Source organism: Dasypus novemcinctus, chromosome 3 (assembly GCF_030445035.2).
Source record: "Dasypus novemcinctus isolate mDasNov1 chromosome 3, mDasNov1.1.hap2, whole genome shotgun sequence".
Lineage (NCBI taxonomy): Eukaryota > Metazoa > Chordata > Mammalia > Cingulata > Dasypodidae > Dasypus > Dasypus novemcinctus.
This window is the reverse complement of record NC_080675.1, coordinates 116,443,805-116,507,935: the sequence shown is the minus strand read 5'-3', so window position 1 is coordinate 116,507,935 and position 64,131 is coordinate 116,443,805. Positions and strand designations below refer to the sequence as shown.

General features: G+C 44.9%; 1 protein-coding gene and 1 long non-coding RNA gene across 2 annotated transcripts; one reads left to right on the top strand and one right to left on the bottom strand.

The window, feature by feature from the left end:
- Window positions 1-3,444: 3,444 nt before the first annotated feature.
- SORD (sorbitol dehydrogenase) lies at window positions 3,445-36,701 on the bottom strand. Its single transcript, XM_058294104.2, has 10 exons — window positions 36,618-36,701; window positions 35,497-35,622; window positions 23,196-23,229; window positions 20,613-20,777; window positions 15,941-16,100; window positions 11,908-12,026; window positions 10,297-10,362; window positions 9,299-9,474; window positions 5,783-5,904; window positions 3,445-4,926 (listed from the first exon to the last, which is right to left on the bottom strand). The coding sequence occupies exons 1-10, from the start codon at window positions 36,699-36,701 to the stop codon at window positions 4,761-4,763; spliced, it is 1,218 nt and encodes a 405-aa protein (XP_058150087.1). The 3' UTR covers window positions 3,445-4,760.
- LOC139438703 (uncharacterized) lies at window positions 35,308-48,013 on the top strand. Its single transcript, XR_011648424.1, has 3 exons — window positions 35,308-35,389; window positions 36,627-36,782; window positions 47,553-48,013. It is a non-coding gene; the product is annotated as an uncharacterized lncRNA (long non-coding RNA).
- Window positions 48,014-64,131: the final 16,118 nt, after the last annotated feature.

Genomic DNA, 64,131 nt, shown 5'->3' with positions numbered 1-64,131 from the left:
AAAGATTAATTTCACTAATTTCTCTCCCTTTCCCGCCCCCCATGTCTGCTCTCTGTGTCCATTCTCTGTGTGTTCTTCTGTGTCTGTTTGCATTCCTGTCATGCAGTGCCGGGAAACTGTCGCGCTTTTTTTGTTGTTGTTACATCATCTTGCTGCATCAGCTCTCCAAGTGTGCGGCGCCAGTCCTGGGCGGGCTGCGCTTTTTTCATGTGGGTGGCTCTCCTTGCGGGGCGCACTCCTTGTGCGTGGAGCTCCCCTATGTGGGGGACACCCCTGTGTGGCAGGGCACTCCTTGCACATGGCAGCACTGTGTATGGGCCAGCTCCACATGGGTCAGGAGGTCCTGGGTATCGAACCCTGGACCCTCCATAGGACAGGCGGATGCTCCATCAGTTGAGCCACAACCGCTTCCCTATAATAGAGTTAAGGAGACTTCAGAGACCAAGTACATATAACATGTTTGGATCCTGGGTTCAAGGGCACAGAGTGGGGAATGCCATTTTTTTTTAGATAGGGGAAATTGGACATGGATTGATTGGGTATTATATAATATTAAGGAATTATTGTTAATTTTGTCAAATATAATAGTGAGGATTGTACTAACCAAAAAGTCCTTATCCATTAGAGATGCCCACTGAAGTATGTATGGTGAAATGAAACGAAAGTATATAAATCACACTCCCATTTATGTTTATTAATACATGTCTATGTTTTATATGTACAGAAATGCATGGGGAAAAGCTGGAAGGAATACCCCAAGATATTAATATCCTTGGAGAATGGATTATGGCTGACTTTCTCTTCCTTTTACTTATCTGCTTTTGTTTATTTTCTTACAATGTGCAGACTTGTGCGAAGAAGGAAAATATAGCCACCTTATCTCCCAGGCCAGAGGTGCTCTTGGTAAAGAGGCTTCCAGAATCCAGAGCACGGCAAACAGTTGACCCACAACGGGCCTTTGCATTCCTGCCAGGAAGGAGGAACTGAGGCGGCCTGTGGGAGAGGCTCCAGGACGAGGCAGGGCCAAGCTGGCTGGAAGCCAGTGGGGTTAGGGCAGGACCCGGGGGGCCTCACCCACCCGAAGCCTGGAGCTGGTCCCAAGGGAGCTGCCTCAGTGGCACTGGAACCAGAACAGGTCCGCCTGGCCTTGTGGGCTGCAGGGCCCTCCTCCTCCCTGCAGCTCGCTCCCCACTATGGGAGGATCCAGGGCACACTGACAGACCGCCCCAGACAGCTGCCATGTGGAGCACGGAGAGGCCAATCAGTGGCCACTGGCAGTGAAGCCAGAGATGGGACAGACCTCCCTAGGCCTCTGGGCTGTGCAGACCCCCCTCAGGACCACACCCGGGAGGCCAGAGCTAAAGAGCACACAGTGATGCTGGTGTCTACACAGGCGGCTCCCTCCTCCCTCCCCTCATCTCCCCTCTCTCAGGCCACCCCTGCACACACACAAAGGACTTGAATTGAAATCAGAGAAGACCCCTCACACTTCAGTCCTGACAAACACCCCCAAAGGGATCCTCTGTGTGACAGGAACCCTATAAACTGTCAGTGCTGGAAGTCCTTAAGATCATCTAGCTCACCTGCCATTAACAACTCCAAGGTTCAGAATGGGAAATGACTTGCCCACGTCACAGCGAGTTAGTGGCAGGCCAAGATCAGACAGAACCTTCTGCCTCTCTTAGGCCCAATGGGTCCTCGTTCCAGAGGACAGAGGCTTGCAGGACCCCAGCAAGGAGCTCGGTGTCTGACTCAGTCAGGGCCTTAGGAGCAGAAAGCCAGGAGTGAGGGGAGAAGCTGTGGGAGGCCTGCTGGGCAGCTCTGACACGGCAAGGCCACGAGAACATCTGCTGGGGTCTTGGCACTTCCTGTGGGTGAGGAACTCTTAGCAGGGCCAAGTCACTGATTCCCCTGCTCCATCCTGCTCCTTCCCTGAGCCCTCAAGGACCTCGGCCTGTGGAGGGGGATGGCAGAGATCTGCCTGCCACCAGGGATGTGGGACATGACCCAGCCTCACCTTGTTATGGGGACCAGCCTCAGTCTTGGCTGGATGCCCAGGACAAAAAGGGGCGTTGCTTCTCCGTTGTTTGGTCTCTTGAATTTCAAGCCTAGGCTGGGATCATGAGCAGGGGGAAAAAATATCCAGGAAATCCCCACTGCCTCCCCTGCTCCTAACCTCTGGCCCCACCAACTCCCAAGGAAGCAAAATAAGAGCCGGGAGGGAAGAGGAGGCAGGGCTGTGCTATGAGCAGGGAGGGTGAGACGGAGAGTGGTAAAAGACTTGAGAGCCAGGGCCTAGCAGCCCAGGAGTGACTTCACTCCAGCAATCTACTTGGCCAAGGTAGGTTGTGATAGGGAGTTGCCCAGAGCCCCCAATGCATCCCATTCTATGCTGGGGTTCCTGAGACAGCCTCCCCCTTCCACCCTTGAGGCTGCCTGCAGTCTGCCTTCCCAGCTCTCCACCCACACCCCACCCCTCTCCACCCTAGCTCTGGGAGCACCAGCTGGGTGGGGTCCTCAGTGTTGACTGAATATGAACCACATGCCTGGCAACAGCATTGTCGGGGACTCCCGAGTCAGGAGAGTTCCTAGGAATTCAGGTTCTGGGTTCCGGGGCTGATTCACTTGAGTCAATCATTATTGAGTGCTTGGTTGAGGTGGTGGTAGGGTTGGGAGAGGGATGATTTCCCATTACCCTCTAAGCAGTGGGAGCAACAGATCACCATGGTTGCAGAGAGGTCCCGCCCCAGCTCATAACGTTTCTGGGGCCAGCTGCTCCCCACCCTGGGGACTCACCAACCACCTGCACTTCACTGCCCACCCCCATGCCACCTCCTCCCACCACTCTCTTGACCCCTAGCTGGGAAGCTGTGAAATGCTGCAGCAGCTGCTGGAGAGCTGCTTGGGGATTTGGAAGTGGTATAAGAATTCCCTGAACCGCTATTTTCAATCAGCGTGTTCACTCCACATTGCCCCATGTGAGAGGCAGGCCTCGCGAAGCCCATTTAACAGACAAGGAAATGGAGGCTCAAATACACCGACTTAGATCAGACCCAAGCACGATTGCAAAATAAGTGGGATGTGTCTTTGTCCTTGGTGGCCCTACTTCTCCTGATGTCCCCTCTGCAGCTCCTAAGTCCCTTCCAGTTTCAGTGGCTTTCCTCAACCAGAGGAAAAGAGGCTACTTGTGAATTTAACACGACGAATCCACTTTCTGTGGGGCATTTCTATTGGAAGCCCTCCCTCTAGAAGGTGGATGAAGCCTTTCTTATTCCATGTTAGAGCACCACTGAGCCGGAAGGAGAGCTCTGAGAAGGCAACTGGCCAAGTCCGGCCCCAGCTAAACAGAACTCAAAGAAGGCAGCCTCCCACAGCCCTGTCCTGGGGCCTCCAAGTGCAGGTATTGTGTGTATATTGTGTGTGGAGACAAAAGTCTCAAGACTCTCCAGAGATAAAGCAGAATTTATTACCTGAAGCTGTTTGAGAAATTCCACGCAATAGTCACAGCTTTATCTCGTCCCAAGAAAACCAGATCCCTCCTCCCCTTGCTGAAGTGGGAAATTAAAGGCCACAGCCCAAGCTATGTCATGGCTACTAAATCTTCCTTGATGAATCATTTCAAAGTCACAAGTGGGCACGAGATGTGATTTGGATCCCAATCTTACATGGACAACCCCATGATTAAAATAAGATTTATCCTACCACCGGTCACAGGTCCAGAGATTTCATTCAAACAGACAAAAAGATACCAAGAACCTTCTCTGGTTAAGAGAAAGGGAAAGGTTTTCTGTTTAGAGTTACCAGAATTAAATGGAATTGTGTAATGATCATCAGTGAGTTCAAGAGAGCCTAGAAGGAGGTAGGCTGGGGAAAAGAAGAACATTGGCCAAACCTTCTTGATTTAGGCAGAGGTGACTTAAGGTCTCACCATGGCTGTCCTTAGGTAGGACTCTTCTGGTGGCCTAGCAGCAAGGGAACCTGCAGTGGCTGCCCCAGAGTTTGTCCAGGGCTAGGGGTGGGCAGTGGGGGGAAGGTGGTTCTCCACCTTGCAAATTATATTACACAGAATTCCCAGGCATTGAAGAAGAGGCAATGTCAAGTCATGCAGAGAAGGCCCCTGACTATTTCACCCAACTTGTATTTGGGTAATACAAGTTGGTCTGATCTCACAAAGGATTTTGGTTTTATTTGTTTGATTCATTTTTAAATTATCCTAGACTCAGGAAGGCCAGGCCCTTTTATCATCAAATCAAATAGCACTTATTTCCAGAAACCCCGTGTCCTAAACTAAAATGGCCAACAAACACCCCATCTCAGACACTGAGTTGCAGATTTTCATGCAAGTCAGCTTCTGGACCAGTTAAGTCTTGATGAAGTCGGCTCCTCATAACTCACCACCACCCTGTACCTGGTCACAGTTGTGGTGGAACCAGGAACCCGATGGGCAGATTGCCCTCCTTGCTCAACTAAGGCACTCCAGGAAAAAAGGGGAGTTCCCAGCACCTGCTTGTCAAACTCTGCTCTACTTGCTGAACTTTGCTTAGCACAAACAGGTCATTGTGGCTAAGAGTTTCCCCAAACTATCCCTACTAGAATCTTTAAGGCACCCCTCCTCCTCTGCAAGGCTCCCCTGTTTATAACAAATTGTTTCAATTATTGTCACCATTCAAAAGAAAGTTCAGCATCAAAGCCCACCCCTGCCCAGTCATTCAGCCCCCAAGATACTGACAGGGAGGGGCAAGGGCAGAGTCTGATTAACATCAAGGATTCTGGTCGTTGGGGTCACATTTGAGCATGACTTTCAGCCCCAGTCCCCTTCTGGATGTTTCAAAGGCCTCCAGAGCTTTCTCCAGCGGAAACCTATGGGTGACCAAGGGCTTGACATTCACAGACTTGGCTGCAAGCATTGAAATTGCCATCGGCCACCTGTAAAAGATCACAAGCAATTATAATTAACATTCAGGAAGAAATAGCCAATTCCCCAAAACTACCAAACACAAGATCAGCTTAGCCCTACCTATTTATAGTGCCCTGGTTCTGCGAGGCCAGTTTTACATACCAACAAGGAGGAAATGACCTTAAGACTTGGAGGTGCACAGCCTATCCCCAAATGTCCATCACTCTGCAACATATGTCTGCCAGGAGGTTTAGAATTTCTGTGGCATAAGGCATGGAGGCCACTGGGGAAAAAGGCAGATATTCCTCTGGGAGGCAGCCCAGGATAACCCGTTCCCACTCATTTTGGCAGAACTCAGAAGATGGAAACCTGGTGCGGAGTCACAGCTGGGAGTGAGAGGCACTGCTGGGGGAGGGGTGTCCAGACGGAGGACTTTAGAAAGGGAGAGGGTAGAGCCGCAAAGGATGGGGTAGGGCTAATGAAGACCCTCTCACTTCCCAGGGTGGGCCTGGGGCTCAGCTAGGGAAGCCAAGGGACTTGACTTCTTGCTTTGTCTTCTTTTCTCTCCTTTTTTCCTTTAAAGGGAGAAAATGGAGATCTGGCCTTTGTAGAAAAAGAAGAGAGCACCCGGATGATGCGTGGCAGACATTCGACAAGAGCGTGCTTCACCGCTCCCACCCCCAGCCCCAGCTCCTTCTCTGCCCTCCCAATCCTTCATGTGGGCCTCTCTCTTTGGATCTCTATCATATCGCACGGCTGTCACTGTGGTCAGGGAGTGCCCCTCGTGAATAAATAGGCAGAGACTCCCAGTCTCAGAGGCCGCATGGTGCCTGCCCCGGCCTGGCTGGCTGCTCGCCGCCCCTGACTCACTCCCAACATACTCACGTGTTGCAGTATCTAAACACGCCCTTGATATCCACCTCTCGGATGGCCGCGTGCACAAGGGGCACGGTGGTCATCTCAGGGCCCAGCCCCACTAGCACCAGGGTCCCACCAGAACGGGTGGCCTGAAGGAGGTAAGAACAAAGCAAACTCAGAAGGTAAGAAAAGGCAGAGTTCCCCTCACAGTAAGAGTCCATCATCACACAGATGTCTTCACACAGATGCACCCTATAAGCATCCTCTAATTCCAGAGAATATGATCCTTTCTACACTTCTGAATTCTCCAACATTCTGACAAAACTTGAAAGAGCAGCAGAGTAAGCATTATTTTCTTTAAAGACCCTGAAATAATACACTTTGCCAGTGTAGAGAAAAGCACAGTGGGAGCATCACCCACTGTCCACAACATCCCAGTAAATGGCCAACGTCCACCAGACACCAGCGAGAATCTTCCTTACAAACAAGATTTAGCAACAGCAGGCCCCTAGCATCATTCAAAGCTTTACTGGCTCAGTACTGGAGGGTGGCCTCAGCCTCGTCCAGAGAAGATTTTGTTTGATTGACTTAAAAAATTATCCTAGATTGGAAGGGCTGGGCTCTTTTCTCACTCTCCTTTTATCGTTAAATGAAATAGCACTTATTTCCAGAAACACTGTGCCCTAAACTAAAACTGCTGACACACACCCAATCCCAGACTCTTGAGTTGCACGCTTTCATGAAAGTCAGCTCTTGGGCCAGCTAAGTCTTGACGAAGCTGTCATCATCAACAAGGAGCACCTGTTCCTGCTCCAGAGCAGCCCTCCACGAGAGGGGACTTCAGCCAAGCCCCTAAGGAGGTTAGCTCGCCCATGCTGAGATAAATGAGAAAACCGTAAAGAAGTGCACAAATGGAGAGGGTTATTGGGATTCTGTGCTTTTGTAAACTGCTTTAAATATGTAGGCTTGCATTTACAAATATTTTTGTTCCAGAGTTCATCCCAATGGCATGAGCCATAATGGAGTTTATCTTCCTTGAATATCCATCCACCTTATCAGTTCCTTCCTGGAGTGGGTCAGAGGTGGCAGAGCAATTTCTCCTGACAATTTCCATGTAACTCCACAAGCACTGTGCCTGCTCCAGAGAGTTCTGGGGAGCACTGTGCTACATGTTGTGGGAGACAGAAAAATGGACAATTCTTTCATGCCAAGTTCTCATGACAGTCACCTGCAGCAGCAAACACTTACTGGGACCATTCTAAATACTAAACAGTGGAGCTACAAAATGGTACCCACTGCCATCTCTATCTTGAAGGGAAGGAGACAGGCCTCCAGTGCAGTGGGCAAGAGGCAAAACTGGGCATCTGAGTGGCCTGGGGGTAGCTCCCGGCTTGACCACTTCCAAGCTACAGGAGCCTGGACACTTCCCTCTCAGTTAGGTTCCCCTCCCGTCAGCACAGGACGATGCCTCCCCAGGAGGATGTCGGTGGTCAACAGCCATAATGCTTGGCCCTGGGAAGGCTTCCTCGTTTGGCATGTTTTATGTTTTTATTGATGCACAGAGTGAGTCACAAACGGCCTATGAACACAATTCTGTTGGTAAGGGGAATGACATCTCACAACCAGAAACTGTTGCTGTCCCCAATGGAAAAAATGGGGCCGAGGGGTCAAAGTTGTGAGTGAGCCATAGAAAACTCTTGATTGGGATGTTCTCTAAGAAAACCACTGGCAGCAGGTGTAGCTTCCCATACGTGAGGTCCTGCTTCCCATATACAAGGTCTGGGTTCAACCACTAGTGCCTCATAAAAATTAAAAAAAAAAAACATTTCCCCATCAGCATTTCCTTCCTGCCTGCCGATAAGGAAGAACACCACCAAACTGGCCACACTAAGCTGCCGTCAGGCAGGCAAAGGAATGCTGGGACTATATGGTTCTGTGGGTGTGACCCCTGCACCAAGGAGGTGACATCAGTTTACCCCAAGCCATCTGCACCTCCTCGTGAACTCTATACCTACTCACAGCCTAGGAGGGAAGTGACTCTCAGATATGCCCATATAGGGTGCCTCTGCCTAACCTGCCCACTGGCGGAGAGTGGCCTGCAGCATTCTGCAGCTCCTGTCATGCATGATGGCTCCACTCCCCAGGTCAGGAGGGGCCCCAACTTCAGGCCTAGTGAGGCCCTCAGGTCACATTCTTCTCCACGCCTACCTCACGTAGCCTGGCAACAAGGTCCCCACCATCAACAGCTGGAGATGTCAACTGTTCTCAGTGGCCACAGGGCAGGGCAGAAGAGCAAGGAAAGCCTCGCCCTATGAAGCCAAGCCGGTTGGGCCCCCCGGCTCAGACTGCCTCTGTGGCACGGCCGTTTCTGACCTGCCAATAGCTTAAAGACAGTAGATACACTACTCATTGCCATAGTCCTCACAGTGACCAGCACAAAGCCTGGCACACAGCAGGAGGCCACGACATGCCATCAGTAGATGGGGCACCTGTGGACCCACTGCCCCTCTGAATTTTGGGTTCTCTTCGCCACTCTCTCTGACAGTGGAGCAGAGGGCTGGCCACTCTCACTGAAGCTCAGGAGGGGTGAAGGTGGCACCTGCTCCTCCCTTCCTCCTACCACTTCCTCAGTCCCTAGCAGGAGGAGGGCTAGCTAGGCACCTCAGCCAGGGCGCCAGGCCGGAGGGCCATGCCACACAGCACAAGGGTTAGCGTGTGTGGTACAAGGTGCCCTGTGCACAACCAGCAGTGACTCAGAGCAGGAAGCCCAGTCCCTCCTGCCCTCGTGCAGTGACTGACTGACTCCTCGTCCCGTCCGTCCCCGCTTTACCAGGCATGGGGGGCCAGGCGGGGCTGGGCTTGAGCCCGACTCTGCCACTTATCAGCAGGGTGCTCCAGGCAAGTCAGCAGGACTGTCACCATAAAATGCGCAAAAGGAGAAAGAATTTTCAGCACTGTTGTGCAGACTAGGCATCATGCCTTGCCCACAAGTAGGACTGGGAAACAAGAAGCTCTTCTTTCTCCTCTCTTTTCCTCATACTTTGATCTGCCAGCACCACCCCAACTACCTGCTAACTTCCCAGAAATTGCTGATGAGTCGCAAAGGGACATACTGGATATTGACAGCTTATCTGTTTGCATTTCTGGAAGAGGAGAGTAGCAGCTAACTGTGACCCTGAAAAATCAGGTCACTTTTGTGACTAACTGAATTATTGGCTGTGACTCTAATAAAACTACTCAAAGACTGCAGCTTTCCTCAATAAAACAAGATAAGAATTTCCCACATGCAACCAAAGCACAGTTTCCTTTTCCTCCTGTTGATCTATTTGCCGCAAGTACTACTTTTATATATCACAAATAGGGTCATGAAAACAACCCCAACCAAAAGGTGTGGGTGACTTAATATTCCCCAAGGCCCCTTACAGCTTTTATCTTATTGGGACCCGTGAGGGTGATCTTAGGACTCCTTCCTGCCTCTTGATCACCACTGGTGCTGATTCCCCAAAGCTGCCCAGCAGCTTCAGCTGCCCTCGCCACACTCACGTAGATGCCCGTCTGGATGGCGGCCTCCGCCCCTGTGCACTCAATGGTGATTTCCGGCTTGCATCCCAGCAGACCTTCTACTTTACTAGCGATTTCCTGAGGGCTCTCCTTGGAGACCTGAAGGAGGAAATCGGCCCCCACTTCCTTGGCTTTGGACAACCGAGAGGCAGATAGATCTAAAGTTGAACAAAAATTTCTTTCAAACTGAGAAACTAGATGGCTGATCAGGGAGAAAATAAAACAGAGGTACAGGTGCTGATGCTAAGCAGCTCTGGTGCTGTGGGTGGTGTTGCTGGCCCACTCCTCACCCGTCCACCCCTCACACCCCTTTCCAAACCACACTGCTAGACCCATCTACACACACACACTTGCAATCTCCTAAACGCCCCACAACACAGCTTTACATACATGTCCATATTCACTCTCACAGATGCCCACACACACTCCCTTCTCTATATCCCCACATCTTTACACACCGCACATCTCCACACACTCAAACCTACACATTCTCTCCAGATACCCTCTCTCCACTATACCCACTCACACCCCTTTCACGTCTCCACAGCCCTCCACACCCCTACCACACACCTCACACACAGACATCCTCTTATCTTACCACCTCCCAACAAAGCCCCAACTCCACACCACAATCACATACACAAACACTCTCTTTGTCCCCTGGGCTTGGTCAAGGGCCCCAAGAGCTGAGCTTCCTCCTAGGGCCAAGGGGGCATGTGGGTATCTGAGGTCCACACATGAAAAGCATGTCCCCTTCTCCATAGCAGCAACCCTCTCCTAGCAGCTTCAAAGAGACCCTGATCCTGAGCCCTGAGTCACTCTCCCGTGGGTGGGCTTTCTAACACTGGAGCCCGGGAGAAAGGAAGAGGAGCCCCTTTAGAAACCCAGCATCTCGGGAAGGGCATGGACCTCAGGCCCTGTCCCAAACTGTAGACCCAGCTCTTTCCCCTTCCAGGGCTCTAAAAAGAAAACCTTCTTACCAGTCACCACCACTTGGGCGGCTCCCATCGCCTTAGCTATGAGCAAAGTGACCAGTCCAATTGGCCCTAAGGAAAACAGAGAATGGGAGATAAGTTTGTGAAATAGTAAATATCAGCTTTCCCGCATATCTTTTGTGCATCCCTAGCGTCCACCTCAGTGCCTGGCACATAGTAAGACCTGAACAAATGTTTGTAGAATGCATGAATGAATGAAGGCATAAAGAATCTATTCTCCACGTGAAATATGCTCCTACTGCTGGGTTCTATTTGATCCACTCACAGTTCGGAACTAGAAATTTTCAGCTTGCTCTTGGGCATTGCTTTGAAATGATTGGGGATCATTCCAAAGAATCAGAGTAGTCAAAGAAACTACTTGTTCAGAGAATAAGGAGTCTCAGGTCTGATGATTTCCCTGTTCTCTCTAACCCCACCTGCTCAAAAACATCACACCTACCCCAAGGAGAGGATATCCTTTCCCTGTGCCCTCTGAGGACCACCCTGGAGGCTGTCGCTAGGTGAGCTGGTCCCCCGGGCTGACACAGATGCGCAGGCAGCTCCAGGAATTAGCCTGGAGACCACCTTGCTTCCTCACAACATCCGTGTGCTATCAAAACCAGACCCATAAGTTGAGGCTGTGCAAAATAAATATCTTGGGGGATTTGCTTTTTGGACATTTCCCTGGAAAAATGATTTGGTAGGTTTCTCCAGAAAACAAAACAAAAAACTGGAAAATATCTGGAATGAAGCATATTCAGTATGGTCTCATTAAAAGAAAAAAAAGACTAAAAGATTCTACACCAAAATGTTAACAGTGGATCTATCAGGCTGATGAGGATATGGGTGAATTTGTGTGTGTGTTATATGACTTACTTTCCTTTTCTGTGGCAAAAAGGTATGACCTTAGGTGGATTTTTTTTTTAAAGTCCATCACCGGAGTCCTGCTGTCTACTGGGTCCCTGAGGCAAGTCTGTTCTACACCCATCACCTGTCCAAGGAAGCCCTGCAGTCACTCACTTGGCCCTGCCAAAGAAAATCACTCACAAATGTGTATGAGGAACGCCAGCTCACCCCCGCAGGGAGTGTGAGCCTTCTGTCTGGGTCATCAGCAATTAGAAGTGTAGACTGATTCCGCCTGAAGTTGCAAGGGCTTGTTGAGGGTGTAGGAAGCAGGTGAGGAGGGAAGGAGCTAGCTGAAACCCTTCTGCAAACAAAGTACTGGCTCACGGTAGTAGGGGCGGACTCCACTCCTCCCGCAAGCTAGAGGCACGGACTGCCTCATGGACAGACAAGGTGACTTCTTCTCTGGTCTAATGTGAAAGATCTCAAAGTTGCCCTTTCCTTTACTACCAAAACTAATTCCCTAGTTTCCTGTAAGGGTTCAAAATAGTTCCAAGATTCATTCTCGAAGTGAATAAAAGGGTAGGCTGCTCAGAAATGTAGGAGTTAGTTATCTTGTTGCAGGTCGTAGTTTATTCAGCAAAGTGCTGCTCACTGAGGGAATGGCACACCATTATCCTCCCCTACTGGAAAGATTCTAGAGCCAATCCCAGCCTGTAGGCTCCCACATTCCCAGTCAATAACTTCATAACCAGGGTGTCATCTGTTTCTTACCAGCTCCGCACACAAAGACCCTGTTCCCTAGGGTGACTCCAGCTCGCCGGCAGGCATGGATCCCCACGGAGAGAGGCTCGATCAGGGCCCCTTCCTCAAAGGTGACGTTGTCAGGAAGCCTGGGGAGTCATTCAATACATACGCTTAGCCCCTCTGGATTAATAACAACAGTAGCTCACATATACTGGACATTTCTGTGCCAGGTGATATGCTAAGCAATTTAAATACATTTGCTCCTGTAAACCCTCAGGGCAGTTCTGTTGTAGGTATTATTATTCCTCACTTTACAGAGGAGGAAACTGAGGCTTGGAGGGCTAAGTGACTTGCTCCAAGATGGTGAAGGGTTGAAAGGGTTCAAATCAGAAGTCAGCTAATGTCTGATTCCAGAAGCCAGGCAATACTGTCCCCCTTTGGAAATAGTTTTCTTTAAAGAAATCAAGTCAGTGATTTTTAAAGTGCTATCCTAAGTAGCTATGCTGCGACCGTCTTAATAAATAAAATATTCGTTTAACAAGGGTTAACATAGTCACATTCCTGCATCTCACCTGCTCCTCAGAGTTGTAGGCTTTCTGGTTTCACTCCAGCAAGCCAATCCCAACCAGCAGCTTTATATAATTCTTCATTTTCTTTTAAATGTTATATTCGTAACTGTGATTTTGAAGCTGGCATCTTCTCCCTAAAATCACTCTATCACTGTCCCCCATATTACATGTTTCAGAAGAACCACATGTGAGGACAGCAGCTGCCTGGCTGGCCCAGGATGGTTAAGATGGGAAAAGGACTTCTCTTCCACACGATTAAACGCTGTGTCACCTTTACCACCAGGCTCTTGGTTTTGATTTTCAAGTCCTCTGACATCTTAGCCCTTTTAAGAATCCCAGTGATGATGACAGCAAACATTTCTGTAAGCTTTTACAGATTAGAGAGCTTTCTCATCCATGAGCTCATTCAGTCCTCAGGATGACTGTCAGGCAGGAAGGGCAGGCTTTATTTTTACCTTTATTTTACGAAGAGGAAACTGAAGCTCAGTGGTATTAACAGACTTGCTCAAGGTAAAACAGGACTAGAAAGTAGAAAAGCCAGGACTTGAGCCCAGGCCTCCTGAGTCCAAATCCTCTGCCTGTCCCACATCGGCTGGCTCTTGGTGCAAGCAGTGCTGTAGCTAATATCCAATTTCTGTTAGTTCCTCCTAGTCCAGCCTTTACTCAGTGCCCCTAAAACTTACACATGTAGGAACCTGAAAACCCTTAAGTTTCAAAAAGAAATTAAGAAGCAGAGTGGTGAAAAAGTTGGGGTAATGGATATCAGTGGTGGTAGCACAATATTGTGAATGTAATTAATACCACTGAATTATATATTTGAAAGTGGCTAAAATGGGGACTTTTGAGTTGTACATAATATCTATAATAAAAAGCTTAAAAAAGAAAAACGAATGAAGATGGCAGCCAAACCACAGACTCATTCCCAGTCCTCCTGTGTCTCTTTATGATCCTTGACAATGAATAACAAGGCCTGTGGCCACCTGCTGCCCGCCACCCCTCCCTTCTCCCCTTCCTGCTTGCTCTTCTTTTTCCCTCCCTCTCTCACATCATTTGCCCCACTCCAAGCTATTCTCCTGCTCTGACTCCTGTCAGTCACTCCATCTACCTACCCTACAGGCATCATTTCTATATAAGGAAAGAAAGTTTACAGTGAAATAACAAAGTCTCCCACCAGCCTCCCAACCACTCTCTCAGACACACCTCCCCTTCCCATTTGGGCTTCGCCCAGGCACATTCTGGCTCTTGGCCAAGGGTGCCTTGGGTCAGGAGCTGCAGTCTCCTCGAACCATCCACCTGACTTCTCTTTGGAATAAACACCTTAAGGAGAAATAAGGTTGGGGTTGGTGATGTGAGAGCATTGCTATCTGGGAGATTTTTCTACTGATTAAGCAGATGCTGCCCTTTCACACCTGCATCCAACACAGCCACTCTTGCAGGAAAAGTGGCCTGGCACAGAGGCAAAAGCACTGGGCAAGGAGGCTGGGGGTCTAGCTCCCTCTGCCCCTGACCTCGGGAGGGTCACTTGGTCCTCTTTTCCCAAACTTGTTCAGTGGGATTGGAGAGGGAAGGCAGAGGAGAAAGCTCCAAGTTTCTTCCCAGCCCTAACTTTTCTTGACTTTATTGATAGCAGGGGATGACAAGGCAACTTGATGGGTTTTACAATAGGGTTCAGGAAACAGGCAAAAGGGGGTAAAGGATGATCAAGAAGCCAAGAGGGAAGCAGGAAGAGAGAAAAGGTAGGTAGGAAGATAAAGAGGTAGTTGTATAGGAACCCTAATAAAGAGAAACCAGAGAGGAAGGTGTAGGTCCAGGGCTGGGCTGGGCAAACAGGTAGAAGGTGCCCTGCGAGAGAAAGGCAGAGGTTGTGGCCCCCCCAGAACCTCCTCAGCCTTCCCACTGCCACTTCCAGTGCCAACCAGCAACCCCCTACCATTCCCCAAACTACCCCCCACCTCACCCCCAGCACAAGGCTCCCTTTCTGACCTAACACTGTACCTCTAGCCCCTAGACCAGAAGACCATGGCCATGATATAATCACGGTATCATTTATTGAGTACCCACTATGGGCAGGCCTCAAGCTGAGAACTTCACATGCCTTATCTCATTGAATCCTGTCAACAATTCTATGAGGGTGGTGCTATTAGTTTCTGTTTTCACAGGCAAGGATAAGTTACAAAGCTTAACCTGTTCAAGGTCACACAGTGGAAGACTGGCAGGGACCACTGGTTAGTCTTGCACTTTATCACTATGTTCTTCTGCCTTCTATGACAACACTGTTTGTTGCCTTGACCTGGAAGGGGCCCAGAAGAGCTCAGCTGGTTCAGGAACCACTTGTTGGAAGGTGGCCACTTCTTGGGCTTCGTAGTCTCTGCCCACATAACCTATGTTCTTCTAGAACAGGTTCAGGTGTTGATTTAAACTCAAGAGGTCTCTGGCCTGTGACTCTTCTCAAAGCTTCCAGTGAGCACTAGAAAAACTCAGATCAGTCAGACTGACCCTGTGATTGGCACCTGGCTCCACTCAGACCAGCCCCATCCTGGCTGACAGAGCCACCACCAGGGCCAGGTTGGAATGGAAGGAAAATGCGCCGGTCTTGAGTAAGAGGGAGAGTGTAATGTCAGCACCCCTGAACTCCACAGGCCAGGGCGCGTGCAGTAGGTGCAGCACTTTGCTTCTGCTAGACATAACTTCTCACCCCAAAACCATTTTGGGCCAGAGTTGGGGTAGGGGTGTGGGTACAAAGGTTTTACTCCTGGCTCCGCTCTCTGCCTGAGACAAGTAGCCTTCTTCTGCCTCTGTTAACCCTTGCATAAAATTGTAATCCTAGTGCCCATCTCTCCATTTTTCTTGTGAAGATTAAATAAGGTGTGCAAAGCAGCACAAGGCTAGGCATGCAGTAATAATAACTGTGACTTAGATACACTGCCTTATTTAATCTTTAGATGATGAAATGAAACTGAAGCAGAGGAAGGGCAAGTCCCTTCTCCAAGGTCACTTGCTAGGAGGGAGTGGACTCAGGGTCCCAGCCAGGCCGCCTGTCCCCATTTCCTTTGCCCTGGGCCCACGCCATGTCTCCTCAGTAAATGTCAGTTGTTGCTGTTGCTGTTTGTTGTTGCTGTCATCATTGTTGTGATAGTTTCCCTCTCTGGTGGCTGCACGGGAAACCAATGATGGGGCACAATGGCTCCATCAGGATGGTTGGAGAGGAGTAATTTCTGCAACAATTTTCTATTTCTTGCTGGCAGATGTCAAGTTTTAGGTGAAGGAAAGTTAGAATGAAAGACTAAAACCAACCAACGTGAGTCAGACTTAGCCTATGTGAGACTACTCCTCTCAGTGCTACCAAAAAGGGTAGGCCTGCCAGGGAGAGGCCTTGTGTTTAAAATTTTGAGCTGGAAAGAAAAAGAGAAACCACTGTCGGACCTATAGGAAAGATCACCAACTGGAGAGGAAGAGGTTCCAGGTGGCCTGGCAGGGCAGGGCATACTAACTTGTAGCAGAAGTCTGCATTGTGCTTGTAGAACCGGCAGAGGTTCCCATCATCAGGGGGTGTGGCACAGAAGAAGATGGATGGGGACAGATTGTACCGGCCGATCTTGCAGTATTCATCAGTTTCTCGGGGGGCACCAGGCTCAATGGCAACACGGTCACCTGGCATGGAAGACAAAGATGGCACCATGTCTAAGAGTAGAAGCAGTGTCTGCCAGAAGGCAGTCCTTCACCCTGTTCTTTTGGTTTCCTTTGAAAACAAGGCAGAGATGCTGTGAAGGGAGGCATGCTTATTGGCAGGTGCCAGGTGGGAGAATGTGTAGCCTAATGAGCCACCCACCTTCCTTTCTGGAAACCCAAGGTGTCCTAGGCAAGCCCAGTCCATTAATGCTTCCCAAGGAAACATGTTCTGGTTCCCACTCTGGGAGAAAATGGTTAGCCTGCTTCTCCACCAACCAGCTTAGCCCACCCTTTTACCAACTTGTGCAACAAGTCAACCTGCCTGTCCAGCTCCACAGCCACCTCTCAGCTTGGGAAACACAGAACCCAGACCCCTCTCTAAGGTAAGCCAGGTTCAGTCCTTATCTCAAACTACTGGAAGGGGTAGCTAGTGCACGGAGCTTGCAGACATTTTTCCTCACCTGTTCTGAAAATATAGGGCCAGGACTTCACAGAGACAAGATCTATAATTATGGCAGGACTTATGTTCAGTCTGGTTGTGTTTAGACAATGAAATACACAAATCTTAAATGGATCTTTAGATGAATTTTGATGGCCTCATTCGCCTGTTTGATGCAAATCCCTATCAAAAAGCAAAACATTACCACCACACTGGAAATTTCAATTCCCACCCCACCCCCAAGGCAACCAATGTTCTGATTTTTTTTCAAAAGATCAGTATTTTTTCTTCTAGCATGTCATAAAAGTGGGGTCATACAGTCTGAACTCTTGCATCTGGCTTCCTCCACTCAGCCTGGTGCTTTGCAGATCGATCCATGTCGTTGCGAGTATCAATAGTTGATAACTTTTTATGGCTGAGCAGTGGTCCTTGTACGAACTGAACCCCACCTTTGATCAGTTTAGCCCTTCTCTTGAAGGACACCTGCGTTTTTCCAGTTTCCTAGTTATTTTTTTAATGAGTGTTCTGCCTCAGGGAGTGGGATAGGACGGGATGGGTGGGAGGGCCCCAGGATTAATCTTCAGTTCCATCTTTATTTCTCCATAGTGCCAGGCACATTTTGATTGCTAAAAATAAGATGTACAAACTGAGATAAAAGAAACCATGGGACACAAGCATCACTACTATCTTGAAGAGTGTTACTTATGGCAAAAAAAATTTCCCTGGAACATGGCAAGTAAAAGCTATTGGTTAAAGACAAAGCAGTACTTTTTTTGGTGTAATGGGAAGTGACAGATGTATGAACAATTCAAGGCAAGCAGTCTTTGCTTTGGGATGGTTCAGATGGATTTTCCTCACCCCAGTACCCAGCTCTATGGAGGAGAATTCTAGTCACACCCGCAGTAAAGTGGGAGGCCTCCGCATTTGTGCAAAATAGAGAGCAAACTTAGAGGGGGAGGTTTAACTATCACACCAACCAAGTTACTACTGGATTCAAATCCCATCTGAACTTGGGGAGAGACTCATACCAGCTAATCAGATACGAGCCCAGAAACCCTGGCAGGCCCTGGTCAACTCCACAGTGATGAGCAGAAGCCTTCCCCTCTGGCAGCCTGGAACAAAGCAGGAGACTGGTAAAGGCTGAACACGAGTGCGGCAGGAGGCCCGGGGGCGCAAGCCTAGGAAAGAGCCCACAGCCTCCACGGCTGCAGTGACTGGCTGATCAGGGAGAGCCGGTCATCAGGAAAAAGCACTTAAACCCACGGAATAGGAGGGACTTCACTAACAATGGCGACATCAAGACCTGCCATCTACCAAGTGCTTACTTATGTCATGACAAAATCTTACTTATTTCTCACCACAGACCAAGGAGGTGGTATTATCCCTGCTTTATAGATGAGGAAACAGCAGCTCAGGTGGTCAGTTACAAGCTGTGGAGGGTTTACTGTCTACTCTCCTGGTACTAAAGGAGATGGGGCCCTCCTGAGCCCGTGGGGCGTGTCAGGGGCGCCAGTAAGAGCCCGTGGGAGGTCTAGCCTTGACTCAGGGACATGGTGAGCTAATTTTAAAGTCCTTTTGTGTTAAAAGTACCCACAGGAATCCCTAGGACTGCTAACCACGGGTTCCTCTCCCTAATAGGTTTCTCCCTCTATCTCCTCCAACCTGTCTTTCTCTGCTGCCCAACGAACTTCCGGCAAATTGTGCTTTGAATATTAAGGATGAATTCTTCAACCTGGCATTTGAAATCCTCCAGAATCAGATGGAATTTTATCTTATTTGGTTTTATCTTCTAATTAGTATTATCATATAATAATGTAAACTGGGAATAATTCAGTTACACAGTGCTTTAAAAAAATTTTTTTTTTCTGTACAGTCCTTTTTAACAGAGGAACTTTTATACAGATTTTTTTTTACACAGTTTTACTGTTTTACTTGCTAAAATATTTGCTGTGTGATCTTCGGTATCTATTTCTCTTTTTGTCTTCTCTTCTCGTCTTTCTCCTCTAGGAGTCACTGGGATTCGATCCGGGGACCTCTGATGTGGAGAGAGGTTCCCTGACAATCGAGCCACCTCAGTTCCTGGTCTCTGTCATACTTCAACTTGACTCTCCCCTTTGTCTCTCTTCTGTTGTGTCATCATCTTGCTGCGTGACTCACTTGCACAGGCACTTGGCACACCACGTGGGCACTTGCACTCAGCTCACCACGCAGGCTCCCATTTGGGCACTCGGCTCACCACACGGGCACCCATATGGGTACTTGGCTTGCCAGGCAGGCACTGACTCGCCGCTTGGGCATGCTTTCTCTTCTTCTTTTTCAGCAGGAGGCCCCCAGGGATAGAACCCAGGTCCTCCCATATGGTAGGCAGAGGCCTTATCACTTGAGCCACATCTGCTTCCCTATACAGATTTTTAAAGGCATTTTAATTATCTCCACTAACTCCCCAACAGAGAGCCTCTACTCTGAGCCATGTAGACTTATTGGCAACCCTAATGTTATTCCTGTCTCTAATTTTACTTATTTTGCTCCTTTTCCTTGCAACATAAGCTTCTTTACCAACTCAAATATGACATCCTTCTCAAGCTGAAAGATGCTGGGCAGCCCAGTGGTTTTGAGCACTTGGACTGGAGTCAGAGACCAGGGTGGTACCTCAGTTGATAGACTTACTAGCTAGGTGTGTAACCCTGGGCAAATCATCAAGCTTCCATTTCATCATCTGTGCACGGGAATAGTAATAGTGCCTCTATCATAGAGTTGTTTCAAGATGAAATAAAATAATAATTTGTGTGTTTAACATGGAGTAAACTGGCAAATATGAGACTACTTCTTCCTCTTCATCTTTTTCTTCTTGAATGTCCAGCTCAAAGACCAGGAACCTTCCTTAACCACCTCTGTCCACAATAAATGCCCTTCCCTTGAACTCCTAGAGATTCTTCTTTCCCACCTGATTATACTCTATAGTTCTGTTCTCTAGTCGTTGTATTTATGTATGACCTGATGTCCAGTGTCTCAAACCCGATCTAAGTATCCAGGAATCAGATCTCTTTTTTTTTTTTTTTGAGGTACTGGGACTGGGGATTGAACCCAGGACCTCATACATGGCAAGCTGGAGCTCAAGCAGTGAGCTACACTAGCTCCCCTTTCTCATTTTTTAAATCCCTCCAATACCTGGCACAAGGCTTGGACCCTCTGTAGACATAGACCAAGCACTTGTTAGAACTTAAATTTAGTGAACCGGGCTCTCCTGGTTCAGACCTCGTCACACAGATAAAAGCCAATCTTCAGTGGCCGTTGGAAGCTATGACCCTTCCACTTTGAAAGAACCTTGCAAATCACAAGAGCTTTCTTGACTTCCATTAATGATGACTAGAGGTCCTGGCTTCAACAAAACACACATCTGGCATCTTCAGAGCTGGTCTGTCCCTTGCCACATGGCTGAGGACAATACCTCCTGCCAAACCCCTACCATTTTTAAGGCCTTCCCCCAAATAATCTAACATCATCTCCAGGCTGTGCAGTGGCCTCATCAGCAAAGGAAAGCTAAGGCAACAGCTAGCTATGCCAAGCAGCTTGGATTTAACTCACTGTGTGAGAGAACATAGTCTGCCATGTCTCAGAATGTCTCCCTCTGGGAGAATGAATTCAGCAAGCCTAGGAAAAATATTGGTGGTTTCCTAGCCATCCAATAAGAATAAAAAAACTGCATCCGAGGACTTAGTGTGCGGAAGCAGTTGGAAGTTTCTGTACCTGGAACGTTTTTCCCACCCCTTTACTTGGCTTCAGGTGTTGTCCTTAGATGAGCCAGGTGTCTGGAAAACACACAGATCACACCCTGTATGCTCCTTCACTGCCCTTTCACACAACTGTGACTAAGCAGTTGTCTGTCTCAGGTTTGTCCTCCGCTGTGGAAGGTGGGATCCACTTGTATAGGGACCGAAACTGTCTTTTTACATCTATATCCTAGCTCTTAGCACAGGGTCCAGCCAAAGAAAGCACACACAGGTATTTATGTTGAATGAATTTAAAAAATTGGTTAGCGGAAGGTGTCTGCTGACCTGGTTGTAGGTGCTTTACTGACGATCCCACTTTTACGACTGTTCCTGAAGCTTCATGCCCCAGCACCATGGGCTTTTTCACTACAAAATCCCCAATTCGTCCATGCTGCCAGTAGTGGACATCTGAGCCGCAGATTCCAACTGAATGCATCTTGAGCAGCACTTCTGGAAGAGAAAGTAGGGAGAGAAAACAAATGAGGGAAGGGACAACCCCTCTGGCACTCCCAGGGAGCCCCCGCACCCCATTAGGGGGAGCCACAGTTTCAAAGGCCTGGTGCAAATTTAGAAAACAAGCTAAAGGGCGGCCACACAGTTTCAAAGGCCTGGTGCAAATTTAGAAAACAAGCTAAAGGGCGGCCACAATTAAGTCTCACAAGACAGAAAAATTTCCTCCAGCAAATTAGCTCCACAGTAAACAAGATATTATTAGTAGGAAGAAATGTTAATATGCTAAATGACTGACTCTTAATCTACTCATGAGAGAGTCTGGCAGAATCTAGGTTTGGCAAAACTTGGAGAGTTCTCAGAGGCTGAGTTCTTCATGCCTGTTGTTCTCTACAAGGTGCAGCTTTAATTTAAACAGTCCAATGATTTCAAACTGGTATTTCCCGTTCACAGGTCTGAATAAAGAGAGATTTGGAGTTGTCAGTTTTCCGAGTTTAAAATAATGACGTTACTGAAATAAGTACTAAAGGATTACTGGCTCAGGGTGACTGAGATGGCCACATTACAAATATCTCCCTGAGAAAATGTGCTGCCTTAGAAAGTCAAAAGGCCCAAAAGCCCTTCTGGGCACTCAGATGCCTTACACACGGCCTTTGCCACAAGCCATGGGCTAGTCACCAGGTGTGGTGCCACAGAACTTTCTTTGTCCTTGGTAATTTTTTTAAAATAAAATTTCATTGAAGTACATCATTCATACATGAACATACATTAACAATAAGTGTATAGTACAAGTTGTGAGCTTACACAAACAAACAAACATGCATACAAGGCTCCCATACATCACCCTACCACCAACACCTGGCATGGTTGTGAAACATTTTTATAAACTATGAAGTACCATCATCAAAATATTACTACTAACTATAGCCCATCTTACATTTGCTGTACTTTCCCCCAACCCACCTGATTATTAACATCCTGTATTAATATTATACATTGGTTATAGTTCATGAGAACATTCTTATATTTGTCCTGTTCTTATATTCACCTGACAGGGTGAATTCTGAGATCAAAGGAAGGGACAAGTCATATTTAAGTTAGGAAAACTGAACCTGGCTTTGGTCTCTTGAAATGATCATTTGAAGAAAGAGATTAGATTTGACTTGCTAGAACTGCATCTGACATTTGCCATCTTACCCCTTCCAATTCAAGATAGCAAGAGACAAGAGCGTGAGAGCAGAATGTTATTTCAGGGAGAAGCCATAGCCCAGTTCTTGGAGCCCAAGCCCTTGTTTGTTCCTCTCTGGAATTAACACAGACTTTCAGGACACAGGTGCGTCATTTCTCTGAACAGTGTATCTTGGTGAAAATGCTTAAACCCTAAATATACATTACTTACTAAATATTGATAGAAACAGCTATTTTCTATAGTCTTATCACTAAAAATCAATAAATGAATGGCCCAAATGACCTTTGAGTAGCAAAGCTCTGGAGCCACCAGGAAAAAAGACTTCAACCCGATATTCATGCAGAAGTTTAGGTTCCGAGATGAGGGCAGGGTGTGTGTATGGGGGGGTAGGGGCACCCTAACTCATCAGATGAGCTGAGGAGGTGGCAGCTGAGCTGCCTATGGACACTCTGCCCCCTGCCCCCAGCCGCACTTCGGGATCCTGCAGATTAGGAAGAAGTGGGACTCCAGGGCCATCAGCAGGGACCTGCCCCAGCCAACAGGGAAGCAGGACGGCCGCAGGCCCAGACACCACCCCAGGGCACGTGCATGTCCGCTTGGCCCAGTAGGCTCGCCCGGCCCAGAAGTAGAGCAAAGGTGTCGGGAACCCTGCCCAGTGTGCTCACTTACTCTCTGTGGCTGGTTGACGAGGGCAGCGTGGCGGCTGCGTGCAGCCCCTCCCAGTCCCAGCACACAATCTGTCCTGGGGAAGGGAGTAGGGGGGCGTGGTTGTTCTCTTTTCTCTTTAAAAGATTAAATCCTGTAGATTCACTTCCTTTCAAAGTTTGCAGAATGGACACAATGTGGCAACCCAAAGAGCATCTTTTGGTGGCTAGAGTACTCTAAAGTCATTAGGTCAAAAGAGGAACAATTCTGCCTTTGGTCTATAGATCGAAGGACATTTTATGCCAAAAACTCTTTGGGACAAGTCAGCATTCTGATATGGTAACTTTTTTGGTTCTATGACTTTTAAAAAATTTCATAAAGCAGCCAAGTTAACTGCTTCCACCCTGCAGCCCCACTCATGCTGTGGACCACGGGCTGGGCTCTCAGCCAAACAAAAGCAGCGTTTCTAATGGAGGCAGAGGTAATGAACAGTAGGAAAAGAGGGATAAGGAAACAGTACACATGTCTCCAGGCTAAACAATAGGATATCAATAAAAGATAAGTTGAGTTTCCCAAGGACCTACCATTTGGGCCTGGTTCAGGGATGGGGTAGTTCTCCTGAGGAAAACAAAATTGAAAACACCATTTAATATGCATAATTACAGTACGATATGAACATCTTCAATTATTTTTAAACTAAAGTGGAGTTTCATTCAAATATTTCTTCTTAGAATAAACACAGGCTCAGATAACACTACTGCTGGGCATATGCCTGAGGGGGTACACTGAATGGCTTGCTGGAAAAGCCCTTCCAGCTCGTCAATGCTTTTCTGAAAAACAGAGCAACTGACCCAAACAAAGGCCTACACAACATACTAGCAAGTGCACAGAGGACCACACTCACTGTCACTGGGTGGCATGCCACAGGGCAGGGTAAATTTCTGAAGCTGGGTTTTCTCCCTGGAAAAAATGCCAAATGCCCCACAAGCCTGAAGTCTCAATCCCAGGGTAAGAAGTTCAGGCTCAGGAAAAGCTGACACTAATCGCTGACCTGTCCCATCTGCTAGCACAACTTGCCCAAGACTAAAAATGAAATATGCTACAAGCACCCCCAAGCTTCACCCACTCACTCTGAACCTGTCTTCTCCTGCATCACTCAACAACCAGGAAGAAAGGACCTTTGGGCTGTTTCCGGATCTCTAGATCTGCCTTCAACACTGGATCTTTCCTTGCTGGGAAAGTACCTTCTTCAACAAATTTGTTTGTTCTGGCAAACTCCTATAGAGGAAAGATGAAGGTGTTTCTGGTAGTTTCATGCAAGGCCTTTTTACTCTAGACAGGTTGGAGAAAGCAGCTATGTTGGCTGCTGTTTTCCTTTACGTCAGTGCACAGACTGGATATCTGGTCCAACCACAAAATTTCCCTTGAGTTTTAGAGGATCTTTGGGAATACTCTCAAAGCTTGAAAAAGCAATCTGAGCTATTCTAGTGTGCACGGCAATGATTATTACGGTTACCATGATTACTCATTTACTAAACTTTTTTTTTTCTTTTGCCAATTGGCTAGGAAATTCCTGGTGACAAGGAGAAAGAACTGAGTGGCCAAGTCCAGGTGTTCCCTTTACTAATTCTTTGAAGATAACAAAGAAGAAAAGGGAATAGGTATGGGAAATGCTCACAGCACCTGCTCTGTGCCACCCAGTGCGTGGGGCTTTAGACACATAAAGGCACATGTTCCTCACCCAAAGCTCAGTTTGCAGATGAGAAACCTGAGTCTGGGAGGATAAATAACTTGGTGAAACTTACACTGCTGGCGAGTGGATGAACCAGGGCTAAACCCAGGGGTCTTAAGCCCAAACCTGCTTCCACTGCCCCCGCCCCCCCCCACTCCCCCACCCCCCCCCACCCCCGGCCCTTAATGCCATTTTTCCTTCAGGCATAATGCAAAGAGTTGTCAACCAAGTAGGAGTGCCGCCCCATGCAGAGCTCTTTTCAGAAAACCTCTCCCAGATGCTTTCATAGACAGCCGGACAGTATCTAAAAACTTTCAACTACACCACAAGCACCAGATAAAGGCTACTCATTACTATCAACTTCCCAAAGCACCGGGAAACACCACCACAGCATTCTCTTCCTATCCTCACCTCCAACCAGCCATGCCTGAACATCCATTTCTAATTCAAGCTCAAAGCAACAGTCAGGCACACCAAGTAGGCCTTGGGTCACTACAGATTACTACTGTAAATATTTGTTAACTGAACTGTCTTCGCCTTTACCACGCAAAGGTGCAATGACTCTCCCAGACACCAGAGGGTGCTGTGCCAACAACAGAAAAGGTGCTGTGCCTTTGCAGCAGGAAACCCCTTAATGGAGATGGCAAAATAAAATCTCTTCCTGCATGCCAACCTTCCTTTTCTGGACTTTAATCACGCCCACTCCTCAGGCTGGGCTCCTGTATCCCCTCTAGCAGCAAGCATGCTACCTGATTACAAGACCGGTGTTAAGATCGCTCTACGAGTTTGCAAATGCTGTCTGAAGAACAGCTCTGTGGAGCCCACAGTGTTTTAGAATGTTATTGCAGCATGGCTAATAAAAAATCTTGCCTTGTGTTCATGGTTCCTTGGTAAGACGTTGGCTAAGATTCTGTTTACTTAATCCCCTTTCCTGTCTCAGATTTCGGTGGTGTTATTTTCACATTTATTCTATTTCTCATCCATCAGGGTTTCTTAGCTCCTTTAGAGCTTAGATCCTGAAATTTCACTTTTGTCCTTATATTCCCTTTCTTCATTCCCGAGGTTTTGTAATCTCAGACACATTCAAGATTTTCCAAAAAAAGATCTGTCTTCTGTGTTGGTAACGCGGTGGTAAAGAGAGGTTGGGTCCCTTTGCTCTATTGGAGCAATGTCAGTTTTACAGACTTTTTCCTTTGTAGTCAGAAATATCACATATATATTCTCCCTATTATTCCTTTCCGTCCCACCCCGCCACCGTAGGTCCTGAGTACTTCAGGAAGAACCCTGTGGGAACATGGAATTACCTCAGGTGCCTCTGTTTTACCTTATGTATTTTCTCAGATCAGCCTAAATATATCCTAATTGTCCCCTTTCCTCTACTTCCACCTGATCCAACTGAGCACATGACTTCAGACCCTGGAATCCACCTGTCCACATGCAAACCAGGCTCCCCCACCAACGCTGTGGCCTCACACTAGTTACATAACCTCTTTGTGCCCTCAATTTCCTCCCCGGACTAGTAATCGTAAAAGAGTACCCAACTCATGTTGGCTGATTTTAAAAGAAATCAATCAATCTTCCCCCATAATTAGCTCACCTTATGCTCAGGACAACCTTGTCATTTTGAAAAGAGGAAAGTGTTTTAAATAGTCAGGGGGAAAAGTTGTATCTCCATTGTTTCTCAGGCCAGTATTGAGAGTATATTACTGCTCCTTCAAAGGCTGGAATTTGGAAGAAAGTGAAGTAGGATTCCAGCTACTGGGCTTGACAACACTGCCAGTTCTGACAGAGTATAAAATCTGTCCCTTTTCTTAGAATGGGGACAGTAGACAGGGCTCAGAGAAGGCAGGTGGCCTCACCCCAGGTTCCCAGCAGCCTGCCAGGTCTCCAGTGAACTTGTTGGCCAGGTGCCCTGCACACTTAAGGAGAGCAGGAGACCAGTTATGGTCCCCTCCCATTTTTCCCCTTCCACTGGGGACTTGCAGGGTACTTTGCAGGTGGGAGGAAAATCCAAACATTTCCCAATTGGCCAATTTTGTCATAAGAGGCTTTGTTCTAGCCGCGTTGGTTGTGATAACTCAGGGTCAAAGTAGAAGGGTTGGATCCTCTCCCAAAGTCCATTGAGCAGTTCCATTCCTGCTCTGTTCAGCCTTTTTCTACGGACAGCAATCTTTCTAATACGCAAATCTTGTTAAAATCCCTAGTAGTCCCCAAAAATCCTAAACCTCACATAGCGGGAAGCGGACTTGGCCTAGTGGTTAGGGCGTCCGTCTACCACATGGGAGGTCCACGGTTCAAACCCTGGGCCTCCTTGACCCTTGTGCAGGGGGCCAATGAGCAGTGCTGATGCGCACAAGGAGAGCCGCCCAGCGCGAAAGGAAGTGCAGCCTGCCCAGGAACAACGCCGCACACACGGAGAGCTAACACAGCAGGATGACGCAACAGAAAGAAACAGATTCCCATGCCGTTGACAACAGAGGCGGACAAAGAAAGAACATGCAACAAATGCAGCAAATGGACACAGAGAACAGACAACTGGGGTGGGGAGGGGAGAGAAATAAATAAAAATAAATCTTAAAAAAAAAAAAACCTCACATAGCCACAATGCTCTACCTCACTCCAACTAGCCCTCTACCTCTTGGAAAGCCTCCTGTAATTCCAAACTCATCCTGCACTTGGTCTCCACTGGCTCCCCCCTTTCTTTCAGATCTCACATTGAGGTGGGAAGTGAGGGGAAGGGGGGTACCTAGGATGACTTCCTAATTCGTGTCCCTGGGACTGGGTTGACAGTGCCAGCACTCCTATAGGAACTTAGATTTGGGTTTGTCTAGGGATATCCAGGTGGGGATTCCAATATGTGACTATATTTCTTGATAGACACGAGAACTGTAAACAGAGTGAAGGCAATCACCTCCTGCCTTACAAGGTTGGGTGCCCCTTCTTCCTCCTTGAGTTTCTCCAGCCCCAGCATGGAATCCATACAGGATGGTTGAAGTGCTATTTAATTCTCAGGAGGGTTTTGTATGTATGTATACACACACACACACAATTTTTTGAAACAATTTACTTCTAATTCAAAATACCCAATCAAAACCATACATGACCTTATTAGATGCTTCTTTGTTTTAAACAAAAATATGTCGCTAAGCTTTCTTCGATGCTCTAGTCTGTTAGTAATATTAAGTGCTCACTGTGTTCAGGTCCATGTAACTGAACATTTGTGTTGTTTTATTTAAATCTTGGGCTGAATATCACTACACGAAATTCGAACCTATTTTTCCCAATAATTAATGTTCTTGGTGTAAATCAGGTTTTGGAAAAATTGCCAGCTTTAACAGTCATATTAAGATTTATAAATCAAATGCCAATACTGTATGCATATTTCTCCTCATTCTTAAATTCCTTCTCATGTAATTTTTTTTCCTTTTAGAAAACTTTATATATGACTGGAATTTTGCATTATAAAAATTTTTTAAAGGAAAAATAGGCCAGTGCATGCCCAACTCAGTAGGACCCTGAGACTGGCTGAGACCCTGAGACAAGCCCCCATCCTCCAGCGGTTCCATGGTCATCTCAAGGGGCCTCCTTTTAGGCCCTGATGGCACCCAGGGTGGGGGTACTCAAGGGGGCCAACCCGGGTTTTGTGGGGGGAATGAGATTTTGGTGGTAGAAGGCCCAGGTAAGTGCCCAGGGCCCGCTCGTGCTCCCGACCACAATCAGCTTCCAGACCAGGCTCCCAGAAGGGCCAGGGGGGCTGTCATGAAATTTTTGAATGGGGCTCACACCCATTATTCTAGTTTCTCACCTCAGACTACAGCTGCGTTTACTACATCTCTTAATATTACTAGGACTTATTACAAAATAATATTAAAATCCTATTTGTGGTCAGAAGAAATGAAACTGGGAAACATAAGATAACATGCGTAAACCTTGAAGACATGCTGAATGAAATAAGCCAGATACAAAAGTACAAATATGGCACTGTCTCCTAATATGAACTAAACATGAAGAATAAACACATGGAGTTAAAACCTAGAGTATAGGTTACTGGGAAATAGAAGGGCTTAGAAGGGGTACTGATGCTTAATGTATGTATAAGTTTTATGTAACTAGACTGTAAAAGGGTGGAAATGGATAAAGTTGATGGTAACACATGAGTAGAACTGACACAGCTAGTTTCTAAATGGGACTGTAGCTGAAAGGGGTAGTCTAGGGATGTAAATGTCAATTGAAAGAAAGCTGGAGAATAATCTAGAGACTGAATTGCATAGTGAACCCAGAGATGGATAAGAACTGTGGTTAATAGTACAAATATAAGAATGTCCTTCTATGAACTAGAACAAATGTACATCACTATTACAAGGTGGTAAAACTGTGGAGAAGAATGGGAAAAATACAATTAATGTAACCTATGGACTATAGTCAATAGCAATACTGTAATATTCTTGCATCAATGCCAAAGATGTACTGTGTTAATAGGGGGGTATGGAAAAAATGTAACAAATATATGCTAGAGACCATTGTTAGAGGTCATAGTCTGATGACATTATCTCATAACCTGTAATAAGTGTTATACACACACACACAAATCCTGTTTGTGTATTGCTTCTTTTAGGGGAAAACTCTTGCTCTTGCTTCTTTTACAGGAAAACTGTTTGCTTTGTGCCTCTTGGCCTTTTGTAGACAAAGGCATTGTCTTTCCATAACAGTTGGCAGAGATGGCTCTATTTCCTTCCCAGATAGGAATGTGGTTTATCTGCTTTGAGTTTTGTTTTGCTGTTGAAACATAAATATGATAAATGGTTTGGAAGTATTTCTTTGTGTTATTTGCTTCTACCAGGTTTTCTTTTCTGAAGGAGTTTTATTGCTATTTTTCAATCTCCTGGGCCTCTGACTGATAAGCCTAGCTCTGATAGGAAGGGATTAACTAGCCGGTACTTCCTCACTGGCATAAGCGCCCTTTTGATCAGCCAGAAGCAGCTGGCCCTGTCTGCTGGTGGCAAAGGTGACCAAGGAAGAGACACAATGTCGGGACCGCTTGAGCTGCCAGTGTTCATACCTGCTCATTACACAGTCCCCTTCTCCCCCAAACCTCTTAACAGCAAAGTGTATATGGCCTTACAGTTATAGGATTACCCTGTTTAAAAAAATATTACAGATTTAAAGTGATTCTTTTCACCTAGGGTATAATACATTTCCTCAAAGAGAAAAAACTCAAGAAATATCTTCCTGATATGCCGATTACTGTTTAAACTTGATGATGATGCATTCGTTTTCCCTGCCCTTTATAATCAATCAACATCAATTCATCATTCCAAAAGGACTATTTCTTCCTTTAACTTGTTGTCTCCTCATATAGCTGATCATAAAACGAAAATCTAACTATAGGGATGCCCAATGGATAGGGCATCCGCCTACCACATGGGAGGTCCAAGGTTCAAACCCTTGGCCTCCTTGTGGAGTGTGGAGCGGGCCCATGCGCAATGCTGATGGCGCTCAAGGAGTGCCGTGCCACGCAGGGGTGTCCCACGCGTAGGGGAGCCCCACGCGCAAGGAGTGCACCTGTAAGGAGAGCTGCCCAGCATGAAAGAAAAGTGCAGCCTCCCCAAGAATGGCGCCACACACACGGAGAGCTGACACAGCAAGATGACGCAACAAAAAGAAACACAGATTCCCAGTGCCACTGATAAGGATAGAAGTGGTCACAGAAGAACACACAGCAAATGGACACAGAGCAGACAACTGGGGGGCGGGGGAGTGAAGGGGAGAGAAATAAATAAAAAATAAATCTTAAAAAAAAAATCTAACTACACTCCCTTCATGGTCTTCAGTTCCCTGAATTAGGGGCTGTTTTGTGCCTCTGCTTTTCCCTGTCTAGAAGCTCGTGCCTGAAATCTGGTAAAACTGGCTCTCAGAAACAAGGGAGATAACGTGTACTCAGATCATGGTTGATGAACTGTTCGTTACTGGTCTATGATGGTATAAGTACAATATTTAAGAGTATTTAGAAATGTTTATAGCATTTTGACATTGCGGCAATATCCAAATGCAGCAATACAAAATCCGTCCGTGGCTGAATCGAACAAAAAACAAAAGTGGTCCTTCACCATGGATAATTTGTGAAGCGCTGTATTAAGTATTAAAGAACACAGCAAATGCCTGGGTCATAGTAGGCACTCAGCACATTCATCCCTTTCATCTTCCTTACCATTCAAGTAAAACACAGGACATCAGAAAACAAAAAACAAACAAACAAAAAAAACCCAAGCAAACCTGCACCCATCACCACCAAAAATAGCTTCTGTGGAGAAAAATTAAGTAAACTACTTCATATTCCAACTTTATACACTAGTAGTTCACTTCTCAGTTAAAAGCAACTCTTTTATTCTTCAAGACTGAACAAAGAGACCTAAGAGTTAAACTAGTAAATGTAGTTGAAAACAAGATCAGAGTCTGGGCCCATATTAAAATAATTTTGGTTAAGAATTTGAAGGTCTTGGTTTTTATCCCTTTCTTTTTATTCTGAGATGGTTTAAGTGTTTGATTCTCCCTGCCCTCTGGCTTCCTGCTTATCTCCAGTTAGCAGGTCCCATTAACTGCTAGCTGAATACTGGGCTGGGCCATTTATATGTACAAGCTCATCTAATTCTCATACAAACAAAAAGCCAATATACCACTATTAACCTCCTTTTACAGATGAGGAATTGAAGTATAAAGAGACTATAGGGAAGTGGATGTGGCTTAACTGACTGGGCTCCATCTACATATGGGAGGCCCTGGGTTCACCTTGTGAAGGCAAGCTGTGAAGGCCTCCTTGTGAAGACAAGCAGGCCTGCGCCCGTGGAGAGCTGACAGCCCGCGCCCGTGGAGGGCTGGCGAGCAAGATGACCTGACAAAGGGAGACATACAGACACAGAAGAACGCACAGCAAATGGACACAGAGCAGACAGCAAGCTAGTGGCAAGAGGGGTTTAATGTACTTTAATAAATACATTAAAAATAGACTATAATCTGTTGTCATAGAGCTGGTAAGCAGTAGAGCTGGGACTAACTTAACCTGCAACCCCCTACCCCACCCCACCCCACCCCCAACTCACAACTTTATTTATATTTCCATTTAGAAAGGATCTTGGCAAGCAATGTTTGTTGACAGCTGTTTGCATCTTTATGCATCAAAGTGGTCACTTTCCCTCCTTGCTCGCTTGACATCCCCACACTTTATTAATAACAGGAGAATAAAATGAAAGTCCTTGACTCTGAGATTTTTATTTCCTCATTATAAATGAATACTACCATTAGGCTGCATATATTTTATCACAATAATTTTTTAAGAAAATACCCACAGAACTGTACCACACAAGGAGTGAACCCTAGCGTAAACTATGGACTTCAGTTAATATAATTATAATATTGGGTCATCAATTGTAGCAAATGTACCACACTAATGCAAAATACTAATAGGGAAAACTGTGTATGGGAACTGTTTTCTCCATGATTTTTCTGAACACCTACAACTGCTCAAATAACAAAAACCAACGCAAACAAACAAACAAACAAAAAACCCAGTCTCTCAGTATATATATTCTGAATCTCTGACTTATCACCTAACTTACAAAAGCCCCAGAGCCCGCCAGACCAGGGGGCACTGAAACAGCTGGGCACCCTCCTTGTTCTGGCCACGGTGATCACTGATCACTATCCACCTAACCGGAAGTTTACTATTTCCTTTCCTGCAGCCACAGCATCAAGAAAGAAGGGAATTCTGCCTCCCTCATGGGTGGGAAGGAGGCTGGGACTCTGGTTTCCTCTCTGCCAAGTGGGACACAAGCATTTCCCCATAGAACCACTGTGCTGGTTGGGTCCCTGGCCTTGCCCACAGCAGAAAGCAGCACTCGGGGGGCTGGAGACCCTGATTCTAGGAATGGGCCTTCCCCCAAACAACTTCCCTCTCCTGAGTTCTTGGGGCACAAACCATTAGTCATGCACCCAGCCTCACTCTGTTCAAATGGGCCACAGCCTGCTGGGCCTCAGTTTCCCCCCTCGACAGGAGTGGGTTTTTAACATTGGGCTCTGATGAGTCTGGATGGAACCCAACCTTGCCTTCCGTCTTCTCTTGAAAAGAAAAAGCATTCCAATTTCCCCCCACCTCCAGCTTATTTCTTTTGTAATTCCTATCCAGCGTGGCCTACTTTTTTTCAAATGCAACTACCGACTTAATTTATTAGGCCTAAGAAATTCTAGGTTTCATTTTGGGTCTCCCACAGGGAGGAGAACCAGTCAAGCTTCCCCAGGACCATTCTTTGGGTCACTACTGGTACCACTCACCCCAAACCCAAACCACTTAGCCTATTCGTTTTAAGGGTAGAGGAGCAGAGATACCCTACTGGGAGGGCACCCTAGGGTGGTGCTGGGAGATGGCTGTGCTCCAAGGGAGGGCCCAGGAGGCCTGTATTGGGTCAGAGGTGCTGCTGAAGCAGCGTGGGCCTCCTTGGTCACTCTCCTCTGCTGTCACCATGTTCTGCCTCTTTCCCTCCAGTGTGGGGATTTTGGGGGTAAGTATCTTCAGTGGTCTTCCTTCTCATCTACATGTTCTGCTCAGCTTAGGCAAACTCAATCAACTTCCCAAAGGCCACTATTTTGGGCAGGACAATTGTTATGCAGGACAGTGTTGTACGAACCATGCCCCTCCGTCACTGTTAACAACCATCCCCCCTTACAAGTTTCCAAATGCCCCCAAGGGCAGGGGGTTGGGGGGGCAGTACTGTTCAGCAGGGAAGAAAAGTGACTCAAGAATCTACACCTTCATCCCAGGTATCATCTCTGCACTCCAGATGCATATACCCAAAGCAATTTCTCAAAGGCATCTTGACGTACTGTCCTAACAGACATCTTAATTTCAAATGTTTAAAGCTAACGTCATCACTTTAATCTGCTCTTCTTTATGTCTAGTAAATGAGTCCTGACACCTCCCATTCTCTCCATTCTGGGAGTCATCCTGAATTCGCCCTGAATCCTTTTATCCAATAGGGTATCAGCCCACAACCACTGGCTAAATTTTCTAGCCCATCGTATTTTCTAGAGTACTTTTTCTAGAGGTGAGCCCCACCCTTAATCCATAATCCAGTTCAAAGGTCTAATGTAAAGTCTAATGTAAAGCTGCTGAGATCAGTTTTAAAGTGAGGCCCTCCATCTTCAAGGCTTTGTCCACAGAGCTGCCTAAAGAGAGGTGAGCAGTGGGAGAGCAAGAGTTTAGGTTTAGGCAGAGCTGAACCTGGGGGTGTAGTTCCAGTCTGCTGCTTATTAGAGGCATGGCCTGGAGCAGGCCCTGAAGCAGGCCCTGAGCAGAGGGAGAGGCAGGTCCTCAGCGCACCCAGCTTATAATCTTGTACTTCACATATCTTTATAGTAGGTGTTCCATTTGAATGGATGACTCCTACTTATCCTTCAAGAATCAGCTCAAGAGATAACTTTCTCCTCCCCGGCCACTTCACATATCTTTATAGTAGGTGTTCCATTTGAATGGATGACTCCTACTTATCCTTCAAGAATCAGCTCAAGAGATAACTTTCTCCTCCCCGGCCTCTTCCTGATCTCCCAACCTCACCCCAGGCTGGGCTAAGCATCTCTTCTTCTGAGGCCTTTACTTCATCAGCTTCCATCAAAGCCCTCCCACTCTGTCAGAACTGTTTACTTCATCTCTCAGAGCAGCCTGGGGGTAGGGGCTTGCCCTCTTCTGCCTGGGCCCATCGCTTGCCTGGTGCCTGGCACATGGCAGGGACTCTCTCATTTAGTAAATGCTTGTGGAATAAAGGGCTGAGTTTAAAACCACTCTGTAAGCTGTTAAGAGCCATTTGAAGCACTAAATACTGAGAGAATCACTTTAATTCAGGACCTTGGGCAGAGACTAGGAGGGGAGTGGAAAGAGCACTGGAGAGGGAGCCTCAGCTTCGCAATTTTTGTCTTGGCTCTGTTAACGATCCAAGCCTGTTGCCTGGACAGGGCACTGTCTCCTCAGCTGAGGAAATGGAGAGATGGCTTGGGGCAGGAGTCCTTAGTCTGGAGTCCACGACCTCTAAGGTCTATGGAGGGAGTCCATGAAATTTCTGAAATTGCTGCCAATCTCAGCTGTTTGCATTCTGTGGGGAGAGACCAGAGATTCCCAAAGAGGTCCAAGGCCCCCAAAAAGCCAGGAAATGCTAATATGTATAATCTGAGTTCCTCCAATCTAGTGTTCTGAGGGGGAAGGAGGTGTTAGGAGCCTCCCAGACACCCACAGCCATCTCACACCCATCTGTAATGCACCTTGTCAAGGGGCAGGGACTGTGGCATGAAAGAGCCCTAGGGCTGACTCCGCAGCTCCCTGAACTTTGGCCCCACAAGCCAGAGAGTAGAGCGTGGGTCTGGGGAAGAATAGATCTATACACAATGCTCCAAAAGGGACAGGGAACAGGATCAGAAAGGAAATCAGCTGGAAAGTAACCAGCTGTGACTAAGGAAGATGAGGAAAGGCGCTGAAGAGACAATGGAAGCTATCAAGATCCACAAGTCTGGCACAGGCGAGGGGAACACTAGGAGTCCTGGAGATAGATGCCTGGACCAGAAGGAAAGGAGAAAGGAACTGGAACTTGCCGAGCACCTACTAAGTGTTGGGTACTTTCACCATATAATAATCCCGCAAGGGAGGTTTTGTCGGCCCCAGTGTTCAAATGAGAAAACCGGACCAAGAGAGATTAATACACATTCCACAGGTTTTAGGTGTCCCGTTCTTTGGCCCCCTTCTTTGCCCTGCATGAGCTTTGCTGAGGAAAAGTTTGGGGAGGGTCCTGATTAAGGCGGCCTCCTTGGGATCTCTCCTGAAAGGAACGGCAAGAGATAGGACTATGCATCTGCACCTCTCAAAGGAGGGAGAAGGCTTCATCGATTTTGCAACACGTCCTGGACGCCTGCCACGTGCCGGGCGCGGGCTAGGTTCTGGGAGGCACGCGACCAGCGCCCTGCCCTTGGTAACCTCCTCCCCGCCCCCACCCCATGCTGACGAGCTGGAAGGTGAGGGCTTGGCGTGGGCCTGGGATTGGGCAGCGGGTGCAGGGACCGGGCTCGGAGGGGAGGGGGGCAGGATCCGCCCAGGCTCCCCACCCCGCTTCCCGTTTTACCAGCCGCAGGTCCCCGGCTCCGTGCACCACCAAGGAGAGGTTCTCGGGCTGGGCCGCCGCCGCCATGTTGCTCACTCCCTCTGGGGTCGACGTTGGAGTCCGCGGCGCACTTCGTCGCTCTGGTGGCTGCAGGGTCCAGGGTCCGGAGTAAGGGGCGGGAGGCGGGGCCGGGGCTCCACCGCCAGCCGGGGCTGGGGGCGGGGCTAGCGCGGGGGCGGGGCTAGCGCGAAGGGGCGGGGCTGTTCTGCTCTCTCTGCAGACTGCGGGCGGGGGCTGCGAGCCGCAAAGCCCCTTTGCCACCTCTACCTGCGGCAGCGTCTTGCATCGTATCCAAGCAGACTAATTGTTCTGAAAGTAGTCTGCAGGAGCAATAGCCACCAGATTTCCAACTTTAGCTTTAGAAGAATAGGAGTGTAGGGATATAGGGAGCTCTGAGAATGCAGATTCTCAGGCCCAGTACAGATATTCTGATAGGGTAAGTCTAGGTCTGGGGTGAGAGCAAGGGTATGTATTATTAGCAAGCCCCTCTGGGAAGGCTGAGGCTGCGGGAGGGGCACGCTCTACACCAGGAGTTCTTAACTTTTGTTGCCAGTCAGGTGAAAACCACAGACTCCTTACTAAATCTACACTATACTGTGTATTATTTAATAAGATATCACACCTGCACCAACACGTCCCCACAAGAATAATGTTCTTTGGAATTTCAATTCAAGCTCATGGACCTCGTGTTAAGAACCCCTGGCCTAAACTTTGAGAAACAGGCACTATACTGATGTAGCATCCATGATGGCCCAGTGTCCCCAACACCCAGTAAAGGGCCTGGCACATGTAGAAGCGAACGAAGGAACCGGTGCATTATCCCATGGGCCTGATGCATCAATATAAGAAAGCTGTGAAACGGAGTTTGTGAACCCCTTTCTCTTAACTCAGCTCTGCTTCCTCTATTAGAAGCTCAGTTTGCCCAAAATCAAGCTTTTTTCCTCTCTAAGAAGCATAGGGAGATTTTACGCTCCTGGGAGGTGCCACTTCCTCCAAAAGCCTCAGTCTACAAAGACCCCTCCTTTGAAGACTGCACTCGGGAATTCACTGCCACCCTTTCATCCCAAGCCATATTCTCTTACCTCCTCCAGGAGAGTTTCTCCAGAATTCCCAGCCCTTGAAGTTGCCTCCATGTGGCACTTACTGCCTGCCCACATATGGAACATCGTCTGTGCTTCTACTACTAATCACCCGAACTACTCTGGAAGTCCACTGAAGGGAAGGCCTCAATTCTTAGCCAGAACCTGGTAAGTTGTTCTGTAAAGCATTAGAACTCAAAAAAAATAAAAAAAAAATTTTTGATGAAGGTAGATCAAGCTCTGGAACCCCAATAATGACTAAGAGAGAAGTGTGTGTGTGTGCGTGTATGTGCGTGTGTGGACAGGGAGGATGGAGGGGTGTTACCAGGTGTGACAAGGCAATGGAATGGACTTTTCCAGGGGACGTACTGAGTCAGGTTCTTTGCTCTAAGACACCTCCACAGACTAGGCTGAGTTTAGCTGGTTCCTCCAACATCTCCTGCACTTGGCTGCTGAGCAGTCCCTGTTTGGAGAGGTGATTAACTAGGGGTCACCTGCCTACACTCATGCACCTGACTCTAAAATACACTTTCTGCTCCTTGCCTTGGGTGGGGTGGGGGGATTCCTCACAGTTTCCCAAGCCTATCTTTCCAACGGATGAAGCTGAAGCTGAAGGTGGCTCCAGGAAAGGTGTAAGAGCTGAGAGCCAATCGAAGTAGATGCTTTTTGATTCTTAAATTAAGAAAATAGAACCAGGACCTAAGCAAAAGCCACTAAAATGATGACACAGCAGCCACACTGGGAGTGATATTTGTATTCTCCTGAGCAGTAATGCTTTGAAAAGGGTTTGAAGGTTGTTGTGTGGGGACAAAGATTTGCAGGGACAGAAGACAAATTTAGAAATATATTCTATGACCAGGGCTTTTTATAGGAAAGCTAGAAGGGTGAGTTGATAAGGATTCTTAAGAAACTGACTTTTTTTTTTTTTAATAAAAAAGGAAGTGGTTATAGTATTTAGAAAGCTGCAAATGGAGTTTGTGGGTCCCTTTCTCTTAACCTTTGTCACTTGCGACATTTCTACATACTTTTGTAACAGAGACCAGCATTCACAGTGGTGAGGAGCAGACTTCGCCAGACATTTCACTCAGTGTTAGAGAAAGCTGGTAGCCTGCTTGGCACAGCTTTTCTTGGCCTCTGCTTAACTTCCCCAGACAGCACAGCATTTTGAGGCCGTCTCTCCACTGAGTACACTGAAAACAACTTCGATAAATTGTCAACAAATTTCTACTGTGAAAGTTACTGGGAATTAAAAAAATCAAATCACAAGAAGCACATCCTCGGGGGTCACAGAGCTACAAGAACATCCTATCACAGTTGAGGCAGGTTAATATAGTGAAAGGGGGAATGCAGCTGGCTCAGCAGACAGCACTGCTGACAGACCACATGGTGGTGAGACGCCACCCGGAAACCTCCTGAAAGACACTACCAGATCCTGGCCATGAGAAATTCATTTGGAAGAGGCGGGGAAAGCCCCGGATGTCCTCAAAAGGCCTCACTGTTGTCCCCCTGAGAAATAACAGGTGGGACAACCAATCAGAACAGCAGACTTTAAAGAGCCGTGACCTAGGGTCTCACCCGTGCAATTTACCCTGCAGTAACCAAAACATGAACCGGGTACTCTTCTTGTTTTTTTTTTCCTTAATGAACTTGCCTACCTTGCTTACCCTATGGCATGTCCTTCAATTCTTTTATGAGACATAAGCCAAGAACCTAATTTTGCCCAGAATGCAGAGCCATCCAGTAACACAGACATTGCTACTGCAGGTCTGAACTACACATTGTACTACCAAGAAAAATCAGTGTGCCATGGGGCCTCAGGTCTTCCCAAGGTCAGAACAGCTGTAGAATCTGAATTCCCAACTTTCTGCATTTGATTACAGTTAGGGGTTTGCCATAATTAACAAGCTGTAGCTCAGTATCTCCTGATATGCACTGGGAAAAAGGCAAACCCCCTCCCACGTGTCTGAGGGCTCAGTACTTTCTCACAGGTTAAACAAAGAAACCTCTTAGAGACAGGAATGAAGGGAGATAGATCTTCACCATCTGCATATCAGAGGGAGATGGAGATCTTTACTACCTCTACCTGCATATCAGAGGGAGAAGGAGACAGAAACCTTCCGTATTTACAAACCCTTTAAAACCCTGCAGATCAAAAACAACATCTGCTCCTGCAGCATTCCAAGAAGCCTCGACCCCCTCCCACTACCTCACTCGGACACTCAACCCCCCTCCCACTAACTATCATTTCCCTGCCTAGGAAAGTTCTGTATAAATTCAAGTCCTCCCCCTTTCAGGAGTGGGCTTAAGTCTCTCTTCAGACCCCCAACATGCTGGTGGGGGAACTGAAGTCTGTTCTTCAGAACACCTCCATTGGGAGAGCTTTTCAATAAATACATTTTCTGCCTGTGGTCAATCAGTCTCCGTGTCCCAGTGAACACCGTTTTTCTTCATCAATTACCAACAGTTCAATTACTCAATTCTAGTTATTTACAATAAAAGAAAGGCAACCAGGAGGTTTCTCATAGAACTTGGAAATAGGGTTAACAATGAAAGTTAAACTTTAAAAATTCCTATACAATGGATAAGATGAAGAGAGGCCACTTTAAGGAACTATAATCTCCCTGGTAAAAACTGGATTAGCAAACCCGAAGAAAGAATGAGTTAAACAAAGGAAGAGAGATTGCTTCAGGTTAGGAAAAGAAAGCTAGAGAAGAGGAATTTTAATCTCAAACTATCCAGCGGAGAAGGGCACTTGGTGATAATGGTGGCAGTGCCAGCGGCACAGGAAGGGTGGAAGCAAGGAGACTTTTATATTATAAAATGGCAAAAGATTATTATCTGAAGTTATAAAGCTAGCTAGAGTGGTCTCACCAGTTTATAGTCACTCTAGATTTACCCTCACCCTTGCATATGCTTACCTTTGTGATGGTAATTCTAGCTTGACCTTACCCTTGTTTATGGATTAGGCTCATGCTTGTGTATGTTTACTATTGGGATGGTGATCTCTGTTTAATATTCACATGAAAAACCTTGTAAACCGACCTCTGAGACTGTGGGCTGTTTTATGAACAATAGCTGTCTTATCTTTGAGGTTGGGAGCTCTTAAAGAGCTCTTTTAGGCAACCTGAATTACGAGGGAAATTCCTGTTAGCCTCAATCTCAGACTTGTCCTTCTCCCTTCATATCTTGTTTGCAAATAGCTGGTCCAGCAGTAATAACTCACCTAATTCAGAAATTAGTTATCAATAAAAAGCCAGAATAGGAATGGTACAAACATGCTTCAGGGACAAGTAAAAAAAAAAAAAAGAGTAGAAAAAAAAATGCATGCAAAGTACGTTCACCAGAAAAATATTGCTGAGAAGCAAATGAAACTTGTGGTGAACATTTTGCAACAAATTTTACCACAAATTACGTAAAAACTGAAGAGCGCATCCACATGTGGAGGCAAACCAACTCAGGGAGTCAGAGCCCGAGCTGGGTAAGGAGGGGGCCAATGTGTGGGGTTGTGGGAGGGGGACACACAGGGTGTGGGAGTCTAGTAAGATGAGTAGGACATCCTCACAGGGGAGTGTCAGTGACATGGGATGTCAAAGCCCTAGAAGGGGGAGCAGAGGTAGCTCAAGTGGTTGAGTGCCTGCTTCCCATTTATGAGGTCCCAGGTTCAATCCCCAGTACCTCCTGAAAACAAATAAAAAAGTAATTCTCATTAGGGAGCAGATGTAGCTAAGTGGTTGAGTACCTTCTTCCCATGTATAAGATCCTGGGTTCATTCCCTGATACCTCCTTTTTTAAAAAAGCTCTAGAAGGGTAAGGAAGAGTTCACATGGGGGGGCGGGGAGGACACAATTTGGTATTGGGTGAAGGATGCTGATATGACAAGGAAGGTGACCATGGTGGGGAGCAATGTAGGGTGGTGGAGCCTGGGTGGGGTGGAGAAGGTATTTGCCCAGACAAAGAGGTGGCTACAGAGATGGAAGACTGGTACAAACAGGGGGATTAATAAAATAAGTAAATAAGGAGAATGGGAGTGAGGTTTCTCACTGTTGAAGAACAAGGTTACAAATATGAAAAGAAAGAAAAACAATTGAATCCTGTGGTGTTGGATAGAATTGGAGGGATCAATGTGAACTCATAGTTTTTAGTATAGATACAGATATAAATATCTGCATCTGTACACACATACATGCACACATTCCAAAGCTCTGTCCACTGGAAGAGTTTGAGATTAGAGATACCCTATAGCAAAGAGCACATCTAGTATCTAGATCTTGCTCTCTAAATACCATTTTCCACTAAAAGGAGATAGGGCTTCTGGAAGAAATGATTGAAACTAGGGGCAGGGATAGGAAAAGAACAAAATGAGCCTGCAATATCTTGTTGTGCTAGAAAGTAAGGAAGTGCTCCAAGAATAATGGGATATATCAAATGACAGAGCAACCAGCTTGCGGAGGTTCCTATTGTCCAAATCAAGGGCAATAAAAAAAAATTATAACAAGTCATAATGCATTGAATAGGAAACCAAGAGTCCAAAGTGATAAAAAATAATAAGTTGGAAGTGTGACAAAGAATGGGTAGCTACATAATCTAAAAGTATCTTCTTACAAAATATTATTAATTACGCAAGGAAAAAGGCTAACTTTTAGTGGAGAAGCCTGGCATACAGCACCTTAACCCAGCAATCAAAGAACATAATTAGCAATGGGACAAACTGAAATCCTTCACTGCTTGTTGGGATGCACTAAGAAGAAAATAGCATCATTATTGAGATATTCCTGCCAAAGATGCATTAACTGAATCTAATCATGAGAAAATTTGAAATAAGCCCAAATTGAAGGACATTCTACAACAACTGGTCTGTAATCTTTATACATGTCAGTGCCATGAAAGTCAAAGAAAGTCTGAGGGACTGTTTCAGCTTGAAGGAGACTAACAAGGTATAACAACTAAAAGCAACACATGATTCTGAACTGGATCCTTTTGCTATGAAGGACATTATTGGAATATCTGGTGAAATTTGAAAGGAGTCTGAGAATTAACTAACAATAATATATCAGTGTTCATATCCTAATTCTGATGGGCCATCACATTGGAAATTTACTCCCAATGGATCAGAAAATAAAGTTCTTTGTATTATAATTGCAATTTTCTGTAAAAAATTAAAATAAATGAGAAGGAAATTTTGATAATTCAGTTGCATCTATAAGAAAATAGCACAAAGCAGAGATGAAAAGCTCAGGGTAGAGTTAGTGAAATATTAGAAAGAAATGAAATGTGAACTAGAAGACTGTGGCAAAGAAAGTGGAGTAAAATAAAACCATAAAAAAAGTGAAGGCAAAAATGCAAGCATCACAAAGGAGTAGACAATTCCAAAAATACAATGAAGGACATAAAGGAGAGGATTGAGAAAAGTGAACAAAATGAAATGGAAATGAACAAAGACTTTAAAAGGATTAGAGAGAAAATGATAGATATGGAAGACAGAAGGGATTCAATATTTGGATAACAGGTTCTCTGATGAAGAAAACCAAAATAATGAAATAAGAAAAAATGTCAAGAAATAATTCAAGTGCAGCAAGGTCACAGGATACAAGATCAATATTAAAAACTCAATTGTATTGTAGAATTTGAGAGAGGTTCAATTATTTGCTTAAGGAGAGGCCAGGACTCAGGAATGATTTTGAGAAGGAAAAATGGCTTATTGACGGCCAGCCGGACTTGGGAGCTTTCTGTTTCAATCCCGAGCCCTGAATAAGACTCCTGAGTCCCTTTTATACAGAGAAGAAAGGCCAAATGGTCCTTTTTTTTTAGTTCTCAATAGATTTGAATTAGCATATATCTTCCACATCCTAGGTAAGTCCCCAGCATGGAGTTCACACATTCCAGATAAGCCTCTAGCCCATTTGGTCTGCATTTTCTCTGAATATTTAAAGTTTGTAGACTTTGCATTGTTAAAGTGTTTCCTGGGACTGGAGTTGCCGCCATGGTTACCAAGGGCAGGACTGCAGCCTCTTATCATCCCATACCCACAAGTCACAGACAGTTTAGGTTATCTATTAAGAGACAAAGAGCCTCCCACCCATAGCCCAGATCAGTATCTCTATACACTTGTATTGAACAAAACCAAAATGAAATTAAGAAAACAACTTCATTCACAATAGCATCAAAAAGAATAAAATACTTAGGAATATATTTGACCCCAAAAAAGTGTAAAATATACTCTGAAATAAATTAAAGGAAATCTAAATAAGTGGGAAAAGTTCATGGGACTTAACATCATTAGGTTGACAATACTCTCCAAACTGTCCTACAGTTCAACACAATCCCTATCAGAATCCCAACCTATTTCTTTGTAGTAATTGACAAACTGACTCACAGGGAATTGTAAAGGACTCGGAAAAGCCAAAACAAATCTGAAAAAGAAGAAAAAAGTAATAGAACTCACACTTCCTGATTTCAAAGCTTGCAGCAAAACAACAACAATCAAGACAGTATGGTGCTGGCACAAGGACAGACATATAGACCTATGGAATAGAATTGAGAGTCCTGAAAGAAACCAAAACATCTATTGCATACTGCTTTTTTACAAGAGTGCCAAAACCATTCAATGGAGAAAGAAGTCTTTTTAACAAATCATGCTGGAATAACTAGATAGATACATGCAAAAGAAAAAAGTTGGACCCTTACCTTGCACCATAAATAAAAATTAACTCAAGATGGAGCAAAGACCTAAGTATAAGAGCCAAAACTATAAAACTCCTAGAAGAAAACATAGGGAAACATCTTCAGGACCTTGTGTTAAGCAATTGTTTCTTAGACTTTACCAATAGCAAGAGCAACAAATTTAAGAAATAGATATATGGGACTTCATCACCATTAAAAACTTTTGTGCATCAAAGGACTTTATCATGAAAGCAAAAAGACAACCTTTGGAATGGGAGAAAATATTTGGAAACCACATATCCAATAATAGTTTAACATCTAGAATATATAAAGAACCCCTACAAGTCAACAACAAAAAAGACAAACAACTCAATTTAAAAATGGGCAAAAGACTTAAACAGATATTTCTCCAAAGAAGATATACAAATGGAAACACACACACACACACATGAAAAGATGTTCAACATCATTAGCCCTTAGGGAAATGCAACCAAAACTGCAATGAGATAGCTCTACACACACACTAGAATGGATACTAATTTTAAAAATGGAAAATAACTAGTATTGGAGAGGATGGGGAGAATTAGGAACCACTCATTTAATGTTGGCACGAATATAAAATGGCAGTTCCTCAGAAAGTTAAGAATTACCATATGACCTGGTAATCCCACTTCTAGGTATATACCCAATAGTTATTTTGGGGACAGAGAGCAGAAGTAGCTCAAGTGGTTGAGCACCTGCTTCCCATGTATGAGATCCTGGGTTTGATCCCCAGTACCTCCTAAAAAAACAAATGAAAAAAACCAACTCTCCTTGGGGAGTGGCTGTAGCTCAGTGGTTGAGCTATGTATGAGGTCCTGGGTTCAACCCCTGGTATCTCCTTAAAAAAAAAAGTTATACAGGAATTCTGTAATTTCTGCATGACATTTCTGTAAATCTAAAACTGATGATGCAATAATATAGTTATTATAACATAAAAATAGTCATTTATAATGGGAAGAATGCAATTCACAATGATGTTATAAAGTTGTGGCTATCTGTGCACCAAATAATATAGCATCAACAGGAATACTAATTAAAATATAAGACCACAGGATAAATAAAGATAATAGTAGGAGCCTTAAAGACATAGAAGATCTAAATTGTATAATTAGTTAGGTAGATAAAACTTGGTATTCTAAAAACAGAAACTACCCCTTCTTTTTAAGCATCCAGGGATAATTCACAAAGATTGACCCTATATTAGGCCCAAAATAAAAGTTCCGTGAAGTAAAAACAGTATAAATAGTACACACAATGAGGTAAGGCAGGCTGAAGTCTGGCTGGCAGGCATAGCCGCGCCCAGTGGGGGATATGCGCAGCCCACCACTCGGGTGTAGGGTGTAGGGCGGCTGGAACGGGTGAACTGCCCTCAGCCATGGAATGGGCGCACTGCCCTCGGCCCCGCCCAGGCAACCGACACCGGCTTGCTGATAGCCAGCAGGAGCTGCCTACGCTCACATCCCCCCTCCCGCACTGTCAAGCCGCAGCACAAGCCGCACCATAAAAGGCAAGGAACTAGTCCCTACCAATCACTCCCAGCCCCGTTCCCCTTTCCCGCCAGTGCCGCCCCTTCACCAACCTAGAATCTGCCTCTTCCCCCCACCAACTGCTCGCCACCGCCAATCCAATCCCCCTTTGGCCACAGCCAATCAGTCCCCTGCTCACTCCCCCATAACCCTATATAAACACATGTACTTCCCTTAATAAATTAGACTTGCGTGCTCACCTCGTCTCCGAGGTGGTTTCTCCGCCGCGCGCCCTCCATGCCTGCGAGCCCCCGCAGGAGCCTAGGCCTCTCCTGCCCCGTCGTCCACCGGACAGGACGTACCGACCGCAACACAACATCTCCCAAACTCAATGCAATAAATCTAGAAATTTACCAAAAAATCAGAAAATAAAAAGATTCTACCTAATGAAAATTTAATAACTCTCTTAACTCCTGAGTCAATGGGAATTCCAAAACCAATATTGCAGAATATATGGAAAATAAGGATTATGACAATACTACATATCAGAATCCATGGGACAGAATGAAAGCAGTGCTCAGAGGAATATTCAAAGCTTAAATATTTATATTAATAAATAAAAAATGATCACAAGTGAATTAGAAATGATCCATATCATTATCAACAGAACAGATGAACTAATTATTGTATAAAAATACAATGGAATATTACATGACAATAAAGAAAACAAATTCTGACATACACAATGTGTATGAATCTCGTGAGTGAAAGAAGTCAGCCACAAAAGAGTACATACCAAATGATTCCAGTTAGAAGAGGTTCAAAACGAAGCAAAACTAATACATGATGACAGAAAACAGATTGGTGGTTTCTTTGGGGAGTGGACATTGTCTTGGATAAATGTATATATGTAGTTAAAATTGAAATATACTGTAAAAATATGGTGATACATAGGAAAAATAGAACTAATGTAACTTATAGACTATAATTAACAGTAATATTATAATATTTTTATAGCAAAGGCAAAGAAAGTATTATATCAGTGCTAAAGGGTAGAAAAAAAAGAGTGTGGGATTTAGTTTAATGAGATGTGAATAGGATCAAGTCTTTTTTCTTCTTCTTCATTAGCAAGTTGACCTTGGTCATGTCATTTAACCAGTCTGTGCTCATTTATTCATCTTTTGGGACACTGGAGAAAACATTGAGTTTGTTTTTGTTTTTAGGACTAAATAAAATCAATGTACCTGGACAGGATTTTTTAAAGAAATGCTTCTATAAATTGTTAAGCTACCTTTTTTTCTGTTATTTTATTTTTTGAAGTTAAAATAAAGTTTCAACAAAGAAATACACTAGCTTCAGGATAGTAGTTATCTCTAGGGAGCAAGAAACAAGAGACATGGAGGTGGGATGTTTTCGAGGTTTGGAATATTTTACAATAAAAAATCTAAACATTTAAAAAACAGAGTGAAATTTTCAGTGTTCAGTCACATAAATTTTTTCAAGTCCAGAATTGTAAATTTCTTACCCCTCCTCTCTTGTAACAGGTATTTATGTCTAACATGTTGGAAAACAACTGAATCTCTCACTAAAGTCTGAAATAAATCTTTTCTTATGTCAATCAGTAAACAACTTTTACTGTGCATCCACTGTGTGCAGATAATCTTTATGAATCAGGTTATATCCCTCACATTCATTATTCATTCATTCAACAAATATTTATTCAGCCTCTCCTATTAACCCAGCACTGGCTTACCATGCTGGAGACACAACAGTGAACAACAAACAATAATTCACATCTTGATAGAATTTATGTTTTCAGAATTACCTTTGGCACTCCATCCCAGACCTGAAACAGATTCTCAGAGGATATGCCCCCAAAGCACACGAAATTTGTAAAGTCTCCAGCAAATAACTCTAATATCAGGCAGGTTTAAACCCCTGCTGTACATGATAAAAGACACATTGCAAGGGATTAAAATGAGCAATTCCAATTGAAATGTTCAGTTATGCAAGTTTGATTTGAATAGTCACTTAAGCATGGTTTAAGGGAAGATATGAGATCAAATACCTATATTTGAAGGAGCAGATGTAGCTCAAATGGTTGAGCACCTGCTTCCCATCCCCAGGGTCTTGAGTTCAATCTCTGATCCCCCTGAAAAATCAAAACAAAACAATAAACTGTATTAGAAAAGAAGACTAAAAATCAATGATGTAATTTAAAGCCTTAAACACATGTATGAGACAAGAAGAAAGGCTGATGTTAAGTAGCTAAATGCCCTTTCAAGATTTTCCTCAATAAAACTGCTAAATAAATAAATAAAAAGAAACCCAAAGAAAGTAGAAGGAAGGACACAGTGTAGAGACCTGGGACCTCCCCTAAGTCTTCAGCATGAAGCCACCTGCATGACCTAGGAGTAAGTTTAAGGTAACAACCCTCCCCAGAGGGAAGAGAATGTATGAATGTTCTTGTAAACTATGATCCTCCCAAAGCAGTAAACATCCTTGGTAAACGTCCTTCCTTCAAGAGTGAAACTTCACCACACCCCACGTGTATGCTTCACGTGACCCTGCAGGAACTCTGTACTCATAACCTATAGAAGGTCCTTTTTTCTGGAACCCCTTATATATCACCCTTCATTTTCTCATCTCTTTGCCTTGCACTAACTTCATTCATTCTTTGACTGGTCACCATCAAAGATACTCTCCTGTCTGTAAGTCTCAATAAAGCTTATGCCTGACTAACTGCCAGGTGTGTTCTTTGGTTTCACAGCCACACCAATTCATGCCCTTCAGGAGTTGGGTTGGAACAACAGTAAAATAAGAAGAAATTAATTAAATGAAGAACAAACATACAATAAAAGGATCAACCGGGAAGCAGATTTGACTCAACTGATAAGAGTCCACCTACCATATGAGAAGTCTAGGGTTCAAGAACAGGACCTCCTGGTCCGTGTGATGAGCTGGCCCACATGCAGTGCTGATGTGACAAGGAGTGCTGTGCCACGTAGGGGTGTCCCCTGTGTAGGGGAGCCCCACGCGCAAGGAGTGCGCTCTGTAAGGAAAGCCTCCCCATGCGAGAAAAGTGCAGCCTGCCCAGGAGTGGCACTGCACACATGGAGAGCTGGCACAGCAAGATGATACAACAAAAAGAGACACAGATTCCCGGTGCTGCTGACAAGAATGCAAGCGGACACAGAAGAACACACAGTGAATGGACATAGAAAGCAGACCACGGGGGGTGGAGGGGAGGTGGTGGTGGAAGGGGAGAGAAATTGAAAAATAATAATAATAAATAAATCTTTTTTTAAAAAAGGATCAACAAAGCTAAAGCTTATTCTTTGAAAAAAGTAACAAATTGATAAACTTCTAGTAAGAAAAATCAAGGAAATGAAAAAAAAAGGAGGCACAAATAATTCTGAAATGATAAAGGGGAGATCACTACAGATTGTACAGATATTTTAAAAGATCATCAGAGTATATTATGAGCAACTTAAGCCAATTTGAAAATTTAGGTAGAAATGGATAAAGTTTTAGTAAAATACATTCTACTAAAATAGATACAAGATTAGAAAATTTGAACAATTTTATACTTTTAAATAAATTGAATCTATACTTAAAAACCTTCCCACAAAGAAAATTCCAGGCTCAAATGGCTTCACCAGTGAATTCTTCCAACATCAAAATCTTACACAAATTATTTTAAAAAGAGGGAGCACTTCCTAACTTGTTTTATGAAGTCAGCATAAACTTGATACTCAAACCAGACAAGGACGTGATATGAAAGGAAAATTTCAGCCTAATTTCTCTCATTAATATCAATGCCAAAATCCTAAAGAAAATATTAACAAATCTAATTGCAATAATACCTAAAAAGCACGAGTAGTTTTGTTTTGTTTTTAAGATTTATTATTTTTTATTTCTTTCTTTCTTTCCCCATCCCCCCTCCCCCGTTGTCTGCTCTCTCTGTCCATTCGCTGTATGTTCTTTGTCCGCTTGCATTCTTGTCAGAGGCACCAGGAATCTGTGTCTCTTTTTCATTGTGTCATTTTGCTACGTCAGCTCTCCTTGTGTGCAGCATCCCTCCTGGGCAGGCTGCACTTTTCTTGTGCAGGGTGGCTCTCCTTGAGAAGCACGGTCCTTGCACATGGGGCTTCCCTACGCAGGGGCCACCCCTGCGTGGCATGGCACTCCTTGGGCGCGTCAGCATTGCGTGTGGGCCAGCTCACCACATGGGTCAGGAGGCCCTGAGTTTGAACGCTGGACCTCCCACGTGGTAAGTGGACACTATCAGTTAAGCCAAATCCGCTCCCACATGAGTAGTTTTTAAAAGCTCAACAAAGCAATTTGATGTGCAGTAGGTTTGTGCTACTTTTGTACGTGATATAAGATGCCATCACCAGAGCACAAAATAGTAAATTCCCAATTGAAATGTTAATTTGGAAACTTGATTTTTCATAGTCACTTCAGCATTATGTAGGAAGAATCTAAACTTTGAAATCTGACTAATTTTGGGTAGAATAAATTCTATAATTTTTCAGCTATGTGCTTTTGGATGAGTTATTAAAACTTTTAGTGTTTGTTTTTCATCTTTAAAATAAGAGTAATACTAACTACTTCATAATGTTGGTTTGTGGAATTAATAAGATAGCACTGATAGAGCAATATGCCAGGCTAACACCTAAAGTATTACACAAACTTAGATTAAACCAATAAGTATTTAAATCGGTGTTTGCTGCTAAGGTTTCCATTACAGAAGCAAGAAAAAGAAAGCCCTCACGCTTTCTCTGTCTGGTTGTTGCAACCAAGATTAAATGGGAGAATAGAGGAAATTCTGAAAACATGGGGAAGGGGAAATAATCTTTGCAACTCAGAAATAAGTTTGTAAACAGTTGGGGGGGCGGGGCGGAATCAATGTTTAATTTAAAACAATTTTTTAATCAATAAGACCTGAATAAAGGATGAGATCAGACACCAGTAGAAGTAACACAATCTAAGGGATCACCTGTGAATTTGTCATAATGGAGTTTCAGGAAAACCCCAGATCAAATTAAGGTATCCTGGGTGTATTGTCATCTCAGGAAAACATGACTAGACTGCATTAGTTAAGTTTAAACCTTCAATTGCATAATAGTTTGTAAAGAAAAAAAATGTACTAGCAGAAGGGGTATTTGGTCTCTGAAATCATCCTGGAAAGTCAGTTCTCTGACCCAAGCGTACGAGGAGATAGTTCCCCCAGAGGATGCATCCTAGTCACAGACACGGTGGCATCAGCCATTGGAACCATCCAGCAACCCCCTCCCGCCGCTCTGGTTCCAGACTCACCAGGCAACCTTCTCGTGACAATCTGACTTCCACACAGATTTGCCCACATAAAGAAGAGGCACTGACAGACCAACTGGTACCGCTATCCTGTCCCCGTGGAGCTGTATTGGCAGAAATCTAAAAGCCTAGGCCACCTCCCTCCCCCCTGCGTTGGAGATGCTGGTCAGGATTCTTGGTTACTTTTTGTGGTGTCCATCTTTTTCTCCCACTCCGATCTGGTCAGGTTATGTGACAATGAGGAGGAAAAAAAGAGGCTTTGGTGATTCAAGTTTCTGGGGTGGCTGCTGAATGATTCATTCAAGGCTGTGATGATGATTCTTAGATATACCAAGGACTAGCGCTTAGTCTTTCTGAAGCAAAATAGGACCATTATGAGATGGCTTAATTTTTGTATGGCCATCTCTGGTTGTTTCTCTCCTGTTTTAGAGAAAATCTTATATTATCAGAATTTTCCCCTTCTCCTTCCCTAGTTCTGAGCCTCTCTTTTCCTTCTCTTTCATCATATCTCATGATCTCCGAAGTATGCAGTCCCAATAGCTCATACTCTGATCTCCATCCTTTTCTTTCACTGTGCTTTTCCCCACCATCACTCAGAAAGCTTATCCCTTTAACCCTGTGGATCTCTTTCAGCTTATTTAGTTCCCCATTTCACTTTCTCTTGTGAATGATCTCATCTCCTATCCATCCTCACGATATGCCAAGCATAACCATATCCCATCATGCAAGAAAGACTAGAACATACCCCACGAACAAAACAGTATTTCTTCTTCAAAGAACAAAATGAGAAATCATTTCCTAAAGCATTGTTTTAATTTCTATCTTTCTCAGACCAATAGCCTGGCTGACCTTTAGAAGGTGAGGCTAAACTTCTCCATTTCACCTCACCCTACTCAACCATGACAGCCTTTCTAAGGGCAGGCAAAATAAGGGTGTAGACTTTGTTTTGTTTGATCAGTATTGTTTGCATTTAATTATCTTTGTGCTCTCCAGCTTTGGCAGTTGTCAACAACATTGATTTCATTTTCAGAGTGAAGAGCACTAAACCACAAAGGAAAGTATATGACAGAATCCCTGTCCTAAAGAGATTACAGAGAAGTGGATTTGGCCTAACAAATAGGGCATCTGCCTACCACATAGGAGGTCCAAGGTTCAAACCCAGGGCCTCTTGACCTGTGTGATGAGTTGGCCCATGCACAGTGCTGATGCGCCCAAGGAGTGCCATGCCACACAGGGGTGTCCCCTGTGTAGGGGAGCCCCACGTGCAAGGAGTGCACCCCGTAAGGAGAGCTGCCCAGGAATAGTGACGCACACATGGAGGGCTGACATAGCAAGATGATGCAACAAAAAGCGACACAGAAATTCAGTGCCGCTGACAAGAAACCAAGCGGACACAGAAGAACACACAGTGAATGGACACAGAGAACAGACAATGGGAGGGGGGAGAGGAGAGAAATAAATTTTAAAAAAGATTAAAAAAAGAGATTACAGTCCATGGGGAAGTCCTCTCCAATAATACATACAGCAATCCAAATGACTCAAAGAGAAAACCAGGATGAAGTTTCACCGCTACTGCATGCAGAGTAATGGGAGTGCTCCCCGAAGCCAGACTGTGGTAGAGGCTAAGGGCATGGGCTCTGCAGTTGGTCTCAGGGGCTGGAATCCCAGCTCCACCATTTACTGTCTGATCTAAGGCAGCTACTTAAGCTCTCAAAGTCTCCTTCTCCTCTGTAAAACAGGAATAAATATTGTCTCTACCTCACAGGGTTTTAGTGAGGATTAAGTGAGATAAACTCCCATTACTTTAGCTAGTCTGGGAATGTTTTCTTTGCAAAAGAGCTTAATTAAAACAAAAAGAATCCAAATGATAGTTTCGTCTAATTTTTTTCAAGTGGATCATGAAACAGAGTGACACAAGGGAAGCAGGAGAATATCCCTGGCAAAGAGAACACCAGGAGTCAAGGCTAGGAGGTGAGGGATTTCAGAGATATTAGTGGGTGGACAGAATCTGAGAGTCAGAAGGTTGTGAGATGAGAATCAAAGGGTCAGGGCAGTGGGGTAAAGATGATGAGAAACCTCGATGTCCAAGATGGACAGCTTTACTAAGTGAGTAAAGGAGTTTTTAGGGGCTGGAGACCTACCTCCACAGAGGCTCTGTTATTCTCACACCCTTGGTGTTTCATTTTAGTGATAGATATGATCACTAACATCTTAAAGGTGAGTCAACAATTTGATATACTGTCACCAGGTTTTGATTAATGATCAAAAGCCTATTTCCTATTATGGAAGATTCCAGCAGACCAACTCCTTATCTGTGGCATTTAAAAACTGTTTGTGTCTTCAAGGAAGCTGTTAGAAAGCACCACAGAAAACAAGCCAACTCCCTCTCACATTTGTCCCTGTGGCCTGAGTCACAGGGAAATGCAGAAAGGAGAAAAGCAAGTTTGCTATCTGTGGCCTGGCTCTGCCCTAGCCCAGACCCAAGTGATGAGTATGGCACGTTGGAAGCCTCTGGGAGTCTGCATCCACGTGACGACTGGTAAATATCACCAGGCCTGGGTCCTGGCTCAGTATAAAGACCTGTCAGTTTCCCCAAATGGTTTTCCATATTTTCTAGACCACATGGACTTGGGGAACAGCCTTCAGAGCAACACCATCCAATAGCAGTATAATGCGAGTCTTGTGTCTAATTTTAAATTTTAGTTAGCTACATTTAAAAAGTTAAAAGGTCAACCACCACACCAGGGAGCCAAGAGTGCCTACAACTCCAAGCAGGAGAATTGCACCCATCATCCATGTGGAATCTAAGCCCCCTGTCGATATATAGGTGGAGTGGACTTAACCATCCCAGAATCCACAGGATGGAGGAATAGAGTATGAATTAGAGTGACCTACTGATACTCTACTATGGAACTATTGTGATTAGTAATGGAAGAAACTGTAGCATTGATGTGGAGAAAGTGGCCATAGTAGTTGCTGAGGGCAGGGAGAGGGAAGAAGAGATATGATGTGGGGGCATTTTCAGGACTTGGAATAGTCCTGGGTGGTACTGCAGGGACAGATGCTGGACATTGTATGTCCTGCTGGCCCACTGGGTGGACTGGGGGAGAGTGTAATCTACAATGTAAACCATTATCCATCTGGTACACCATTCTCCAAAATGTATTCACCAAATGCAATGAATGTCCCACGATGATGAAAGAGGTTGTTGATGTGGGAGGAGTGGGGTGAGGGGGGTGGGGGAGTATATGGGAACCTCTTATTTTTTTTAATGTAACATTAAAAAAAAATAGAGAAAAAAAAATACTGAGAGAGCGAGTTGGGCTGCAAGAATTACACGAGGGAGAGGATCTAGCTTTCCCATCACTAAGGTGTCCAAAGGATATTTCCTGGGAAACCTGGAATTGTTTATGGGCAGAGACATCTTTGTGGCTGCAAAAGCATCTTTACTGACATCATGTAACATGATGGTGATCCACTAATGTCTGCATCATTTCTGGAATTGGCCATCAGACCTTCTCACTCTTGGTACTGATCAGATCTGGCCCACCCCTGGTCAGCACTACCAGTGTTAATGGTTAGTTCGGTTTGGAAATGGAAGTGCGAACTCAGAGAGAAATATGAGGCACAACTTTTTCAGCAGGATGAGTGGAGCTATTTTTAGCTCCTGCTAAAAATCCTAAAGTTAAACTCAAGTGGGGGTGAATATGTAGTGTATTACTAGAACCGTACCAATGGGACAGACCCCTCTGGGGCAGCCTTCCTTTCCAACGTACTCCCTTCTTCGACTTGATTGCAGGTGGCAACAACTACACCTATGATAAAATACCTTCTCTTGCCATTGGAATTCTCAACAAAGTGTCTCAGCCATCCCTGTGCTTGTTCAGAGGTTTCATAGCATGTTCTGGTCTTTCCCGTCTTCAGCATTCAGCTATAGCTGACCCACAGAAGTTCAATTTGTCAAAAACTCTTTTCCATGCACGCTTTATGCATAGAACATTTTCCTAAGAAAGGTAATAATGTGTTAGAGAAATAGCTTCCAAAAGATACACTCAGAGATATCATGAAAAGTAAGTGGTGGCATGTGACACAAAATGAAGCTTATAGGGGAGAATCTCACAACAAAAGTAGTTGGACTACAGATAAACCTTGTTTTATGCAACGTGAGAATTTGTGAGAATATCAAAGAGCACAGAAGTTAAGGGCACCACCTTTGGAGTCTTAGAAGCCTGGGTTTGAATGTTGGCTGTGTCAGCCACTTGGCAGCTATTCAACTTTGGAAAATTTCTAAGGTTCGGTTTCTTCATCTCAGTGAAATTATTATAGTAATACTTCCTCATAGAGGAGTAAATGAGATAATATGTGAAGCTCTTATGTAGCACATAGTAATCACCCAGTAAATGGTAGCTATTATTAAATAAAGTGATTTTACAATTATTAACATAAAGTCAACAATTATTAATTGAGCACTATAAAAAATTTGAAAAGTGACAAAGGAACACAACAGAGAGGAGGTATAGTCAAGAGATTAATTAAGACAAGGAAATGAAATTGACTCCAAAGATAAGAGCAGGGTGGGAAAAAATCCCAACAGGGTGGCAGGGGAGCAGGTGAGGATCCACAGGGCAGGCCTTATCTAAATCAGCAATGCCAGACTGAAGTGGAGAATTCCAGGAGGAGGTGAGGTAGGTCTGTGTCCAGTGCACGCTCATGGCAGCAGAGACAGGGCCTGGAGGAATGAAAAGACCTCTGATCAAGGAAGAGGGACTCTCCTAAAGAATGTGACACAACCAGATTTGAGCAAAGACCTGGAGAGACAAAGAAAGGATGTTAAGAGATCAGATAAGCCGAAAAAATCTTACGTGACACAAGATATGGGCAATATTCTGTGTAGTGAGTGCTGCATCATGGGTCTACAGAAGCAGTCAGAACAGGGAATCAAACACCAGACTTGGAAATCACCCCAGGGTGGGGAGATTGAAGGAGGAAGATGAAGAGAGTGATTGGGTTTGAGTATAAAACCACAAGTCGTGATAGCCCTTTTCAAGTCACTAAGGTCAGGATCCATGCCTGGAGGTATGTGGGTGGTTGTGTACACATCAAATGAGGGGCACCAAAAAGGCAGGAAAATGGCTAAGACTGGCATGGGGGCAGGTGTGTAAAAGGAAAGTAGGGAATCTTATTTAAAGACAAGACTGATTTACTTTTAACTATATTTTTAAACATCAGGTGCACCTATTGCCCCTGAGTACTTTCATTGCGAAGAAAACGTTAAGTAGGTCCTTTTACCTTCCAGAGCATGCACACATGGGTACTTGGATAACATGCTTTGCACTCAGTGATACACACCTAGAGTTGTAAAGGAGCCGGATGATGCTAGTATACATCGAGTATGTGGCAAGTACTAGGCCCTGTGCAAAGTTCTTTTACATGTTATCTCGATTAGTTCTCATACTCCCAACATTATGTTACTATCTTCATTTCTCACATGGGGAAAACAGGTTACATAGCTGGCCCGGGTCATGAAGCTCATACATATCAGGGTTGAGATTTGAACCCAGCTTAGTCTGATTTAGAGCTCGCACTCTCAATCATTGTGTGCTACTGTCTTTGAGATTGGGATGGGGGTGGCGGGAGTGCAGTGCAGAGTGCTAAGGAAAGAACCTCTTAGATCAGGAGCTTCAGTGAGGAAGGAGAGCACCCCAGGTGTGCCACAATCTGATCGGGGCTTCTACTTATCTGAAGTGAAGAGACTGGCCATCCTGCGGCAGAGGAGGTAAGGAAAGGCCTGGAGCATCGTGGGAGAAAGCTACAGAACTGGGTGGGTCGAGCTCATCCCAGGCAACAGCAGAAGGTGTTTCAATAAGGAGGTGAGATAAAGTGTCCGTTATGGAGATGGGGAGAAAAGACCATTTGTCTGGGAAGAATGGAGGGAATAATGCCAGTGAAACTTTATCAGTATTCCAGATGAGTGCCTAGCCCTAGGTCAGCCGTCAAGTTACTGCTATTTGGTGGTGGTTTAGGTATTGGAGAATACTTAACTAGGGGCTCTATTGCTAGGTGAGAACTCCAGCTGCTCTTGGATTTAAAGCTGAGCCTTTACCTCCATGAGAGCATTTTCTATTTATTCACTGTCCCCTAACACATAACTACCTCCTGGACCTGCTTAAGGATAGACACCAACAAAAGGAACTCGAGACAGAGTAGGTTTTTAAGCACAGCATTAAAAAGAAGAAAGGAATGTGGAAAAACAGATACTGAACTACATTTATTGGACAATTTCTGTACCTGATTTAGACCCCCCACAGAGAGTTTTGGCCTGGAGGAAGTGCAATGAACTGCTGAGGACAAAGGGCACATACAGCACCTTGGGCTCTGAGTTTAGGAGGCATAGACTGAGCCTTTTTCTTTTCTACAACATGCCCCATTCTTCATCCAAGATTTCAATATCTCACTCCTGGAGAAATACAACAATCTCCAAAGTAATAAAACTCTTGCTCGTCTTTTTCTCTTCCCACCTATTTACACAATGATGCCAAATTAATAACCTCTAAAATATTTCCACATATATATCACCAATCTATAAAATCCCCCAAGGATAAAATCCAAACTTAGAAACCTGGCACTTAAGGCTTTCCACAATTTGACGCCAAACATCTCCCAAATTTGTGTCTCCATACATAATCCCCTTCCCCCAAATTGGTCCTTTCCTGGGAATGTCAGTCTCTAGTTTGCATCTACCCAGATCTTTGCTTCTCCATGTCGCTATCTTGGTTTGAATCTTAAGTACCACTCCCTCTGTTTTCTCTTCCCTCAAATACTTCCTATATATAACTACAGATCAACCTTCCTAAACGGGGATAATGTCATTTCCTTGTCAAAAAATTAAATTGCTACCTATTTTCTATCTATGTAGAAAATATTCAGCCTGGCAATCAAAGAACTCTGATACAGCCCCAGCTTACCTTTCCAACCTTCTCTTAATCATCATAATCATACAAGGTCTCATACACACTCTGCTCTTGCCAAGCTAGACCTCATTCCTTGAGTCTACCCTTGCCTTCCCACCTTCATGTCTTTGCTCACAATGTTCCCTCGCCTGAATTTAAATCATGTCCAAGGCTTCCAGGTTTTTTCTAGTGGCAAATTCCTTGAAACTTCCTTTGATACTCCAACCAGATGTGTTATCTTCCTTCTCTTAATTTCCGTAACACTTTTGTGTTTTTCTTATGAAACTTATTCTCAGCTTTCCATTATGGTCACTTGCAAATTTTTCTCTCTTTTCTGTATTTTAAGCTCTTTATGGGTAGGGTCTATAGATCTTATATTTATATCCCCTACTTCATTTAACATATTTGCTGTATCTTATATGTGGTAAATGTCCAATAACTCTATCCAAATAATAGACCCTAAAGATTTATTATCTTTCTATTTATGAATGTTAGACAGAGGTATGTACAATCTATAAGCACCCTTGCCCATTCAATCTGAAATCCCAACCAACACATTAATAGAATCAATGGATGTTTGAATTGGAAAGGACAATCAGCATTTTTGGTTGAAAAAAAAAAACCACACAAAAGAAACCAGAAACCTACTCTGGCTAACTTAAGCAGAAAAGGAATTTTTTAAAAGGAGAAGACTGAGTAGCTCATTGAATTTATGGGAAGCCTGAAAAATGGGCAGAACCAGGGAAGGTTAGGCAGTAAGAAACCTAGCCAATGTCTCACCACAAGAATAGTCTGTTTATGAAGCCCACTGTGGTTAGATTCTGTAGCTGGATACTGAGGACCCTGTGAATAATCTCTTTCCTCAAATCTTTGAAGAACTTCCCCCAGAATCAAAATCTCAAGAAGGAATGTCCAATCTTTGAAGAACTTCCCCCAGAATCAAAATCTCAAGAAGGAATGTCCAATTGGCCAATGTCCAATGTCCAATTGGTCATGTGCCTGCACCTTGCATGAGTCAGGGAGAAAGACTACCTGGTGCCCTTCAGCTTCTGGAAGGTAAGTTAAATAAATTTCTAATAATATTAATCCAACCTTCTATTCCTATAACAAGTTCAACTTGTATGGCATATACTATTCTTTTTGTATATTGCTGGATTTGGTTTGCTAATATTTTGTTTAGGATATTTGCATTTTTGTTGACCTGTAATCTTCCTTTCCCGTAACATCCTTGTTGACGTTTGGTATCAAAGTTTTGCTAGGCTTGTAAAACAGGTTGGGAAATGTTAACTCTTTTTCTATTCTCTAAAGGAGTTTGTATAAAATTAGCCAAATTTCTTACTTTAATATAGGTAGAATTTGCAGGTGAGGTCATTTGGTCCTTGATTTTCTCTTCAGGAAGATTGTTAATATTACAAATTCATTATTTTAATAGTTATAGGATTATTAGATTTCCTCTTTCTTCATTGGTTTTCATAAGATATATTTCCTAAAAATCTGGATAGTTCATCTAAATTTTCAAAATCTTGGCATGAATTTGGGCCTATTTTCTCTTATAATTTTTGTAATGTCTATAGATCTGAGAGATATCCCCATACCAATATTGGTTATTTGTGTCTTGTTTTTTCTTGTCCAGTCTTGCCAGAAAATGATCAGTTTTATTAGTCTTTTCAACAGACCAACTTCTTGGTTTGCTCATCCTCTCTATTTTAAGATTGCTTCCTAATTCATTAAATTCTCCTCTTATCTGTATATTATATCCATCTTTTTTCTCTGGTTTGGGAGGGGAGGTGATTTTTTTTTTCCTGATTTACTGAGATGGATGCTCAACTCATTGGTATTTAGTCTTTATTCTTGTCTAAACTATGTGTTTAAGAACATAAAATTTCCTTAAGTATGGCTTTAACTGCATTCCACAAGTTTTGTTTTTTATCATCAGTAACTTTTTAAAAACTTTCAGTTTTCCCTTGTGATTTATTTTTTGATACATAGGTTATTTATAAGTGTCTTTCCTAATATTCAAATATGAGAATGTTTTAGTTATTGTATTTTATTGATTTCTTTAATCCCAGAGGTAGCACATCTCAGCAGGATCTCCTAAACTGTGAAAGTGGATATAACCCCAAACAGTGGGGCTCCTGAGGGCTCTGGAGACACCCAGTTCCTATTGTTACTGGATTTCATTTAGGTTCTTTGACTATGCTGGAGAAAAGAATTTCAAGAGCACATCAGGTGAGTTAGGCCAGTAATTTATTTAGGTAGGGAGGGAAGAGAAATGGGAGAAAATAACAGATCAGGGGTCCCAGGTAGAGAGGAAGGGGCTGAAAAGTGGTAAAGAGGGCTGATTTACAGGCTACAATTTTCAATTATAGGTTATAAATGCCAGGCTTTTTTTTTTTAAGATTTATTTTATTTTATTTATTTCCCTCCCCTTCCACCCCCACCCCCACCCCAGTTGTCTGTTCTCTGTGTCCATTTGCTGCATTTTCTTTGTCCACTTCTGTTGTTGTCAGCAGCACCGGAATCTGTGTTTCTTTTTGTTGCGTCCTCTTGTTGTGTCAGCTCTCCGTTTGCGCAGCACCATTCCTGGGCAGGCTGCACTTTCTTTCGCGCTGGGCGGCTCTCCTTACGGGGTGCACTCCTTGCGCGTGGGGCTCCCCTACACAGGGACACCCCTGCGTGGCAGGGCACTCTTTGCGCGCATCAACACTGCACATGGGACAGCTCCACACGAGTCAAGGAGGCCCCGGGTTTGAACCGCGGACCTCCCATGTGGTAGACAGACGCCCTAACCACTGGGCCAAGTCCACCGCCCTGCCCAGGCTTTACTTGCGTGATGATCCTAGCTGGGGAGATGTAGCTGGAGTCTGGGTCCAGAGGCAAGAGAGCACAAAAGAGCAAGAGAGAGAGCTAGTTCAAGCCTTGAGCCTGGGTTAATTATCCCATCCCTTTGCTAATGGCAGGGGAGGTGTTCCAGATGTTTACTGTTTTGATTGCTTATTTCCCCCATCAATCTCCCAGTAGGGCCCAAAGATAAAGTCCTTGGGGGAATATCCAAGGCTTCTCCTGGTTCCTGAAGAAGTCTTCTTCTGAGTGGCAGAATCCTGGGAGAGGTTTTTCCAGCAGCCATCTTGAGGTTATTGATGTCCACGTGGACTTCTTGCCAGGTTCCAAATCCATCTACTGATTCTCTACCTTACTAGCCTGCTTCACTATGGTCAGGGCAGATAGCTCCAGAGTGTGGTGCCTCACAAGTGGGCCCTACTTTGGCGTTTCTGCTCCTGAGAGTGACAGAGTTGCACTCAGTTACAACTTCCCTACACATGGCTCATCTGTCCCTTCTATTTAAACCTATACCTGGTGCTGGAGTTTGTAGGTGTATGTACAATAGACTGGAATTTCTAGGCTTTTTTTGTGCCAGCTGGGCCCTGAGCCTCAGCAGAGCTGTAACACCTACTCTCCAGTTCATTGGACTCATCTAGGACAACTAACAAGGAGGTAAGAATTGACAACCACCGTACCAAGGAAACAAGAAAGCCTACAACTGCAAGAGAGTCCCATCCATTGGCTGTATGGGACCAAAGCCCCCTCTCATTTAAAGGTGGAGTGGACATCACCATCCCACAGTCCTCAGGATTGAGGAATGAACTAGGGACTAGAGTGGACTTATTGGTATTCTACTAAAGACATATTGTGATTCTAGCAATGGAAGAAATTACAACATTTATGTGGAGGCAGTGGCCACTGAGGCTCTGGGGCAGGGAGAGGGAAAAACAAGTGTAATACGGGAGCTCTTTTGGGACTTGGGAATTGTCCTGAATGACATTGCAATAACAGATATTTAGGCCATTTTATATCTTCCCACAACATGCAGAATTCTGTGGGAGAGAGTGTAAACTACAGTAAGTGTAGACTACAATGAGCCCATGCTCAGTGGCAATGCCCTAGGATGTGCCACACTAATGAAGGATGTTGTTTATGTGGGAGAGTGTGGGAGGTGTGGGGAATGGGGCATATGGGAATCCCTATATTTTCTGTGTAACATTTATGTAATCTAAGTATCTTTTAAAAAATAAAATATATATATTATTAAAAAAAAAAAATGGCTAGGGAGCAGATGGGGCTTATGCAGTTGAATGCCTGCCTCCCACATGGGAGGTTCAGGTTTGGTTCCTGGTGCCTCCTAGAGAAGCCAGGCAGACAATGAGCAGACAACAAACAGACATCAAGAAGGGACAATGAGCAAAAGCAGTGAGCAGACAATGAGCAAAATCAAACAAGCAGGGAGCAGATGTGGCTCAAGCAGTTGGGTGCCCACCTCCCACATGGGAGGTCCTGAGTTCGGTTCCTGGTGCCTTCTAAAGAAAAATCAGGCAGACAGTGAGCAAAAAAGGCAATAAGCAGACAACAAACAAACAAAACACAAAAAACCGGCAAGGACAATGAACAGAAAACAAGGGCACACAATGAGCAAAAACAGCAAGCAAAAAAACAAAACAAAACAATGAGCAAGCAGATGAAAGAGCCATCTGGGAGTGGGGGAGAATATGGCTAGACCTGAAGTAACCACAAACTAGGATAAATTAGTTTAATATTACCATTGCAATAGTAGATTCTAGATTAAATCCACTCAGTTACAGCAATTTCCCCTTTTGCTGTTTTATAATATAAAGGTATCTATATAATGATCTTAACTCTTAATTACAGTTTCTAGTAAGTTCTTACTTCAAAATAATTTGGGGACTTTATTAGCTAAGCAACTAAAAAAATTTTATTAGTAACAACTTTGCTAAGTTTTTCTGCTTTTCCAGCAGTTGAATTAATTTCACCTGTGATTTCTTTTTTTTAAGATTTATTTTTTATTTATTTCTCTCTCCTTTCCCAGCCCCCCTCCCCCAGTTGTCTGCTTTCTGTGTCCATTTGCTGTGTGTTCTTCTGTGTCTGCTTGTATTCTTGTCAGCAGCACTGGGAATCTGTGTCTCATTTTTTCTGTTGTGTCATCTTGCTGCATCAGCTCTCCATGTGTGCAGTGCCACTCCTGGGCAGGCTGCACTTTTTTTTTTGCACTGGGCAGCTCTCCTTATGGGGCACACTCCTTGCGCATGGAGCTCCCTACATGGGGGACACCCCTGCGTGGCACAGCACTCCTTATGTGCATCAGCACTGTGTGTGGGCCAGCTCATCACACACGTCAGGAGACCCTGGATTTGAACCTTGGACCCCCCATGTGGTAGGCGGACGCCCTATCTGTTGGGCCAAATCTGCTTCCCTGTGATTTCTTTTATACATCAAATTCAATTGCAAAATAGTACTGACTTTTAAAGATTAATTTTTAGGTTACCTTTCACCATTATCCAATTTGTAGCAGGCAAACCCCAAATCTGATTTACAAGTTCCTAGGCATGAGCACACTGACTTGTTAAAGCAAGCACAGATTAGAAGAGAGAATCTTACACACTTAGCTTAGCTTAGGGCAAGACCTGCCTTTAAAATCACCTATAGGCAAACCTCCCAGTGTCTGTCCATGGCAGAATCTTCATGCAGGACCCTCCAGCTTTGTTCCTCCAGGAAAATCTCTGGACAGCTGCTGAGTGCAGAGCTAAGGGGTCCAGAGAAGCCCTGCCCCCGACAAGCCACGAATTGAGGCTACTCTGGGGGCTGTGTCCCATTAGTTACCTCCCAGCAAGGGCTTTTTCACTGGAAGGATTAGTATTGCAAGGGAATAGGCAGGAACCTTTTACTCTTAACTGATGGCATATGAGGAGTTTCCTTACTCTGCAGGGGAGAGGTTTAGTAAATGGCTTAGAACATGATCCCCCATTCACTCACCTCATTAGGCACAACCAAGGTCAGGAAATGTCCAGAGCACAGGCTTAGGACGAGTTATTGACTCCCATGTTAATTAATAAATTAACACTCTTGGGAAATGGACTTGGCCCAGTGGTTAGGGCGTCCGTCTACCACATGGGAGGGCCGCGGTTCAAACCCCGGGCCTCCTTGACCCGTGTGCAGCCAGCCCATGCGCAGTGCTGATGTGCGCATGGAGTGCCCTGCCACGCAGGGGTGTCCCCCGCGTAGGGGAGCCCCACGCGCAAGGAGTGCGCCCATGAGGAGAGCCGCCCAGTGTGAAAAGAAAGTGCAGCCTGCCCAGGAATGGCGCCTGCCCACACTTCCCGTGCCGCTGATGACAACAGAAGTGGACAAAGAAACAAGACGCAGCAAATAGACACCGAGAACAGACAACCGGGGGAGGGGGGAGAATTAAATAAATAAATCTTTAAAAAAAAAAAATTTAACACTCTTACCTGCCATGTCAAGGGGCACCCGAGGTCTCCTAGTTAATGGCTCACCTGTGGCTTCAGGCCCCTTCCGTCCTCCCCTGGGGCAAGGCCCCAATGGTCCATGTGGTGAGGCAGCTTGGGACCATGCTCCTGCTGATATGGAGCCTGGATTTGGGTAACCCTGAGGTGACCGGTGCCTTTAACAGTGGCAGTTAAAAGGTGAGCCTGTCCCGGACCCTGTGCCTGTCCCTCCTTACCTTCGCCATCTTGGTGACACGGCCTCAATTGTTGAAAACTGAGAAGGCTGTTTCTAAAAGGTAGATAATGGGAGTTTGGGGGTCCAGGGAAAGTTTCTGCAGCTTTCCACGAATATCCGAGGCAGACTGGAGTCCCTAGGGGGATCTGTCCTTTTCTAGAGTTAGGATCTACAAGAGGGTATTTTTATTGCCTCTACCAGCTTTCATTGAAATAAGGCTGGGTTTTTAGGTTCTGCCTCTGAGTAATTTCCCTGAGTATTTTTTTAAAGATTTATTTTATTTATTTATTTCTCCCCACCCCCTTGTTATTTGTACTTGCTGTGTCTGCTCATCTTCCTTGTTTTTTTAGGAGGCTGAACCCGGGATCTCAGATGTAGGAGGGAGGTGCCTAATCGCCTGAGCCACCTCCGTTCCCTGCTTTGTTGGGTTTCTCATCATGTTTTTCCTCCCCATGTCTCTTGTCGCATCATCTAGTGTCAGCTCTCTGCACTTGCGCATCACATCGGCTCACTGTCTTCTTTAGGAGGCACCAGGAACCTCTGCTT

Excerpts from the sequence above, each read along its gene's own strand:
- SORD (XM_058294104.2), bottom strand. The coding sequence starts at position 36,701 with ATGTTCCATATGTGGGCAGGCAGTAAGTGCCACATGGAGGCAACTTCA. Across the intron at positions 35,623-36,617 it reads GAGAAACTCTCCTGGAGGAG|CCACCAGAGCGACGAAGTGC; the intron begins GTAAGAGAATAT and ends TGGACCCTGCAG. Across the intron at positions 4,927-5,782 it reads GTGTTTAGATACTGCAACAC|GTGGCCGATGGCAATTTCAA; the intron begins GTGAGTATGTTG and ends GATCTTTTACAG.